Genomic DNA, 66908 nt, shown 5'->3' on the forward strand with positions numbered 1-66908 from the left:
ATTAACTACAGACTCTTAGTGCTATTCTTCCCCTGACCGACATCGCTGTGCCCCCAGGCAGGGCAGTTCCAACCCACATACGTGTGCAGGCTGACATGCCAGAGAGTAAGAGAAGAGTGCTCTGAAGAGTGCCAAAAACCAAAATCCAAAGGGAGCTGAAGTGCCACAAGAGCGCGGTGGAGTACGCAAAAGGACTCGGAAGACACTGTTATACAGAGTAGAGGAGTTAGGAGGAAGCACGGTAAGAAAAGAAGCCTTGCAGACACAGCGAGGGCCCTGGAGTCTCAGGAGGGCATCTGGGCAAACTACAGATGACTGAGAGAACAACCAAACGGAGACACCCTCGATGGCAGAGAGAAAGAAAAAGGAGCGCTGCACAGCAAAGAAAGGAGGAGGCTCTGACAGAACGAGAGAGAGAGAAAAGGATATCGAGTGCCTCAAGGGGCTGCGGAGATCGAGGGAGGTCTCAGCAGGCACTGCGACTGTGAGGAGAGGGATCGTGGGGGCGGGGCTGATGGATAAACAAAGGCTGAGGGACAACCAGGAGGAACTCGGGTGATCACCTGAGCAGAGTACAGATGGTCTTGGGTGGCTGGGAACTAAACATGGGAATCCTGGCTAGCACAGAGGAACAAATGAGTTCGTGTGCGGCTCAAAGACGGCCCCACCTAAAGTGCTACAGGATGGAACCGGACCACAAGGAAGGTCTTGGGAGGCATCGTGACTGGGAGGAGAACTGTTCCGAGGGAGCCAGAGAGACAGAAAAAGGACTGGGGACATGACGATTAAATCCCGAGGGGATCTGAACCAAGTAAACACGTCATCAGAGGGCCAGGGAACGAACAGAGGCACGGCTAGAGGGAAGGGAGGACAGACTGACTGGGCTGGGTCACAGATAGCAGGAACACTCAGGAAGCCCTCTGAGGGAATGAGATGGCTGCGAGGTCTGCTACAAAGCTAGAAGTCTGCTAGGGGCATCCTTGAAGGCATCAATAGGCATCATGACACCCTTAGAGAGGTCCTGATCGGGCCAAAGGCACCAAAGAAGGCTCAGGGACATGAGAAGGAAGTCTGGAGGGGATTTGAACAGTACAGATGTCGTCGGGAGGCAGGGACAAAATGGAGACACCCTAGATGGCACAGAGAATGATTAAGAGTGCTCTGAGGTACAAACACACCTGAGGATGGGTTTCTGAGGGCATGAGAGAGAATCCAAGCCCGCTACAGAGCTAAAACAGGGCTGTGGTACACAAAGAAGGTCTGAGGAGGCATCCTAGGTGGCATAAAGAAGAAAAAGAATGCTCTTTTTTGGGAACAGAGATCTTAGCAGAGGTGCTATTGCGACAAAACAAGTCCAGAGGAGACTTACAGGGCTAAAAGTGTGCTGCAGGGATCATCTAAGACCTCGGGAGGCATCATGACAGCAGCAGAGGAGGACAGCCAAAAGAATGCTCAAGGACATGATGAAGTTCAGAGGGGATTTGAAGAAACTGCAGGTGTCCTCAGGGGACCAGGTAGGTATCCTAGCTAGCACAGAGGACAACGTGAGCGTTCTGCAGATGAAAGGTGGCATCAGGAAAGGGTCTCAGGGAGGAAGGAGGGTGCAGAGTGCGCCACGGTGCCAAAAGAGGGCTGCGGGGCACGAGGTTGGCCTCAGTAGGCGTGGTGACAGCAGGAGCAGGGTGCTGAGACTGAAAGAGAGACAGAAGGCGGCTCTGGGACACGGTGCAAAAGTCAAGGCGTTCCAGCAATGTACAGATGTCCCCAGGGGATGAGCGACTGAATGGAGACATCCAAGACAGCAGTGAAGACTGTGAGAGAGCTCAGGGGCACAGAGAAAGCCTGAGGAAGGGTTCTGTCTGAGTAAGAGAGACACCGAACCCCCAGCTGGGCTTCTTTTTAAACACAATTTTAAAAAAACATTTACTATCTCAACATTAAATACAACCTGAAATGAAAAAAACTTCACACACACAAGGTTAGACACATTCAGAAACTGACGCTCATTCAACAGCCACTCGATCCACCCCTCACTCCAAACATCCGTTCCACTGCCCACCTGCCACAGTGGCAGATCACCCCCATTCTAAACCCACCCCTGGAACTGCCTCACCGTGCGCCTCGGCAGCGTCGCTGCTCCACACGCCCCCACGGTGTCAGCCTTCCTAACCGGGAGCCAAGGAAGATGTTTCGCAACGGGCCCCGCTCCCGCTCCTCCTTCGCTTGCGTTTGTACGCTCCAGCAAACCTCGCTCAAGGATTTTCTCTGGGGATCCAGATGGCCCTGTGTCACCTGCAGAACACAAAGCCCTGCAAAGCAAGGCGTAGTCAAAACCGACAGCGAGTGCTGCAGTGCAATACACAACCAGAACAACCTACGGGGGAGGAGCCGGGCTTTAAGGCCGAGGCCCACAAGGACACGGGGGGGGGGTGAAGTGCTGTAGGGGCGGGACCTCTATGGAAACAGAACTCTGAAGAGCAGAGCTGTCATTCTGGCCCAGATCTCCTCCACAAAGGCAACCCTCCACAAACATCTGTGATGCAAAAGACGCTGTAAGCTCCACTCACGAGACGGGGAGTGCTCAACGGGCTCTTTTCCAAAGCAGCAAGGCATCCGAGACCCTATGGACGCCTACCACGGTGCATGCGCCGTGCAGAGAGCCCGCGGGGTACCACAGAGACGTGGGGAAGGCACTGCATACAAGACAGAACACAGACACCACAAACGACACAAGTACACTGACACAGGCCAGAACACGCACGTCCTGTGGGACAGACCCTGCTCTCTTCCCACAGACTTAAGGAAGCCTAAATAGCCCTCTCCACAGCCCTGATGGTAGAGCCTCTGCTGGCCCCACCCTACCCACGGCTTTTGCCCCTTGACTTACCTTTCAGAGAGCACGCTCCAGAATCCATCCTCATCAGGAGCACGTCATCTCACTGGGATGCTCCCGCATTCACCAGGTTCCTCTCCATCACCTGCAAGACAGAGCGCCGCCAGTCACCGACATGCCAGCCAGCACTGACCTCTACTGCAACAGCACCCTCCTGGGAAGTGCTGTGCTGCCCCCAAAAAGCAGGTGTTGCAGCCAGCATCTCCCGTGGAAGCCAGAAAACCAGAGAGGTAAAGCATCCGTTGTACTCAGAAGCAATCACTTGCTCTGTGGCTCCTGCCCGACTGCTCCTCTCTCTCCCACCAACTCACCTCAAATCCTGCACTCTTTGAGGAGCCTCCGTCATCGAGCCAAGGGGTGCTGCAGCCAGTCGGCAGTCGGGCTGCTGTTCCTGGTCCTCACAGCCGCAGAGAAGCGTAGTTCTGGCTAATGCCGGCTCCAGACAGCGGACACCCTGTCTCATTCCAGCTCCTGCTGGCTACAGGTCTGGCTCGGTGACGCTTCAGCTCTGCACTGAAACTCCGCTTGATTTCAGCTCTTTCTCCTCACAGGCTCCAGCTACCGGCAACAGCCTGAGCTTTTGACAAGGCTGTAAATCAATCACTGTCAGAGCTTGAGTATTAGGAGTAAACATCCACCTTGTACGTTCTCTAAGCATTCATTACTTTAGATTATTAATCAGGTCATAATTATTCTAAGCAGCGTACAAATAATTGCTGAACTCAAAGAGGGCTCGTAGGGTCTGAAAAGCGCGTTTCCCCCCCGAGACCACCTCAGACATGGAGTTTGGCCTGGTGCACGGTGGCCTCCCAAGCTTCGGGGTCCCATGCCACCCCAAACCCCACCCCCTCCTTTCCCCCGTAGCCCCCAGGGCCCTCCCACACCCCTCCACCTCTCACCTGCCTGCAAAACCAGCCAAACTGCATTCTGCTTTTGGCCCCCAAACCAGACACCTTAGTGCCTCTTTCTGAGCCCAAAAACCTGCCTGCTGAGCCGCTTCTCAAGTCCCAAAAATTCACGACTTGACCTTTGTTTCTGAGCCAAAAGCCACACAACTCCGTCTGTTTCTGAGCCCCTCAATCAGCCACATGCGTCTGTTCTCAAGTCCCAGGAAGGCAAAACGTTGCCTCCATTTCTGGCCCACAGCACAGCTCACCCCGTCTGCTCTCTGACCCCCTCCGCAGTCCCCACGGGCGATGCCGAGGGGTGGGGGGGTGGGGTGAATTCAGCCACCCCACAGCCCTGCACTCCCAGAGCCCCACTGGCAGGTTTGGGTAGCGCTTGGGGATTGCAGCACTTCCGGGGGCCGCCACCGCGCATGCGCACTGCCGGGGCACGGGCACACCGGTCCTGGGGGAGCCGCGGGCAGCCCGCGGGAAACCGCACGAACCCGCCACAAAACCGCCCCTCGCGCTGCACCGCGGGGCCGCGCCGGTAGCGAGGACTGTGCCGTGCCGCGCGCGCCCCCGGGAGCGACGCAGCTGCCGGGCAGCCGAGTGCACAAAAACTACAGCTCCCGGCATGCCCCGGGGAGCAAACATGGCCGACCGGAAGACCCGCTCACGTGACTACAGCATCTCCCACACCGCCACAGCCGGCCGCCCCGCCTTTCTGACCCTACGGGGACACCATTCTTCCCCCCACCCCACCCCACCCCGTCGCCCATGCACCCAGAAGCCCGGCCGAGCGCAGCGCCGCGCGGCTCCGGGAAGCGCCGCTGCCGCCCGGCCCCGACCCGGAGCGGCTTCTGCCGCCGGTCCCGCCGCAACGCGCGGCCCGCCCCCGTTGCGGCTTTCCCCGGCAGCCGCCAGGCGAACGACCGCGCGGCCCCGCTCCCCTTCTCTCTGCTGCTCCCTCGGCTCGCACCGGCTCCTCCTCCAGCACCGCCCCGGACAGGGAGGGGCCACTGCCCGCAGCCTCACTGCCCGCCCCGGGGGCTCCTCCAGCCCGGCCCACACTCCCCCCCCCCCCACGGTAACTATAGCGACCAGCACCGGGATTAAGGCCAGGCAGCGTGTCCTCAGTGCAGCCTCTGGAAGAGGGCAAGAGGCAGAAGCACTGACCGTTATTGCCGTAGATCGGCACCGGCGCTGCCGGTCCGCGCTTTGCGCCCCGAGTACCCGCCGACAGCGCGCACGGGGGGGGGGGGGGCGGAACTTCCCGAGCATGACCATCGGCACGGCCGTGTGCGGGGAAGGTGCAATTCCGAATAGGGTCCGGGCGGGAACAGTGACCCGCGGCAAGGTGCAACCCCCAATAGGGTCCGGGCGGAAACAGTGACCCGCGGCGAGGTGCAACCCCGAATAGGGTCCGGGCGGAAACAGTGACCCGCGGCGAGGTGCAACCCCGAATAGGGTCCGGGCGGAAACAGTGACCCGCGGCAAGGTGCAACCCCGAATAGGGTCCGGGCGGAAACAGTGACCCGCGGCGAGGTGCAACCCCGAATAGGGTCCGGGCGGAAACAGTGACCCGCGGCGAGGTGCAACCCCGAATAGGGTCCGGGCGGAAACAGTGACCCGCGGCGAGGTGCAACCCCGAATAGGGTCCGGGCGGAAACAGTGACCCGCGGCAAGGTGCAACCCCGAATAGGGTCCGGGCGGAAACAGTGACCCGCGGCAAGGTGCAACCCCGAATAGGGTCCGGGCGGAAACAGTGACCCGCGGCAAGGTGCAACCCCGAATAGGGTCCGGGCGGAAACAGTGACCCGCGGCAAGGTGCAACCCCGAATAGGGTCCGGGCGGAAACAGTGACCCGCGGCAAGGTGCAACCCCGAATAGGGTCCGGGCAGAAACAGGGACTTGGGGGAGATAGTGGGGGAGGGGTGGGTGTAACTGATGTGGTGGGGTCGTGCGTGGGCGGTGAGTTTTCAGCTGTGAAGGGAGGTGAAGTTTTGTAGAGGGGGCTTGTTTGGGGGTGGTTCAGTGTGTAGTGGTGCAAGAGTTGTGTATGGAAAAGAATCAAAACTAGTAAGTTCCGAGCCATGGCCAAAGTGCCTAGGACTAATCAGTTTTATTTTTAAAACCAAAATTTTATTTATTTCATTACTCCCAAGCAACAACCATATTCCAGTGCTGCTAATTCCCTCTTAACTAAATAGACTGAGGGAGGCAGAGAGGGACTGAGGGAGGCAGACAGACAGAGAGGGAGTGAGGGTCAAAGCGAGACAGAGAGATACAAATACAGACAAACACACAGACAAAAGCTAAGGCAGAGAGTCAAAGTCAGACAGACTCTAAGACAAGAGTCAGACCTAGACAGAGAGAGAGTCAAACTCAGGCATAGAGGGGCAAAGTCAGACAAGGAGAAAGACAGAGGAGCAGAGTCAGACAGAGGTAGAGAGAGAGACCAAGTCACACATCCAAAAAAACGACACAGGAGCCAACCCCAGCAACTACACCTTTTTTAAAGCTACATTACAAAACAGCTTTTACTTCTTGATTAGAGTTTGAACCAAGAGCACATACACGTTCATTGAGCCTACATTGATCAAAGCCCTTTATTTACTTTGGAAACCTTACAAGCACTGCAAGCACCTTCGCTACATGCACATTACAAACCACCTTTTACATACTTATTAAACCTTGGAACCAACAGCAAATACACCTTTATTGAACCTACCTTACACAAAAACTTATGGACTTCAAAACCCCTACAACCATGATGAGTGCTTTACCTACCACTATTACCTCTCACAGCATTTATGGTCATTTCACACATAACCATTAGCATCATGTCTTTACTAACTAGATTCATAACTGTTTAGAGACTATGACATATGTGACTCCAGGAACACCATTCCCAAGGACCACACAAAACCACCCTGCCTGCAAAAATGCCATCCCTAGACTGCTCCACGTCAAAACACGGGCAACAACTGTCACCTCGCTGAGTGGCTAGGACCCAGGTGAAAAATAAAATCCCCCAGTTAGGGTATTTTACTTTTTTCCTTAACTACTCAAAAAAACACCACCTGCAACAAAAAAACCCACATTACATTACGCAGTCATGCACAGGCAAACACATTCTAAACACACCATGCATTCACCTACCCCACTAACCCCCCCCCTGCTCTCAGCAAAGCCATCCCCCTCCCTGACCGCCACAACACGCCCTCACCCCGTGGCTCCATGGCTCCTCAGGAATGCCGTTCCCAGGGGCCTCCAAAACCGCCCTGCCTGCAAAAACCCCATCCCTACACCGCTCTGCATCCAAACATTGGCGACGATCGTCACCTTGCAGAGTGGCCGGGACCGGGGAAAAAAAAACCCAGCCAGGGGAAAAAAAAAAATCCCCCAGCTGGGGTTTTTTTATTCTGTTTTTTTGTTTTCTACCTACTCAAAAAACACCATCTGCAACAAAAAACAACCCAGTTACATTACACAGTCATGCACAGGCAGACACATTCTAAACACACCACTCATTCAGCTACCCCACTAACCACCCCCTGCTCTCAGCAAACCCACCCGGCCATCTGACCCCCACAACACTTCCTTGCCCCATTGCTGCGGCACTCCTCAGAACTTGCTTCCTGAAGGCCTCCAAAATCACCCTGCCTGCGAACACCATGGCCTAAGCCTAACCTCCACCCAAACGCTGGCCATGAACATCACCCGACAGAGCAGCCAGAACTAAGTGACAATAAACCAGGTCAGGGAGATAAAGAAGTCCCCCTGCTCAACAGTTTCTTCACTGTTTTTAAAAGACGCATTAACTCTCACTACATTCAATATACCCTGAAATGAAAAACATCCTCACATACAAGGATAGACACCTTCTGAAACTAACACTCATTTAACATCTACTCTATCTAACCATCACCTGTCAGTAGGGCAGATCACCCCAATACCATAACCATGCTTGGAACCGCACCATCATACACCTCAAGCCATCACAACCGCTTCACGTGATTCCACACCACAGGCCCTCATAGTTGGAAGAAGAGGAATATGTTTCCCTCTGTGTACCCCTCCCAGTCCTTCTTTGCTTCGTTTTGTACACTGCAGCAAACTTCATGGAAGGATTTGCTTCTGGAATCCCGGTGGCCCTATTGTACCTGCAAAAGACAAAAGAGGGAACTCTAGAGCCTGCTTACTGATAACTACTGGCCATCTCCAAAACCAACCTACACCACCTCCACCCCAACAGGCCACATTCACCAGTACATTATCATCCCCTTCTGGGACCTTTCCACCCCATCGAGAATGGCTACAAACACACAAATCAGCACCACCTCAAACACACACATCTACATGCTCACAAACATGGCCTAAGGATGCAACAGTACCACACAGGGTAGACTTAACGCCAGTCCAAAAGACACAGCCTGACAGTACACGCAACGATGCCGAGGTGACGTGACACAGACACCCCCGTGTGGCCTGCCGTGTGAGAATGCCAGAACACTAAATGATATATGGGCGATAACCCCCCAGTGAGCAGTTGAGACAAAATGCTGTGAAAGACTAAAGACTACAAAGACACAGGGAGGATTCCCTTGGAAGACCTCACAAGAAAGAGTCACAGACATGAGACCTGGTGGTTTAGTCTGAGACTAAGTTACATGAAAGACCAACCAAATACATCTACAATGCTGAACTGGATCAGTAACATTGAGCTTCTATATCACACTGACTACCAAGACAGAATGGGCACTGTGCCAATAACTCAAGGCTGCAAAATGCAATGGATGGTGACTGCACGCAGAGTAGGATGTGAGTATGCCAGAGGGTCCTCAACAGTGAAGGTCAAGACAAACATTGACACATCACATAACTAAGGCACACTAGGCATACTACACAACTCTACCAACTCATCTCAGAGCTGCTTTGCCAGTATCACTCACCATTTCTAGTTTCTTGCCACAAGGTGCCTGCAAGAAAAATATGAAAGCTATTGCTGATGTACAGGCTTCCCTCGTGCTACCTCACAATTCAGTTGAGATCTTCTCAATTCCCACTCACATGAACACTGGCTTGACAAGGTCACACAATACAGATATAGAGCTACGCAATGCTCTTGCCACTTTAATGCCATACAGCGTAACACTCACATCAGACAAAACCAAACAGAACGCCCAGAGACGCACGCACTGCCATACACAGGCCCCAAGCCCACTATCTGCCCCCAATTTAACAAAACCTCAAGAGCCCTCCCACTGACCCTGATGTCCTACCCCCTCTTCTCACCCTACCCCACCCACTGAAAGGTAAGTCAAGGGACCAAAGCAGAGAGCACAGTCCATAATTCATCCTCATCAGCAGCACGTTATCTAACTGGGGTTTCCCAGCATTCACCAAGTTCATCACCTGCAAGACAGAGCACCACGTGTCACCGACACGCCGACCTGTATCAACCTCTACCGCAATGACACCCTCCTCAGAAGAGCCGCACCGCTCCCAATAACTGTATGCTGCACCCCCCCCCATCTCTCATGGAAGCCACAAAACTGGAGAAATGCTGCCACCATCCTACTCAGAAGCAATTGCCCACTCGGCATCTCCGAGCCTGCTGCTCCTCTCTTCCACCAACTCACCTCAAGTCCTCTGCTGTTTGAGCAGAGACTTCACAATGCATGCAAAAGCAAAGAAAATGGTCATTCCAATTGCCACGTGATCCTCAGCAATTCAGGTCTGATCAGACCGATTAACAACTCTCTCACCTTTTCTGAAACTGCCCTTGACTCTGCAACATCAACCCTCTGGGAACGAGAGTGGCACCTGCAAAATAAACAGACAAAAAAGCATGGAGTGAGATGCGGCCCGAATCCTCAGCTGGCTCACGGTGCTTCCTCTCCCCTGCTCATTTACCTCAGCCACTCAGAGATGGATTCTTCCATCTGCTGTGCCAAGGCCTGATCACCATCGAAAGAACTAAAACAGGATATGATTTTAGCTACAACAATATTATGACACCTCAAAGAACTGCTGCATCAGCACACAGGTCATCACTCACCTTGCCAAAGTCTAAGGGTGCAGGTATCCCACTTCGCACATTGATTCACACCTAGAAAATAAAACCAGAATAAGCCCATCAGAGCCACCGGTCACACAGATGCTCTGATATCTTCCATCACCCTTCAGGAAGCAGCTTCTCGCTTTGCGCCTAAACGACCCAAACGACATAAGGCAAGCCACCTCGTTGTTAACCAAGACTTTTATGAGACCAAAGCTTTGTCCTCCATTTCTGTCTCCCTTCTAACTACTACCAAAATACCCAAAACCCTAAATATTGAGCCCCACATACAAGCTAAGAGTCATTCAATGTTCAACCCACTCAACTACTGCACAAACTGCCACTCCCAGCAAGTCCACCCTCCGGCACCTGCCAAACACAAGGAGATTAACTCTGTGGCAGCTGTCTACAGCTACTTGCCCGGAGATGGACTGTATGATCTTTGCCAAAAGCATCTGGGCAGATCCAGGTTATTACTACACAACTACAAACCTACACTCCCCTCATCTTTACTACAGCTAAACTCCTGGGCAGGACAGCTGCACCCCTGGCACAGACCTACACCACACACAGACACCACAAGTGAAGCGACTGTGAGACACAAGAAGACCACAAGCGAGAAGAACGATGACCCTAGGGAAGATGCTGCCAGCAGAGAAGCCCTACAGCACCACGATGGCACAGACGCATTGAAGCGGCCCCAAAATGAGAGTCGACCGCTGCAGCCTGTGAGACAAAGCTACCATTGAAACCAGAACAACGGATACAGGAGAAGCCGGGCTTCAAGGCCTAAGACATGGGGATGAAATCCCAGAAGACTACCACGTGCCAAAAAAACTCTCAAAAACACAGCTGCAGATGCCATCTAGCTCACCCACGCTAGAGACCACTGCTCAAGAACATCCTCGATGCAACACGCACCTGATGAATCCACGCTTCGAGTTACAATTGCAAGACAAGAAAGGCTCGACGGGCACTAAGCCGATGAGTTGATGCACGTGAGACTCTTGGGAGGGCTATTGAGATGCCAGCTGATCATAAAGAGCTACACAGACATCAAGACCTGAGGACTGAATGGTATAAGACACATAATACACAACACAGACACAGGCTGGAACTGCCCTGCCCAGCACACAGTATTCTGGTGCTGAGAATTAACTCGCTCCCTTTGTGGGCACAAAGGGCACTGCTCCTGCACAGTCCTCTCCCCTACGCTAACATGAGAAGGCCTCCCTGCAATTCCCAACCCTGTCCCTTCCACCCAGACCCTTCCCAACCCTGGACCCTCAACTTAGCTTTCAGAGGACCAGGGGCCAGAGTCGTCTTCCACAATAACCACATGGGCTAACTGGGATGTTCCTGAGCCACCAGGTTCCTCTGCGTCATCTGCAGGACACCCACAAGTGCGACCAGTGTCATGCCAGCCGATGGCAACCTCTTTCATAACACCCTCCTCAGAAGCGCCGCTCGCCTCCTCGTTCCAGAGTCAGACACTGCGGCCATCGTTGCTTGTGGTACCTAAGATACCAAGAGACACAAAATCACCGTTGCACTTCTGACAAGTCACCCGCCCCTGCTCCTCCTTGTTACCGCCCCGCCTCACCTCAAATGCTCATCCGACTCCAAAGGCTGCCTGCACAGCACCTGCAAAACCAAAGAGAAACATTTTGCTTAGATGTCGTGGGACGCTTTGCTCTTAAACGCAGACCCGGCCGATGCCGCCTCACCTTCTCAGACCGCTCGTCGAGCATGCGGCTTCACCCTTCCAAGGCTACGAATGTCACCTGCAAAAACCAAAGTAACACTTGGTGGGATACTGCCCAAAACTACAGCCCACCCACACCAATAACCCTCTCCCACTCCTTCACCTTGTGTGCTCACCCACCCCACCTCTGCCAGTCACGGGTTCTCCTGTGGAGACTTGGATACCGCCTGTAAGACACAAACAGGGGATGCTTCTTACTTCACCAACAATATGATGCCTGAAAAATAACTGACATTTGAGCACACTGGTCATACCACACCTCATTCAACTCGCCTCTGGTGCCGCTGTCTTTCTTCACACCTTCAAAACAAGACATGCTTATAGCCTACTCACATAGACACCGGTCACGTTGTCCCTCTGACGCCACACGTCGACCTACCTTCTCACAGTGCTCCGCTCACCTCCTCTGTCACCCTTTGTCCCACGGGTCACCCCTCTGCACCTGAAAAAATAGCATCGAACAAGTCACCTGGATGCCGAGTGACGGCTTAACAATTCCAGAGGTCTCCTTTAGGTATGCCATCTAGATTGTCATTGCAGCCTGCCATTAAACACAACCTGGTCATCCCCAGCATCTCTGCATAACACTACAAAGAAAAGTTTTACGCCTGCTGCATATATGGCTACTTCCTCTGAAACAGACTGCACACCTTGGCCTACAAAATCAAGCCTTATCACCCTATTAACTATAGATTCTTATTGCTATTCTTTTGTTGGCTATCACTGCTGTGCCCCCAGGCAGAGCAGCTCCAACCCAGACATAAACAGGCACAGACCAACACTGCACACATATAAGACAAATGCTGTGACCGACACATTAAAACAAGCTCTCTAAGAATGACCCCTCGGCCAGAGACAGTGCCAGATGAGAAGACCTAGGGGGCCAAGAGGAAGAATCCATGGCAGGCTGAGAAGAGCCAAACACTGTGGCCCAAGACAAAAACAGACAGGAGCAACTGGGATGAGTCATATGCAAGACAGCTTACTTCAAGACCTAAGCATAGAAAGATGCAGGGAAGAACATCCAGAAAAGGTCTTTGCAATGATGGACCGCTCGAGATCAAAGATGTTAATGCAGCCTAGAACAATGCTACAAAAGCAGACCGACCTGAAACTTCCGAGACCTATCCATGCTTTAGGCTTGTAACGCAATAAAAGAAGCACCCGACCGGCATTCTGCCGATGACTCCGGGCATTCTAGACCCTAGGGATGGTGCCTCAAGCGCACGCTGCGCTACTTCGGCACAAAGAGCAACAAGGATGTCGTGACCTGAGGAAGCTCTAGGACACATAAAACAGAAAACACAAACTACACAACAACATAGCCATAGGCTAGAACTGCCCTGCCTGGCACATGGCAGTCTTGGGCAGAAAGTTAACCTGCTCCCTTTCCCTGCCCAAAAGGCACTGTTCCTGGACGGTCCTCTCCCCTACGTTAACTTGAAAACCCCTCCCTCCCATTCCCAACCTTGGCTCGCCCCAGAGCCCTCTCCCAAACACCAGTCTCTCCACTTATCTGGGGGCTGGGGGTCTGAAGCCATCTTCAACAGCAACCGCATCCGCTATCCCAGATATTCCTATAGACACCAGGTTCCTCTTCATCAGCTGCACAAAAACAGCACCAGGAGCCAACATCGTGTCAGCTGACGCGAACATCTCCCACAAAAAGCTCCTCCTCAAAAACATCGGACTTTCTGCTCACCTGCTCCATGCCAGTTTGGGTGTTGGACACTACGGCCATCATCACTTGTGACACCTATGACACCAAAAGACCAAACAGTCTAGTTGTGTTTCTGTGAAAACGCCTGGCCCTCCTCTCTGCTATCCTGACTCACCTCAAACACTCATCCTATTCCAAAGGCTGCCTAGACAGCACCTGCAAAACAATATGTTGCTCTGTGGACAATTAGGAAAACACTATGAGCCATCCCATATCCTGAAAAACACTGTGCCTTACATCCATGCTACTTCCTTAAGCAATGCTAAAACCCTATATACAGATACATACAAGATGCTCACTCTAACCCTTGCTCCATCACCTCAGCATTAGTCCTATTTAGACAGATAATATCAACGACTTCCAATGTATCCAGTAATACTAGGGAAAAAAACAAGATCCCCTCTTCATTAAAGACAGAAAAAGCCAGAAAAATGCAGTGCCTCTAGAAGGAAAAGAAAAACTGTAAGTGTACAGTATTAAACCATTTTACCCACCCCACCCAGTCAATACAAAACTACTTACCTGAAAATAGACTTCTACAGACCAGTGTATTTCATATTATATACACTGATGAACCTTAACTGATCCTGAAACTCTTATCTCACAGACATCTCTTTCTGTGATGATCAAAACACACCTACCTAAAGAGCTTCAACACCTCAAGATCTGCCACTAACTTAAAGAACACCAGAGCACTGACCTCAGAGATGCCCAAAAGCAGAATGACCTCACTGAGGAGAGGCTGTGGCTCATATATGCCAGGCCCCACCCACCACCCTGACCACAATCACCTGGCAAAAGGGGAGGGGTGAACCACCAAAAGACATAAAAGCAGCTAGGGGAGCAGCAGCAAGTTTTCTCACCTGCCTTAAGTTTACAACCTGCAAAATACTGATTGAAGAAAGCAACCTTTATTGGAAACAACATCTGCTCTTTCACTACATCTATTGCATCAGTCACGTGACTACAGCACCCGCCACGCCGTCACAGGCGGCCGTCCCACCTTTCTGACCCTGCAGGGACACCGTCCTCCACCACACACCCCCCCACACACCCCCGTCACCCACCCACACCCCTCCGCCTCTCACCTGCCTGCAAAACCAGCCAAACTGCATTCTGCTTTTGGCCCCCAAACCAGACGCCTTAGTGCCTCTTTCTGAGCCCAAAAACCTGCCTGCTGAGTCTCTTCTCAAGTCCCAAAAATGCACGACTTGACCTCTGTTTCTGAGCCCAAAGCCACACAACTCCGTCTGTTTCTGAGCCCCTCAATCAGCCACACGCATCTGTTCTCAAGCCCCAGGAACACAAAACGTTGCCTCCATTTCTGGCCCACAGCACAGCTCACCCAGTCTGCTCTCTGACCCCCTCTGCAGTCCCCACGGGCGATGCCCAGGGGTGTGTGTGGGGGAATGCTGCCACCCGACAGCCCTGCACCCCCAGAGACCCACGTGCAGGTTTGGGGAGCGCTTGAGAATTGCAGAGGGCCCAGCCCCACCTCTCTGCGGGGCAGCACCAGCACAGGCAGGGCATCACTTCCTTAGTGCCGCTTCAGGTTTTCTTTCTCCAGCACTGTCAGCACCACACCCCAAACCCCCCAGGCTGAAGGACTTCCGTGGGGAGCCGTGCCTGGCCACGTCCCCTCTCCACGGCCATTTTCCCAGGGCCACGTTTCCATTTTTCCCACAGACCGAGTTTCCCCTCGGTGCGCGGTCACCCCCGTTCCCTGCACAGTACAGCCCCCAACACACGATCCCCCTACTCACGCAGCCTCGCTCACTCACTCACTACGCAGCCGCACCGCGCTGGAAGAGGGAAAGAGGCGGCAGCAGCACCGGCCATTGTTGCCGCAGATAGCACGCAACCGGAGCCCCACCGGCCACCTCCCACCGCGCATGCGCACTGCCGGGGCACGGGCACACCGGTCCCGGGAGAGCCCCGGGCAGCCCGCGGGAAACCGCACGAACGCGCCACAAAACCGCCCCTCGTCCTGCGCCGCGGGGCCGCGCCGGTAGCGAGGTCTGTGCCGTGCCGCGCGCGCCCGGCAGCGACGCAGCTGCCGGGCAGCCGAGTGCGCGAAAACTACAGCTCCCGCCGTGCCCCGGGGAGACAACATGGCCGACCGGAAGCCCCGCTCACGTGACTACAGCGCCCGCCCGTCGCCCACGTACCCGGAAGCCCGGCCCCGCGCGGCTCCGGGAAGCGCCGCCGCCCGGCCCCGACCCGGAGCGGCTTCTGCCGCCGGTCCTGCCGCACCGCGCGGCTTTCCCCATCAGCCACCAGGCGACCGACCGCGCGTCCCCGCTCACCTTCTCTCTGCTGCTCCCTCGGCTCGCACCGGCTCCTCCTGTAGCACCTCCCCGGACAGGGAGGGGCCGCTGCCCGCAGCCTCACTGCCCGCCCCTGGCTCTCCTCCAGCCCGGCCCACGCTCCCCCCCCCCCCCCCCAGCGGTAACTATAGCTACCAGCACCGGGATTAACCGCCTGACATGCCCCTCAGGCCCCCGAACTTGCGCTCTAGGAGCTGCCAGTCCTCCAGTCCCGGGACTGCCACCGCGCATGCGAGGGGGGGGGGGGGGGGGGCGGGGGTGTGTGTGGCCAGCCGCAGCAAACAGGCGGAGGCGTGGCCAGCAGCCGCGAATGCGCGGTGGGCGGGGGCGAGGGTCTCCCCGCCAAGAGTCAGCCAGTCGCTCCGGACAGGGCGTTACAGCCGTCCCATCTGGGTCGCCAAAAAACTGTTATCCCAAAACAGGATTCCTGCCCGGCGTGCAATAAACCCATCTGAACACGCTCAGGAGAGATAGCGTATTTATTCAGGCCTGGCTGCTTGGGGGACTTTTCCACAAATCACGTACACCAACAGCAGGTTTTCATGCTTCTCTTACACACAAAAATCAGATCTTAGTGCTTTTCCAAACACACCTATTAGATATTGATTGCTAGTGATTAACATGCATTTAGAATATGGCTTACGTAATGCTTCTATGACTACACATGCTCAGGGAAAGGGTCTTAACCTGGGCAGAGTTTTCATTCTTATAAGGAAGGTAGTTCACTGTCAGGACACTCAAAAATTAGTTTCATTGTCAAGTTAATTAATTGATTAGTCCGTTTGCCAGGTTGTCAAATAACTCATCCTCAAAAGTGCAGACAGAAAAAGAAAAGGGAACACCAGGATGAGAGACAGAAAGTGAGAGAGTAAGGGGGAGCAGGACAGAATAATAGAAAGAAAAGGTATAGAGAAGAAAAAAAAATAAATCACAGAATGGGGAAGAGAGGGACAGGAAGGGACTGGGACATATAAGGGGGGCGACAGGGTTCCAAGGGCCTGGGACTCACTGCAGCTCTCGCTCTCAGCAGTGCCCGGAGAATTGGACAGGTCAGACGCTTCTTTCTCCTTCCTTCCTCCAGCCCCTCTTCTTCTCTCGAAACTCCAGTCGCCTGGCTCTCCTCCCCCTAAAAGAATAGGCGCACGATAGCGGACAACTGCGTGTGCTGCAGCCCGTTATTGGCGCATGCGCACTGGCGCCGCCGCTTTCTTGCTCGCTGCTGCCGCCATCTGGCCAGAAGCCACTACTGCAGCCCGCGATTCGCACAAGCCCTAATCGTGGGCTGCAGTACCGGCTTTTGGCCACTTATCGGCAACAACGAGCACGAAAGCGGAGACGCCAGTGCGCATGGGCCAATAACGGGCTGCAGTACCCGATACTGGCCACAGGGCGGCAGCAACGAGCACGAAAGCAGCGGCGCCAATGCGCATGGGCCAATAACGGGCTGCAGTACCCGCTTTTAACCACAGGGCAGCAGCAGCGAGCAAGAAAGCGGTGGCGCTACTCCCCGTGCGCCAATAACGGGCTGCAGTACCTGCTTTTGGCACACGGCGGCAGCAGCGAGCACGAAAGCGGCGGCGCTACTCCCCATGCACCAATAACGGGCTGCAGTACCTGCTTTGGGCCACAGGGCGGCAGAAACGAGCACGAAAGCGGCGGCGAGACTGCACATTCGCCAATAACGGGCTGCAGTACCCACTTTTAACCACAGGGCGGCAGCAGCGAGCAAGAAAGCAGCAGCGCTACTCCCCGTGTGCCAATAGCGGGCTGCTGTACCTGCTTTTGGCCGCCCTGTGGTCAAAAGCAGGTACTGCAGCCCGTTATTGAGCATGCGCACTGGCGCCGCCGCTTTCTTGCTCGTTGCTGCCGCCCTGTGGTCAAAAGCGTGTTCTGCAGCCCTTTTTTCACGCATGCGCCCTGGCGCCGCCGCTTTCTTGCTCGCTGCTGCCGCCCTGTGGCCAGAATCGGGTACTGCAGCCCGTTATTGGCGCATGCGCAGTGGCGACGCCGCTTTCGTGCTCGTTGCTGCCGCCCTGTGGTCAAAAGCGTGTACTGCAGCCCGTGATTGGCGCATGCGCATTGGCGACGCCGCTTTCCTGTTCGTTGCTGCCGCCCTGTGGCCAGTATCGGGTACTGCAGTCTGTGATTGGCGCATGCGCACTGGCGCCGCCGCTTTCTTGCTCGCTGCTGTCGCCCTGTGGTCAAAAGCGTGTACTACAACCCTTTTTCGCGCATGCGCACTGGCGCCGCCGCTTTAGTGCTCGTTGCTTCCACCCTGTGGCCAGAAACGGGTACTGCAGCCCGTTATTGACGCATGCGCAGTAGCGCCGCCACGTTCTTGCTCGTTGCTGCCGCCCTGTGGTCAAAAGCGTGTACTACAACCCGTTTTTCGCGCATGCGCACTGGCGCCGCCGCTTTCGTGCTGGCTGCTTCCACCCTGTGGCCAGAAACGGGTACTGCAGCCCGTTATTGACGCATGCGCAGTAGCGCCGCCACGTTCTTGCTCGTTGCTGCCGCCCTGTGGTCAAAAGCGTGTACTACAACCCGTTTTTCGCGCATGCGCACTGGCGCCGCCGCTTTCGTGCTCGCTGCTTCCACCCTGTGGCCAGAAACGGGTACTGCAGCCCGTTATTGACGCATGCGCAGTAGCGCCGCCACGTTCTTGCTCGTTGCTGCCGCCCTGTGGCCAAAACCGTGTACTACAATCCGTTTTTCGCGCATGCGCACTGGCGCCGCCGCTTCCTTGCTCGCTGCTGCCGCCCTGTGGCCAGAATCGGGTACTGCAGCCCATCTTTAGCGCATGTGCAGTAGCGCCGCCGCTTTCTTGCTCGCTGCTGCCGCCGTCTGGCCAGAAGCCGCTACTGCAGCCCGCGATTAGCCCAAGCGCCAATCGCGGGCTGCAGTACCGGCTTCTGGCCACTTATCGGCAACAACGAGCACGGAAGCGGCGGCGAGACTGCACATGCGCCAATAACGGGCTGCAGTACCCGCTTTTAACCACAGGGCGGCAGTAACGAGCAAGAAAGCGACGGCACTAATGCGCATGAACCCATAGCGGGCTGCAGTACCCACTTTTAACCACAGGGCGGCAGCAGCGACCAAGAAAGCAGCGGCGCTACTCCCCATGTGCCAATAACGGGCTGCTGTACCTGCTTTTGGCCACAAGGCGGCAGCAGCGAGCACGAAAGCGGCGACGCCAGTGCGCATGGGCCAATAACGGGCTGCAGTACCCGCTTTTAACCACAGGGCGGCAGCAGCGAGCAAGAAAGCGGTGGCGCTACTCCCCATGCGCCAATAACGGGCTGCAGTACCTGCTTTTGGCCACAAGGCGGCAGCAGCGAGCACGAAAGCGGCGGCCAGACTCCACATGCGCCAGTAGCGGGCTGCTGTACCTCCTTTTGGCCGCCCTGTGGTCAAAAGCAGGTACTGCAGCCCGCTATGGGTTCATGCGCATTAGTGCCTTCGCTTTCTTGCTCGTTACTGCCGCCCTGTGGCCAGAATCGGGTACTGCAGCCCGGTATTGGCGCATGCGCACTGGCGCCGCCTATTTCTTCCTCGCTGCTGCCGCCGTCTGGCCAGAAGCCGCTACTGCAGCCCGCGATTAGCACAAGCGCCAATCGCGGGCTGCAGTACCGGCTTCTGGCCACTTATCGGCAACAACGAGCACGGAAGCGGCGGCGAGACTGCACATGCGCCAATAACGGGCTGCAGTACCCGTCTTTGGCCACAGGGCGGCAGCAACGAGCACGAAAGCGACGGCACTAGTGCGCATGGGCCAATAACGGGCTGCAGTACCCGATACTGGCCACAGGGCGGCAGCAACGAGCACGAAAGCGGCGACGCCAGTGCGCATGGGCCAATAACGGGCTGCAGTACCCGATGCTGGCCACAGGGCGGCAGCAACGAGCACGAAAGCGGCGGCGCCAATGCGCATGGGCCAATAACGGGCTGCAGCACCCGCTTTTAACCACAGGGCGGCAGCAGCGAGCAAGAAAGCGGTGGCGCTACTCCCCATGCGCCAATAACGGGCTGCAGTACCTGCTTTGGGCCACAGGGCGGCAGAAACGAGCACGAAAGCGGCGGCGAGACTGCACATTCGCCAATAACGGGCTGCAGTACCCACTTTTAACCACAGGGCGGCAGCAGCGAGCAAGAAAGCAGCAGCGCTACTCCCCGTGTGCCAATAGCGGGCTGCTGTACCTGCTTTTGGCCGCCCTGTGGTCAAAAGCAGGTACTGCAGCCCGTTATTGAGCATGCGCACTGGCGCCGCCGCTTTCTTGCTCGTTGCTGCCGCCCTGTGGTCAAAAGCGTGTTCTGCAGCCCTTTTTTCACGCATGCGCCCTGGCGCCGCCGCTTTCTTGCTCGCTGCTGCCGCCCTGTGGCCAGAATCGGGTACTGCAGCCCGTTATTGGCGCATGCGCAGTGGCGACGCCGCTTTCGTGCTCGTTGCTGCCGCCCTGTGGTCAAAAGCGTGTACTGCAGCCCGTGATTGGCGCATGCGCATTGGCGACGCCGCTTTCCTGTTCGTTGCTGCCGCCCTGTGGCCAGTATCGGGTACTGCAGTCTGTGATTGGCGCATGCGCACTGGCGCCGCCGCTTTCTTGCTCGCTGCTGTCGCCCTGTGGTCAAAAGCGTGTACTACAACCCTTTTTCGCGCATGCGCACTGGCGCCGCCGCTTTAGTGCTCGTTGCTTCCACCCTGTGGCCAGAAACGGGTACTGCAGCCCGTTATTGACGCATGCGCAGTAGCGCCGCCACGTTCTTGCTCGTTGCTGCCGCCCTGTGGTCAAAAGCGTGTACTACAATCCGTTTTTCGCGCATGCGCACTGGCTCCGCCGCTTCCTTGCTCGCTGCTGCCGCCCTGTGGCCAGAATCGGGTACTGCAGCCCATCTTTAGCGCATGTGCAGTAGCGCCGCCGCTTTCTTGCTCGCTGCTGCCGCCGTCTGGCCAGAAGCCGCTACTGCAGCCCGCGATTAGCCCAAGCGCCAATCGCGGGCTGCAGTACCGGCTTCTGGCCACTTATCGGCAACAACGAGCACGGAAGCGGCGGCGAGACTGCACATGCGCCAATAACGGGCTGCAGTACCCGCTTTTAACCACAGGGCGGCAGTAACGAGCAAGAAAGCGACGGCACTAATGCGCATGAACCCATAGCGGGCTGCAGTACCCACTTTTAACCACAGGGCGGCAGCAGCGACCAAGAAAGCAGCGGCGCTACTCCCCATGTGCCAATAACGGGCTGCTGTACCTGCTTTTGGCCACAAGGCGGCAGCAGCGAGCACGAAAGCGGCGACGCCAGTGCGCATGGGCCAATAACGGGCTGCAGTACCCGATACTGGCCACAGGGCGGCAGCAACGAGCACGAAAGCGGCGACGCCAGTGCGCATGGGCCAATAACGGGCTGCAGTACCCGATGCTGGCCACAGGGCGGCAGCAACGAGCACGAAAGCGGCGGCGCCAATGCGCATGGGCCAATAACGGGCTGCAGCACCCGCTTTTAACCACAGGGCGGCAGCAGCGAGCAAGAAAGCGGTGGCGCTACTCCCCATGCGCCAATAACGGGCTGCAGTACCTGCTTTGGGCCACAGGGCGGCAGAAACGAGCACGAAAGCGGCGGCGAGACTGCACATTCGCCAATAACGGGCTGCAGTACCCACTTTTAACCACAGGGCGGCAGCAGCGAGCAAGAAAGCAGCAGCGCTACTCCCCGTGTGCCAATAGCGGGCTGCTGTACCTGCTTTTGGCCGCCCTGTGGTCAAAAGCAGGTACTGCAGCCCGTTATTGAGCATGCGCACTGGCGCCGCCGCTTTCTTGCTCGTTGCTGCCGCCCTGTGGTCAAAAGCGTGTTCTGCAGCCCTTTTTTCACGCATGCGCCCTGGCGCCGCCGCTTTCGTGCTCGTTGCTGCCGCCCTGTGGTCAAAAGCGTGTACTGCAGCCCGTGATTGGCGCATGCGCATTGGCGACGCCGCTTTCCTGTTCGTTGCTGCCGCCCTGTGGCCAGTATCGGGTACTGCAGTCTGTGATTGGCGCATGCGCACTGGCGCCGCCGCTTTCTTGCTCGCTGCTGTCGCCCTGTGGTCAAAAGCGTGTACTACAACCCTTTTTCGCGCATGCGCACTGGCGCCGCCGCTTTCGTGCTCGTTGCTTCCACCCTGTGGCCAGAAACGGGTACTGCAGCCCGTTATTGACGCATGCGCAGTAGCGCCGCCACGTTCTTGCTCGCTGCTGCCGCCCTGTGGTTAAAACCGTGTACTACAATCCGTTTTTCGCGCATGCGCACTGGCGCCGCCGCTTCCTTGCTCGCTGCTGCCGCCCTGTGGCCAGAATCGGGTACTGCAGCCCATCTTTAGCGCATGTGCAGTAGCGCCGCCGCTTTCTTGCTCGCTGCTGCCGCCGTCTGGCCAGAAGCCGCTACTGCAGCCCGCGATTAGCCCAAGCGCCAATCGCGGGCTGCAGTACCGGCTTCTGGCCACTTATCGGCAACAACGAGCACGGAAGCGGCGGCGAGACTGCACATGCGCCAATAACGGGCTGCAGTACCCGCTTTTAACCACAGGGCGGCAGTAACGAGCAAGAAAGCGACGGCACTAATGCGCATGAACCCATAGCGGGCTGCAGTACCCACTTTTAACCACAGGGCGGCAGCAGCGACCAAGAAAGCAGCGGCGCTACTCCCCATGTGCCAATAACGGGCTGCTGTACCTGCTTTTGGCCACAAGGCGGCAGCAGCGAGCACGAAAGCGGCGACGCCAGTGCGCATGGGCCAATAACGGGCTGCAGTACCCGCTTTTAACCACAGGGCGGCAGCAGCGAGCAAGAAAGCGGTGGCGCTACTCCCCATGCGCCAATAACGGGCTGCAGTACCTGCTTTTGGCCACAAGGCGGCAGCAGCGAGCACGAAAGCGGCGGCCAGACTCCCCATGCGCCAGTAGCGGGCTGCTGTACCTCCTTTTGGCCGCCCTGTGGTCAAAAGCAGGTACTGCAGCCCGCTATGGGTTCATGCGCATTAGTGCCTTCGCTTTCTTGCTCGTTACTGCCGCCCTGTGGCCAGAATCGGGTACTGCAGCCCGGTATTGGCGCATGCGCACTGGCGCCGCCTATTTCTTCCTCGCTGCTGCCGCCGTCTGGCCAGAAGCCGCTACTGCAGCCCGCGATTAGCACAAGCGCCAATCGCGGGCTGCAGTACCGGCTTCTGGCCACTTATCGGCAACAACGAGCACGGAAGCGGCGGCGAGACTGCACATGCGCCAATAACGGGCTGCAGTACCCGTCTTTGGCCACAGGGCGGCAGCAACGAGCACGAAAGCGACGGCACTAGTGCGCATGGGCCAATAACGGGCTGCAGTACCCACTTTTAACCACAGGGCGGCAGCAGCGACCAAGAAAGCAGCGGCGCTACTCCCCATGTGTCAATAACGGGCTGCTGTACCTGCTTTTGGCCACAAGGCGGCAGCAGCGAGCACGAAAGCGGCGACGCCAGTGCGCATGGGCCAATAACGGGCTGCAGTACCCGATACTGGCCACAGGGCGGCAGCAACGAGCACGAAAGCGGCGACGCCAGTGCGCATGGGCCAATAACGGGCTGCAGTACCCGATGCTGGCCACAGGGCGGCAGCAACGAGCACGAAAGCGGCGGCGCCAATGCGCATGGGCCAATAACGGGCTGCAGCACCCGCTTTTAACCACAGGGCGGCAGCAGCGAGCAAGAAAGCGGTGGCGCTACTCCCCATGCGCCAATAACGGGCTGCAGTACCTGCTTTGGGCCACAGGGCGGCAGAAACGAGCACGAAAGCGGCGGCGAGACTGCACATTCGCCAATAACGGGCTGCAGTACCCACTTTTAACCACAGGGCGGCAGCAGCGAGCAAGAAAGCAGCAGCGCTACTCCCCGTGTGCCAATAGCGGGCTGCTGTACCTGCTTTTGGCCGCCCTGTGGTCAAAAGCAGGTACTGCAGCCCGTTATTGAGCATGCGCACTGGCGCCGCCGCTTTCTTGCTCGTTGCTGCCGCCCTGTGGTCAAAAGCGTGTTCTGCAGCCCTTTTTTCACGCATGCGCCCTGGCGCCGCCGCTTTCTTGCTCGCTGCTGCCGCCCTGTGGCCAGAATCGGGTACTGCAGCCCGTTATTGGCGCATGCGCAGTGGCGACGCCGCTTTCGTGCTCGTTGCTGCCGCCCTGTGGTCAAAAGCGTGTACTGCAGCCCGTGATTGGCGCATGCGCATTGGCGACGCCGCTTTCCTGTTCGTTGCTGCCGCCCTGTGGCCAGTATCGGGTACTGCAGTCTGTGATTGGCGCATGCGCACTGGCGCCGCCGCTTTCTTGCTCGCTGCTGTCGCCCTGTGGTCAAAAGCGTGTACTACAACCCTTTTTCGCGCATGCGCACTGGCGCCGCCGCTTTAGTGCTCGTTGCTTCCACCCTGTGGCCAGAAACGGGTACTGCAGCCCGTTATTGACGCATGCGCAGTAGCGCCGCCACGTTCTTGCTCGTTGCTGCCGCCCTGTGGTCAAAAGCGTGTACTACAATCCGTTTTTCGCGCATGCGCACTGGCTCCGCCGCTTCCTTGCTCGCTGCTGCCGCCCTGTGGCCAGAATCGGGTACTGCAGCCCATCTTTAGCGCATGTGCAGTAGCGCCGCCGCTTTCTTGCTCGCTGCTGCCGCCGTCTGGCCAGAAGCCGCTACTGCAGCCCGCGATTAGCCCAAGCGCCAATCGCGGGCTGCAGTACCGGCTTCTGGCCACTTATCGGCAACAACGAGCACGGAAGCGGCGGCGAGACTGCACATGCGCCAATAACGGGCTGCAGTACCCGCTTTTAACCACAGGGCGGCAGTAACGAGCAAGAAAGCGACGGCACTAATGCGCATGAACCCATAGCGGGCTGCAGTACCCACTTTTAACCACAGGGCGGCAGCAGCGACCAAGAAAGCAGCGGCGCTACTCCCCATGTGCCAATAACGGGCTGCTGTACCTGCTTTTGGCCACAAGGCGGCAGCAGCGAGCACGAAAGCGGCGACGCCAGTGCGCATGGGCCAATAACGGGCTGCAGTACCCGATACTGGCCACAGGGCGGCAGCAACGAGCACGAAAGCGGCGACGCCAGTGCGCATGGGCCAATAACGGGCTGCAGTACCCGATGCTGGCCACAGGGCGGCAGCAACGAGCACGAAAGCGGCGGCGCCAATGCGCATGGGCCAATAACGGGCTGCAGCACCCGCTTTTAACCACAGGGCGGCAGCAGCGAGCAAGAAAGCGGTGGCGCTACTCCCCATGCGCCAATAACGGGCTGCAGTACCTGCTTTGGGCCACAGGGCGGCAGAAACGAGCACGAAAGCGGCGGCGAGACTGCACATTCGCCAATAACGGGCTGCAGTACCCACTTTTAACCACAGGGCGGCAGCAGCGAGCAAGAAAGCAGCAGCGCTACTCCCCGTGTGCCAATAGCGGGCTGCTGTACCTGCTTTTGGCCGCCCTGTGGTCAAAAGCAGGTACTGCAGCCCGTTATTGAGCATGCGCACTGGCGCCGCCGCTTTCTTGCTCGTTGCTGCCGCCCTGTGGTCAAAAGCGTGTTCTGCAGCCCTTTTTTCACGCATGCGCCCTGGCGCCGCCGCTTTCGTGCTCGTTGCTGCCGCCCTGTGGTCAAAAGCGTGTACTGCAGCCCGTGATTGGCGCATGCGCATTGGCGACGCCGCTTTCCTGTTCGTTGCTGCCGCCCTGTGGCCAGTATCGGGTACTGCAGTCTGTGATTGGCGCATGCGCACTGGCGCCGCCGCTTTCTTGCTCGCTGCTGTCGCCCTGTGGTCAAAAGCGTGTACTACAACCCTTTTTCGCGCATGCGCACTGGCGCCGCCGCTTTCGTGCTCGTTGCTTCCACCCTGTGGCCAGAAACGGGTACTGCAGCCCGTTATTGACGCATGCGCAGTAGCGCCGCCACGTTCTTGCTCGCTGCTGCCGCCCTGTGGTTAAAACCGTGTACTACAATCCGTTTTTCGCGCATGCGCACTGGCGCCGCCGCTTCCTTGCTCGCTGCTGCCGCCCTGTGGCCAGAATCGGGTACTGCAGCCCATCTTTAGCGCATGTGCAGTAGCGCCGCCGCTTTCTTGCTCGCTGCTGCCGCCGTCTGGCCAGAAGCCGCTACTGCAGCCCGCGATTAGCCCAAGCGCCAATCGCGGGCTGCAGTACCGGCTTCTGGCCACTTATCGGCAACAACGAGCACGGAAGCGGCGGCGAGACTGCACATGCGCCAATAACGGGCTGCAGTACCCGCTTTTAACCACAGGGCGGCAGTAACGAGCAAGAAAGCGACGGCACTAATGCGCATGAACCCATAGCGGGCTGCAGTACCCACTTTTAACCACAGGGCGGCAGCAGCGACCAAGAAAGCAGCGGCGCTACTCCCCATGTGCCAATAACGGGCTGCTGTACCTGCTTTTGGCCACAAGGCGGCAGCAGCGAGCACGAAAGCGGCGACGCCAGTGCGCATGGGCCAATAACGGGCTGCAGTACCCGCTTTTAACCACAGGGCGGCAGCAGCGAGCAAGAAAGCGGTGGCGCTACTCCCCATGCGCCAATAACGGGCTGCAGTACCTGCTTTTGGCCACAAGGCGGCAGCAGCGAGCACGAAAGCGGCGGCCAGACTCCCCATGCGCCAGTAGCGGGCTGCTGTACCTCCTTTTGGCCGCCCTGTGGTCAAAAGCAGGTACTGCAGCCCGCTATGGGTTCATGCGCATTAGTGCCTTCGCTTTCTTGCTCGTTACTGCCGCCCTGTGGCCAGAATCGGGTACTGCAGCCCGGTATTGGCGCATGCGCACTGGCGCCGCCTATTTCTTCCTCGCTGCTGCCGCCGTCTGGCCAGAAGCCGCTACTGCAGCCCGCGATTAGCACAAGCGCCAATCGCGGGCTGCAGTACCGGCTTCTGGCCACTTATCGGCAACAACGAGCACGGAAGCGGCGGCGAGACTGCACATGCGCCAATAACGGGCTGCAGTACCCGTCTTTGGCCACAGGGCGGCAGCAACGAGCACGAAAGCGACGGCACTAGTGCGCATGGGCCAATAACGGGCTGCAGTACCCACTTTTAACCACAGGGCGGCAGCAGCGACCAAGAAAGCAGCGGCGCTACTCCCCATGTGTCAATAACGGGCTGCTGTACCTGCTTTTGGCCACAAGGCGGCAGCAGCGAGCACGAAAGCGGCGACGCCAGTGCGCATGGGCCAATAACGGGCTGCAGTACCCGATACTGGCCACAGGGCGGCAGCAACGAGCACGAAAGCGGCGACGCCAGTGCGCATGGGCCAATAACGGGCTGCAGTACCCGATGCTGGCCACAGGGCGGCAGCAACGAGCACGAAAGCGGCGGCGCCAATGCGCATGGGCCAATAACGGGCTGCAGCACCCGCTTTTAACCACAGGGCGGCAGCAGCGAGCAAGAAAGCGGTGGCGCTACTCCCCATGCGCCAATAACGGGCTGCAGTACCTGCTTTGGGCCACAGGGCGGCAGAAACGAGCACGAAAGCGGCGGCGAGACTGCACATTCGCCAATAACGGGCTGCAGTACCCACTTTTAACCACAGGGCGGCAGCAGCGAGCAAGAAAGCAGCAGCGCTACTCCCCGTGTGCCAATAGCGGGCTGCTGTACCTGCTTTTGGCCGCCCTGTGGTCAAAAGCAGGTACTGCAGCCCGTTATTGAGCATGCGCACTGGCGCCGCCGCTTTCTTGCTCGTTGCTGCCGCCCTGTGGTCAAAAGCGTGTTCTGCAGCCCTTTTTTCACGCATGCGCCCTGGCGCCGCCGCTTTCTTGCTCGCTGCTGCCGCCCTGTGGCCAGAATCGGGTACTGCAGCCCGTTATTGGCGCATGCGCAGTGGCGACGCCGCTTTCGTGCTCGTTGCTGCCGCCCTGTGGTCAAAAGCGTGTACTGCAGCCCGTGATTGGCGCATGCGCATTGGCGACGCCGCTTTCCTGTTCGTTGCTGCCGCCCTGTGGCCAGTATCGGGTACTGCAGTCTGTGATTGGCGCATGCGCACTGGCGCCGCCGCTTTCTTGCTCGCTGCTGTCGCCCTGTGGTCAAAAGCGTGTACTACAACCCTTTTTCGCGCATGCGCACTGGCGCCGCCGCTTTAGTGCTCGTTGCTTCCACCCTGTGGCCAGAAACGGGTACTGCAGCCCGTTATTGACGCATGCGCAGTAGCGCCGCCACGTTCTTGCTCGTTGCTGCCGCCCTGTGGTCAAAAGCGTGTACTACAATCCGTTTTTCGCGCATGCGCACTGGCGCCGCCGCTTCCTTGCTCGCTGCTGCCGCCCTGTGGCCAGAATCGGGTACTGCAGCCCATCTTTAGCGCATGTGCAGTAGCGCCGCCGCTTTCTTGCTCGCTGCTGCCGCCGTCTGGCCAGAAGCCGCTACTGCAGCCCGCGATTAGCCCAAGCGCCAATCGCGGGCTGCAGTACCGGCTTCTGGCCACTTATCGGCAACAACGAGCACGGAAGCGGCGGCGAGACTGCACATGCGCCAATAACGGGCTGCAGTACCCGCTTTTAACCACAGGGCGGCAGTAACGAGCAAGAAAGCGACGGCACTAATGCGCATGAACCCATAGCGGGCTGCAGTACCCACTTTTAACCACAGGGCGGCAGCAGCGACCAAGAAAGCAGCGGCGCTACTCCCCATGTGCCAATAACGGGCTGCTGTACCTGCTTTTGGCCACAAGGCGGCAGCAGCGAGCACGAAAGCGGCGACGCCAGTGCGCATGGGCCAATAACGGGCTGCAGTACCCGCTTTTAACCACAGGGCGGCAGCAGCGAGCAAGAAAGCGGTGGCGCTACTCCCCATGCGCCAATAACGGGCTGCAGTACCTGCTTTTGGCCACAAGGCGGCAGCAGCGAGCACGAAAGCGGCGGCCAGACTCCACATGCGCCAGTAGCGGGCTGCTGTACCTCCTTTTGGCCGCCCTGTGGTCAAAAGCAGGTACTGCAGCCCGCTATGGGTTCATGCGCATTAGTGCCTTCGCTTTCTTGCTCGTTACAGCCGCCCTGTGGCCAGAATCGGGTACTGCAGCCCGGTATTGGCGCATGCGCACTGGTGCCGCCTATTTCTTCCTCGCTGCTGCCGCCGTCTGGCCAGAAGCCGCTACTGCAGCCCGCGATTAGCACAAGCGCCAATCGCGGGCTGCAGTACCGGCTTCTGGCCACTTATCGGCAACAACGAGCACGGAAGCGGCGGCGAGACTGCACATGCGCCAATAACGGGCTGCAGTACCCGTCTTTGGCCACAGGGCGGCAGCAACGAGCACGAAAGCGACGGCACTAGTGCGCATGGGCCAATAACGGGCTGCAGTACCCGCTTCTAACCACAAAGCGGAAGCAACGAGCAAGAAAGCGACGGCACTAATGCGCATGAACCCATAGCGGGCTGCAGTACCCACTTTTAACCACAGGGCGGCAGCAGCGACCAAGAAAGCAGCGGCGCTACTCCCCATGTGTCAATAACGGGCTGCTGTACCTGCTTTTGGCCACAAGGCGGCAGCAGCGAGCACGAAAGCGGCGACGCCAGTGCGCATGGGCCAATAACGGGCTGCAGTACCCGATATTGGCCACAGGGCGGCAGCAACGAGCACGAAAGCGGCGACGCCAGTGCGCATGGGCCAATAACGGGCTGCAGTACCCGATGCTGGCCACAGGGCGGCAGCAACGAGCACGAAAGCGGCGGCGCCAATGCGCATGGGCCAATAACGGGCTGCAGCACCCGCTTTTAACCACAGGGCGGCAGCAGCGAGCAAGAAAGCGGTGGCGCTACTCCCCATGTGCCAATAACGGGCTGCTGTACCTCCTTTTGACCACAGGGCGGCAGCAGCGAGCACGAAAGCGGCGGCGCTACTGCGCATGCGCCAATAACGGGCTGCAGTACCTGCTTTTGGCCACAGCGCGGCAGAAACGAGCACGAAAGCGGCGGCGAGACTGCACATGCGCCAATAACGGGCTGCAGTACCCGTCTTAGGCCACACGGCGGCAGCAACGAGCACGAAAGCGGCGGCGCCAATGCGCATGGGCCAATAACGGGCTGCAGTACCCGCTTTTGGCCACAGGGCGGCAGCAGCGAGCACGAAAGCGGCGGTGCTAATGCGCATGCACCAATAAAGGGCTGCAGTACCCCTTTTGGCTACACGGTGGCAGCAACGTGCACGACATTGCCGCCGCCAGTGCGCATGCGACAATAACGGTCTGCAATAAGCCATTTTAACCACTCACCTGGGACAACCCCAACAGATGATCCACTCTGGAGAACTGACCCTCACCGCATAATTCACACCAGAGAACCCCCAGCAATGTCCCTCAAACAGCCACCGTCTACACCCCAGATTTTCCCCAAATTGAGTCTGTCTTTTTTATTTCTGTAATAGAAACTGGAGGTTTTTGCTTTTCCAAAATACTCCACTTCGGTTTTTTTCAGCACTTTTCCACAACATCAAAATTGGTGATTTTTGGTTTTGTGCATGAAAAGGGTGGGTTTTCTGCTCTCCAGCTGCACCACTCCAGGCACGTTTTGGCTTTCCCAGGAGCCCCAAATCGAAGTTTTTTTCCCCAAAAATCCTGTATTTTTTCCATCCCATTGCAGACCCTGAATCAGGGTGCTTGGAGTATTTTTGTGCCGTGGCAGCGACACAGGGCTGGCCCCGTGGTCAGGGGGTTAACGGCCACCAGGCAAACCTGGCCCGGGGGGACCTGTCGAGCATCAGAAGATGCTGACAACAACACACCTGAAAAACAAAAACCCCAAATCCTATTCCAGCATCTTGAAAAACTAACACAGAAGAAAGTTCCGTCAGAACAAGTGACAGGATAGCAGTGGAGCTCGGGGAGGACTCTGCGTGAACAGGTCAGCTCCACATACAACACACCCCGGCAAGGCCGGAGCGATTTCAACTCCTCAAATCACCAGCAAGGCCGATCGATACGATCCCGAGCACATCGTGCCCATAAAAACAAACGCTCTTGCTGGTGTCGGAATGTCTCATCCCGTCCTTACAGCAGGGCTGCAGGGAGGGAACGTTGCGAGGCTGCAGGACAAGGTCATACCGTCATCATGACCTACGGCTGAGGGATCCGCCACATCCCTTGCGCTGCTGCTGCTGCTGCTGCACATCCTGCTTGCTCGGTCAATAAAATCAGAAGTGAAGTGTAAAACTTTAAAGGGTAAAACAAAGAATAAAGAATAAAGCTCAGTCCTTCACTCTTTAGTATAAAGGTGGGCATACACTTATAGAAACGTTTTTATTAGATGTGTAAGAATTTGATTTTCCTTTTGCATTCCCTGAACTCGCCCAGCTGTGAGCTGATACCATTAGACTATCTCCAAAATACACAAAGAAAACTTGACGAGAGGGGCGTTTGGTGTGTTCCATAATTAGCAGGGACATCGGGCCAGCTGCACCATCCAAGAGTACTACTGCCAAATACATCATCTCTGAAGATCCACTCTGATGGAGAGTTCATAAAATGAAACTTCCTTGAGAAAGGTTTCCATTTTGTAAAGTCTCTTTCTAACTGAAGTCAAGATTAGACACCGTAGGGCAGCGGTCCCTCATCCCTCAACTCAGCTTTCAGAGGGCCGGGGGTCTGAATCCATCCTCAACAAAAACCACATCAGCTAACCGGGACATTCCTGCAGCTGCCAGGTTCCTCTTCATCATCTGCAAAAAAACCAACAGTGCCAGCAGTCAGCATCACGTCAGCTGACACACCTCTGCCACATCACCCTCCACCTCAACAGCCATGGGGCTTCCCGCTCAGCTGCTCTGTGCAGGGTCCAGTGTCGGACGCTGCGGCCAGCGTGGCCCGTGGCACCTACGATACCAAAAGACACAGAGCTACCACTGTGCTTGCGAGAAATCACCAGCACCGTGCTCCTCCTCTCTAACACCCAGCTCACCTCAAACGCTCATCCGATTCCAAAGTCAGCGTGCCCGGCACCTGCAAAACCAAAGAGAAATGCTTCATCGAGCTGCCACGTGACTCTCTGCACAGAAACCCTGACCCAGCCGACAACTGCCTCGCTGTCCTGGACTGCTCAGCGGCACGCGGCTTCGCCCCTCCCAGCCTACATGTGGCACCTGCATAAACCAAAGCGAGAGGCACAAGCTGAACCTGCAGCCTGCCCACACCGACTGCCATCTCCTGCCCCGTTACCTTGGCCGCTCACCCACCCTGCCTCTGACATTTACCGGTCGCCACGTCGAGGCCTGGGTACCACCTGTAAGACACAGACAACAGGAGATGCTTCTAGCTTCACCAACAGTACGACACATGAAAAATAACTGAAAAATAACTCAGCCGACTCATCTCACCTTGCCCGAGTCACCTCCGGTGCCGATATCCTGCTTTGCACCTTCAAAACAAAAAAAACCCCAAACCGGTAAGCCAGTCATGTAGCAACCAGTCACGTCTTCTCCTCCGACACCACACGCTGACCCACCTTCTTACAGTGCCCTGCTTGCTGCCTCTGTCACTCTTTGGTGCATATATTGTCCCTCTGGATCTGAATAAAATTTTTAAGCAGGTCACCTGGATGCTGAGTGACAACTTAACAATTCCAGAGTTCTTGACTCCACGTAGGAACACCATCTAGGGTCTCATTACAGCCTGCCATTAAAAAAAACATAGAAACAAAACAGCATTAAGCCCTACACACACGAGCCTTAACACCTTTGAGATTCCATCTGTTCAACTACCACTCCTGCAGCCTCTCCCAGATAGCTCCGGTCATCCCCGTGACATCCTTGCCTGCTGCTGAGGGCTGCTTGCTCTGAGGGGGCTGTACCTAAACAGTCCAGGCAAATCAACATTAACTACAGACTCTTAGTGCTATTCTTCCCCTGACCGACATCGCTGTGCCCCCAGGCAGGGCAGTTCCAACCCACATACGTGTGCAGGCTGACACGCCAGAGAGTAAGAGAAGAGTGCTCTGAACAGCGCCAAAAACCAAAATCCAAAGGGAGCTGAAGTGACAGAAGAGTGGGGTGGCGTATGCAAAAGGACTCGGAAGACACTGTTATACAGAGTAGAGGAGTTAGGAGGAAGCACGGTAAGAAAAGAAGCCTTGCAGATACAGCGAGGGCCCTGGAGTCTCAGGAGGGCATCTGGGCAAACTACAGATGACTGAGAGAACAACCAAGCAGAGACACCCTCGATGGCAGAGAGAAAGAAAAAGGAGCGCTGCACAGCAAAGAAAGGAGGAGGCTCTGACAGAACGAGATAGAGAGAAAGGGAGATCGAGTGCCTCAAGGTGCTGTGGAGATCGAGGGAGGTCTCAGCAGGCACTGCGACTGTGAGGAGAGGGATCGTGGGGGCGGGGTTGATGGATAAACTAAGGCTGAGGGACAACCAGGAGGAACTCGGGTGATCACCTGAGCAGAGTACAGATGGTCTTGGGTGGCTGGGAACTAAACATGGGAATCCTGGCTAGCACAGAGGAACAAATGAGTTTGTGTGCGGCTCAAAGACGGCCCCACCTAAAGTGCTACAGGACGGAACCGGACCACAAGGAAGGTCTTGGGAGGCATCGTGACTGGGAGGAGAACTGTACTGAGGGAGCCAGAGAGACAGAAAAAGGACTGGGGACATGACGATTAAATCCCGAGGGGATCTGAACCAAGGAAACACGTCATCAGAGGGCCAGGGAACGAACAGAGGCACGGCTAGAGGGAAGGGAGGACAGACTGACTGGGCTGGGTCACAGATAGCAGGAACACTCGGGAAGCCCTCTGAGGGAATGAGATGGCTGCGAGGTCTGCTACAAAGCTAGAAGTCTGCTAGGGGCATCCTTGAAGGCATCGATAGGCATCATGACACCCTTAGAGAGATCCTGATCGGGCCAAAGGCACCAAAGAAGGCTCAGGGACATGAGAAGGAAGTCTGGAGGGGATTTGAACAGTACAGATGTCGTCGGGAGGCAGGGACAAAATGGAGACACCCTAGATGGCACAGAGAATGATTAAGAGTGCTCTGAGGTACAAACACACCTGAGGATGGGTTTCTGAGGGCATGAGAGAGAATCCAAGCCCGCTACAGAGCTAAAACAGGGCTGTGGTACACAAAGAAGGTCTGAGGAGGCATCCTAGGTGGCATAAAGAAGAAAAAGAATGCTCTTTTTTGGGAACAGAGATCTTAGCAGAGGTGCTATTGCGACAAAACAAGTCCAGAGGAGATTTACAGGGCTAAAAGTGTGCTGCAGGGATCATCTAAGACCTCGGGAGGCATCATGACAGCAGCAGAGGAGGACAGCCAAAAGAATGCTCAAGGACATGACGAAGTTCAGAGGGGATTTGAAGAAACTGCAGGTGTCCTCAGGGGACCAGGTAGGTATCCTAGCTAGCACAGAGGACAACGTGAGCGTTCTGCAGATGAAAGGTGGCATCAGGAAAGGGTCTCAGGGAGGAAGGAGGGTGCAGAGTGCGCCACGGTGCCAAAAGAGGGCTGCGGGGCACGAGGTTGGCCTCAGTAGGCGTGGTGACAGCAGGAGCAGGGTGCTGAGACTGAAAGAGAGACAGAAGGCGGCTCTGGGACACGGTGCAAAAGTCAAGGCGTTCCAGCAATGTACAGATGTCCCCAGGGGATGAGCGACTGAATGGAGACATCCAAGACAGCAGTGAAGACTGTGAGAGAGCTCAGGGGCACAGAGAAAGCCTGAGGAAGGGTTCTGTCTGAGTAAGAGAGACACCGAACCCCCAGCTGGGCTTCTTTTTAAACACAATTTTAAAAAAACATTTACTATCTCAACATTAAATACAACCTGAAATGAAAAAAACTTCACACACACAAGGTTAGACACATTCAGAAACTGACGCTCATTCAACAGCCACTCGATCCACCCCTCACTCCAAACATCCGTTCCACTGCCCACCTGCCACAGTGGCAGATCACCCCCATTCTAAACCCACCCCTGGAACTGCCTCACCGTGCGCCTCGGCAGCGTCGCTGCTCCACACGCCCCCACGGTGTCAGCCTTCCTAACCGGGAGCCAAGGAAGATGTTTCGCAACGGGCCCCGCTCCCGCTCCTCCTTCGCTTGCGTTTGTACGCTCCAGCAAACCTCGCTCAAGGATTTTCTCTGGGGATCCAGATGGCCCTGTGTCACCTGCAGAACACAAAGCCCTGCAAAGCAAGGCGTAGTCAAAACCGACAGCGAGTGCTGCAGTGCAATACACAACCAGAACAACCTACGGGGGAGGAGCCGGGCTTTAAGGCCGAGGCCCACAAGGACACGGGGGGGGGGGTGAAGTGCTGTAGGGGCGGGACCTCTATGGAAACAGAACTCTGAAGAGCAGAGCTGTCATTCTGGCCCAGATCTCCTCCACAAAGGCAACCCTCCACAAACATCTGTGATGCAAAAGACGCTGTAAGCTCCACTCACGAGACGGGGAGTGCTCAACGGGCTCTTTTCCAAAGCAGCAAGGCATCCGAGACCCTATGGACGCCTACCACGGTGCATGCGCCGTGCAGAGAGCCCACGGGGCACCACAGAGACGGGGGGAAGGCACCGCACACAAGACAGAACACAGACACCACAAATGACACGAGGACACAGACACAGGCCAGAACATGCACGTCCTGTGGGACAGACCCTGCTCTCTTCCCACAGACTTAAGGAAGCCTAAATAGCCCTCTCCACAGCCCTGATGGTAGAGCCTCTGCTGGCCCCACCCTACCCACGGCTTTTGCCCCTTGACTTACCTTTCAGAGAGCACGCTCCAGAATCCATCCTCATCAGGAGCACATCATCTCACTGGGATGCTCCTGCATTCACCAGGTTCCTCTCCATCACCTGCAAGACAGTGCGCGTCCAGTCACCGCAAACGTGGAGTTTGGCCTGGTGCACGCCGGCCTCCCAAGCTTCGGGGTCCCATGCCACCCCGACACCCACCCCCTCCTTTCCCCTGCAGCCCCCAGGGCCCTCCCACAACCCTCCACCTCTCACCTGCCTGCAAAACCAGCCAAACTGCATTCTGCTTTTGGCCCCCAAACCAGCTGCCTTAATGCCTCTTTATGAGCCCAAAAACCTGCCTGCTGAGCCTCTTCTCAAGTCCCAAAAATGCACGACTTGACCTCTGTTTCTGAGCCCAAAACCACACAACTCCGTCTGTTTCTGAGTCCCTCAATCAGCCACACGCGTCTGTTCTCAAGCCACAGGAAGGCAAAACGTTGCCTCCATTTCAGGCCCACAGCACAGCTCACCCCGTCTGCTCTCTGACCCCCTCCGCAGTCCCCACGGGCGATGCCGACGGGTGGGGGGGGTGGGGTGAATGCAGCCACCCCATAGCCCTGCACTCCCAGAACCCCACGTGCAGGTTTGGGGAAGCGCTTGGGGATTGCAGCACTTCCGGGAGCCGCCACCGCGCATGCGCACTGCCGGGGCACGGGCACACCGGTCCCGGGGGAGCCGCGGGCAGCCCGCGGGAAACCGCACGAACCCGCCACAAAATCGCCCCTCGCGCAGCGCCACGGGGCCGCGCCGGTAGCGAGACTGTGCCGTGCCGCGCGCGCCCGGCAGCGACGCAGCTGCCGGGCAGCCGAGTGCCGACAAACTACAGCTCCCGGCGTGCCCCGGGGAGACAACATGGCCGACCGGAAGCCCAGCTCACGTGACTACAGCGCCTCCCACACTGGCAAAGGCGGCCGTCCCGGCTTTCTGACCCTACGGGGACACCGTGCTTTCCCACCCCCCCGTCGCCCATACACCCAGAAGCACGGAGCGCAGCCCCGCGCGTCTCCGGGAAGCGCCGCTGCCCCGCCTGGCCCCGACCCGGGGGGGCTTCTGCCGCGGGTCCCGCCACACCGCGCGACAACCCCCGTTGCGGCTTTCCCCGGCAGCCGCCAGGCGACCGACCACGCGGCCCCGCTCCCCTTCTCTCTGCTGCTCCCTCGGCTCGCACCGGCTCCTCCTCCAGCAGCGTCCCGGACAGGGAGGGGCCGCTGCCCGCAGCCTCACTGCCCGCCCCTGGGTCTCCTCCAGCCCGGCCCACGCTCCTCCCCCCCCCCGCGGTAACTCTAGCGACCAGCACCGGGCTTAAGGCCAGGCAGCGTGTCCTCAGTGCAGCCTCTGGAAGAGGGCAAGAGGCAGAAGCACTGACCGTTATTGCCGTAGATCGGCACCGGCACTGCCGTTCCGCTCTTTACGCCCCGAGCACCCGCCGACAGCGCGGACGGCGCGGGGGAGGCGGAATTATCCGAGCATGACCATCCGTACGGCCGTGCGCGGGGCAGGTGCAACCCCCAATAGGGTCCGTGCAGGAACAGTGACCCGCGGTAAGGTGCAACCCCGAATACGGTCCGGGCGGAAACAGTGACCAGGGAGAGCGTCCAACCTGGAATAGCGTCCGGGCGGAAACAGTGACCCGCGGCAAGGTGCAGTCCCGGAATAGGGTCCGGGGGGTGACAGTGACTTGGGGGAGATACTGGGGGGGGGGGGGCTGTAAGAGGTGTGTTTGGGTTGTGATTTTTCAGCTGTGAAGAGAGGTGAAGGTCACCTTCACACCACCCCCCCCTCCGTCGCACACGCACCTGGAAGCCCGGCCAAGCACGGCCCGGGGAAGCGACGCCGCCGACCGGCCCCGACCCGGAGCGGCTTCTGCTGTCGGTCCCGCCGCACCGCGCGGCACCCACCCCGTTGCGGCTTTACCCGGCAGCCGCCAGGCGACCGACCACGCGGCCCCGCTCACCTTCTCTCTGCTGCTCCCGCGCATCGCACCGGCTCCTCCTCCAGCACCTCCCAGGACAGGGAGGGGCCGCTGCCCACAGCCTCACTGCCCGCCGCTGGGGCTCATCCAGCCCGGCCCACGCTTCCACCCTCCCCCCTGCGGTAACTATAGCGACCAGCACCTGGAAGTCCCGCGAACTCGCGCTGTAGGAGCTGCCAGTCCGCCACTCCCGGGGCCACCGCGGCGCATGCGCAGACAGTAAAACTGATTAACTTGACTTTTTTCTTTCCCCAAAAGAGAATGAAATGCAGACATAGTATGAAGAACGTGAGCACTGCCAACTAACGAGGACAGTCCCTGCTCAGGCTGAACTGCCTCGACTGTTGTCAGTAACACGACAAGAAGCCATACGAGCATGTGATTTTGAACTGGGCAAAGACCCCAGAACTAGCGTGTGGCGACCACGAGTGCATGAACCTGAGAAAATACTTAAACAGAAATACAACAAACATGGGGAACCCGAGGGGTTACCTCAGGGATAGAGGACACTGTCGAATGCCTGCAAGGGGCAGAGGAAGAAACCAGAGAATACTGAAGAGCGGGTCGGAGCAGTGTAACCTTTACCACGGGAGCGCTAGTAACAGCACGTGCACCTTTCTGCCTTGGCTCCCCAGCTGTCAAAAGGGTTTAACGACCCTTGTCTGGATCTCGTGCATGTATGTCTTTAAGGACTTAGCACAGGGATGATCTCTGTAGGTGAGTCCATGTCAAATGGAACGTGGCACTGGTTTCCTCAGCGCTACCGCAATACGAATCGTAATTGGTATTTCTGAAGGGTAACTGAGTCTTCACCTGGGATTTTTAGCTACATACGAGATCTGAAGAAACTCTTGCAGAAAGACTGATCCCGGTGGAAGTGCAAGCTACTTCTCCACTGCATTTGACATCATGAGGTGCTCGGGCGGCGGCCCGTCACTCACACCTGCAAGGTTTTCCAGAAAGAAGGAAAAAAGCCAGCCAGGCTCTGCAGCCTTTTAGGGAAAGAAAGCGTTAGCCTGACACATGATTGTCGTTGGTTCCCGGGCATTCTCTGAGAGTTGCCCCCCGAGGGGGGATGTTGCCCCCCGAGGGGGGATACTGCCCCCGGCCACCTCCACTCCCACTCGCCAGCACTCACCTGCCAACACAACTTCTGAGCTGCGGATGAGCACAACGGGGCTCCGTTGCCTCAAGTTTGGGCACAGGCAGGGCAAACCCTTCCTGAACCGCTCAAGTTTTATTAGAGAAAGTTCAGGAGAAAGGGAGGGAGTGGAGGAAAACACTCCATGGTTGCGGAGTGGCAGCTGCTGCTGCTGCTTCACTTCCTTCACGGAGCTCACGGGTGTGCTGCACTTCTTGGCAGCTCGCTCAGGCACGTTCCGGGGTCTGTCTCAACTTTAACGGCATTAAAATAGAAGGTTCAGAAGTGAAGCGGTCGTGCCGATCGTTTACACCTTTACCGGTAGCAGCACCTTGCATTTCTCAAAAGGAACCTTTCCTGCTTCTGCCCCCAACTGGGCAGCAATTTGACCCCAGTCCACTCCGACGAACACCTTCGCTGTGGAAGCGGCACTCAAACTCACAAGTTCGCGACGGTGACGCTTTCTTTTGACTTTCCTAAGGCGCAGGTTTGCAGCGCTTCTCGGAAGGAGATGGGAACACTGCAGTTACTGACGGCCTCCTCAGCCTCGAGATGCAGAAGGATGGAGGCCGAGACAGTCAGGGAGGGCCGGGGCCTTGTCAGCTCTCAGAAACCCTCCCCACTTTGCTCTGCACACCAGTCCCGTGCGGAACACGTGCAGCCATGGCTCTGGCTGGCCCGACAGCTAGCCCATCCATCCCCTTGCCAGGAACTAGCGCCCCGCCGGCTACAGCTCAGCCCAAAGCCAAACCAACATAAAATCGCTCCTACGGCAACACCGTCCCACCACCAACCTCGTCTCTGGAAACCGCCACCTGATCTCCCCCTGTTTTGCTGATTAGGGGTATCAATTAAACTCAGACACCAGAGTGAAAAGCGCAGGCATCTTTTACTAGAAATAACTAAATAATGTAACAGAATAATACAGAAAACATACAGTAAGAAAACACAGAATAGTGCACTCAAACAAACAGGGAAATACAGGGTAATGCATCAAATCATTACTACCCGAGAGAGAGGGAATAGCGATTAAGAAAGACCCATCACCACTTGCACCCGTTCCCATCATCCAGACCCGCAGGCGCTGGGCAGCCCCGGTTACAGCGAGGATTTGGAGAGCCTTTCCCGGCAAGTGGGAAGTCCTACGCGGTGCGTCCACCCGTAGGTGAGGCTTCCAAAGTCGCTGTGAGCGGGTCCAGCCTTATATACCCAAAAATCAGCAAGCCAGAATAGCTGGCACCTTTGATTTGAGCGGAAATATCTGGTTTCAATCTCACATTAGATTCCCCCAGAGCCTGGCCAGGGCTCAGGGGAGAAGCTAAGGGAGTTCCTCGGCTTATCTAATTGCATTAGGCACAAGGTCTCGCATCAAGCCACAGTGACAGACAACGGTCTCCATGACCCTGTTGTTTTATCCACACACAAAGAAAGATAAATATACATTCAAGATAGCTACGTCTTCCATACGTATCTCGCTAATGATTACATACTGAGTTAGCAGCTTCGGCTCAGGGCCTGCTGCTCAGGCTTCAACACTTCCACTTTTTACATCAGAACCGTGCAGGTGCTGAAAGAGAAGCATTCAGAACAGGGGAAACCACCTCCAAATCCCTGCTCCCGACTGCTCTTCCCCCGGCATGCCACACAGCCTCAAAGGACACTTCGGGTGGCTGCAGAGCCCTCCCTCTCCCCACAGCTGGTGCGGCCACACCAAACTAAAAAAGGGAGTTTCCTGACAACTTCAGGGAGTCAACTTCAGGTGGATTTGGAGCAGTTTCTAAAACTCTGGGGAACTGCCAAGAACCAAGTACCTGCTTGAGAGGCACAGAAAACATCCCCAAAGGGGCAGGGATGCTTGAGGACTGCTTTCTCTCGCTTCTTCGGCAGCCCGCTGCCGCTCATCCCCCGCTCGCTCTTACCTTTGCAGGTCCTTCTGCACGCGATGGTCGTCTCTTCCTTGTTCACCACCAGCTGCTGCAAGGGCAGAAGGACGCCGTCGGGTCTGAGAGGGACACCGGCCCCCGGACAGAGCTCGCCACAGCACCACCCGAATCCCAGACGCCCTCCCACCCGCAACCCCATATAACCTAACACCACCACTCCCCCCCCCAAAAAAAAAAACCTCACAGATCAGCTTTTCTCACCCAATCGACGCTCCAGGGCTGCCACGCGTGCAGTGCCGGCCGGCGCTGGAGCTGGGCTCGGAGTTGGGAACTCTGGACAAAGGGGAGCTGGGCACACAAAAGCGGCGGCCAAGGAAGCTGCGCCCCTGCTTACACAGGGGGCTCGAGCCGCTGCCAGCACTGCAGAGTGCCCGGGCCTGCAGGTCACTCACTGGCCAGCCCCGGACTTACAGGGCAGCCTCTGCTGGCTGCCTACAGCAGCCCGCCCAGCCCTGATTACAGGGCGGCCGAGCGGCTCCTGGGGACAGAGGGCTCCACGGCTCGTGGCACTCGCCCCGAGTACGGGGCGGGCACGCTGGCAGGTCGCCAGCCAGGACAGGCGGCCACCCAGGCAGAGACCCGGGCCCTGAACACAGGTGGGTCGCACACTGGCCGCGCTACAGCCACGGGGCTTCACTCTCTCCTTCGAAAGGAGGGGCAAGGAGGGGCAAGCCGGGACTCGCCCTCCGCTCGCGGGCTCAGAGGGGACCGACCCCCTGTTGCTGCACAGAGCCCTTCTTTCCCTCCCGGGAAGTTTAAGCTAAGTACGCTGCAGTGATTTCAACAGGGGCCTAAACAAGAAGCTCATTCGCTCGCTCACTCACACCCACAGACACAGACACAGGCAGGCACACACACACAGACAGGGACAAACAAAACTTCCCGGAAGAGAGAGCGAGCTCTGTGCAGCCAGAGTCTGGGGAGCCATCCCTTCCCACGAGGAGGAGAGCAGAGCCCCAGACCTGCCTCCCAGGACGCACGCAGGCCGCAGGGACTCAACGTGCCGCGGGGCTTCACGGGGTGGCCAAGGGACAAATGCCGTGACACGCCCCGACTCCAGGGGGTCACGCTGGCCAGGCCGCCAGCAGCCAGAAAGCCGCCGGGGCCGGGAAAACGGCCCTCCCCTGCTCACAGGGCGGGCGTGGGGTCCGGAGAGCCCCACTTCCCCCTCGGCGCGGAGACAGCGCCGCTCACTCTCCTGACAGGGCCGCCCTTCTCTCCGGGCAGCCAAACCGTGGGGCAAGGTGGCAAAAGACCAGAGACCCGAGCCCTGCTTACAGGGAGGTCACCCAGCGCAGCGCCGGCCAGGACACCAGAAGCGCCGGTAACGGTCTCGTGCGACCGCAGCCCCGGTAACAGGGAGGTCCCCTTTGTCCAGAGCTCCCTTCTCTCGCCCCGCTCCTCTCTTCAGCCCAACGCTCCTCACGATGCCTCGTCTTTCTTCTCCAAGAGGAACTGCTTGGAAGGAGAGTGCAGTCAGGCGCCAGCTCCCCCACCCGGAGGACGGAGCAGAGGCCCCAGCCCTGCTTCCAGGGCGCTGGCCCAGCTCAAAGCACTGCCAGGCCTGCCCGGGCCGGACCTGGGCCCGGCTCGCAGGCACCGTTGCCTCCCAGCCTCCTGCCTTCCCCCGCGCCTCTCTTCCTCCCAAGCTGCTCCTGGGGCTGACAGCACACAGAAAGAGGGCTAGGGCTAGGGCTAGGGCAGGGCACGCCCAGCCCTGCACGTCTCAGCCCCACGCCTCTGAAAGGCCGGGGCCAGGGACACCGGCCTGCTCACAGGGGAGGGTCCCTCGTCCCTCCCAGCACCTCCCCTTAAGCACAGGGGATGCTCACGGCCTTCCTTACAGGGGGTTCTCCCTTGGCTCGGCCCGCTCAACGAGCCCCGTGCACTTCAAGGCTCCCATCTACGCCCGAGTTATGGGCTGGCCGTCCTGACTGCAGCTCACCACCACGGTGGGCTTTAGGAGCCCCGCTTCCCGCCTCGGCTGCGGAGACGGTGCTGCTCAACCCCCTCAGACGCTTGCCACCTGCCCGGGCAGCCGAACCATGGGGCAACGTGGCAAAAGGCCGGCAAAAACCCAAAGACCCGAGCCCCGCTTACAGGGAGATCACCCGGCACAAAGCCGGCCAGGGCACAATGCCGGCCAGGGCACCAAAGGTCCTGGTGACACCCTTGCGCGACCAGAGACCAGGGACAGGGTGGTCCTGTTGCCCAGAGCGCCCTTCTTTTGCCTCCACTTGTTGCCCAGACTTCCTCCGCTCCTCCCCCCGCTCTCTCTTGCCTTTGAAGGTCTTTCCGCACGCGATGTTTGGCTCTTCCTTCTTCTCCGCCAGCTCCTGTAATGGCAGAAGGACGCCGTCAGGTCTGAGAGGGACACCGGCCCCCAGACAGAGCTCGCCACAGCACCACCCGAATCCCAGAGGCCCTCCCACCCGCAACCCCGTATAACCTAACACCACCACCACCCCCCGCCTCCCCCAAAAAAAACCTCACAGGTCAGCTTTTCTCACCCAATCGACGCTCCGGGGCTGCCACGCGTGCAGTGCCGGCCGGCGCTGGAGCTGGGCTCGGAGTTGGGAACTCTGGACAAAGGGGAGCTGGGCACACAAAAGCGGCGGCCAAGGAAGCTGCGCCCCTGCTTACACAGGGGGCTCGAGCCGCTGCCGGCACTGCAGGTCACTCACTGGCCAGCCCCGGACTTACAGGGCAGCCTCTGCTGGCTGCCTACAGCAGCCCGCCCAGCCCTGATTACAGGGCGGCCGAGCGGCTCCTGGGGACAGAGGGCTCCACGGCTCCTGGCACTCGCCCCGAGTACGGGGCGGGCACGCTGGCAGGTCGCCAGCCAGGACAGGTGGCCACCCAGGCAGAGACCCGGGCCCTGAACACAGGCGGGTCGCACGCTGGCCGCGCTACAGCCACGGGGCTTCGGGGCTTCGCTCTCTCCTTCGAAAGGAGGGGCAAGGAGGGGCAAGCCGGGACTCGCCCTCCGCTCGCGGGCTCAGAGGGGACCGACCCCCTGTTGCTGCACAGAGCCCTTCTTTCCCTCCCGGGAAGTTTAAGCTAAGTACGCTGCAGTGATTTCAACAGGGGCCTAAACGAGAAGCTCATTCGCTCGCTCGCTCACTCACACCCACAGACACAGACACAGACACAGGCAGGCACACACACACAGACAGGGACAAACAAAACTTCCCAGAAGAGAGAGCGAGCTCTGTGCAGCCAGTGTCTGGGGAGCCATCCCTTCCCACGAGCAGGAGAGCAGAGCCCCAGACCTGCCTCCCAGGACGCACGCAGGCCGCAGGGACTCAACGTGCCGCGGGGCTTCACGGGGTGGCCAAGGGACAAATGCCGTGACACGCCCCGACTCCAGGGGGTCACGCTGGCCAGGCCGCCAGCAGCCAGAAAGCCGCCGGGGCCGGGAAAACGGCCCTCCCCTGCTCACAGGGCGGGCGTGGGGTCCGGAGAGCCCCACTTCCCCCTCGGCGCGGAGACAGCGCCGCTCACTCTCCTGACAGGGCCGCCCTTCTCTCCGGGCAGCCAAACCGTGCGGCAAGGTGGCAAAAGACCAGAGACCCGAGCCCTGCTTACAGGGAGGTCACCCAGCGCAGCGCCGGCCAGGACACCAGAAGCGCCGGCAACGGTCTCGTGCGACCGCAGCCCCGGTAACAGGGAGGTCCCCTTTGTCCAGAGCTCCCTTCTCTCGCCCCGCTCCTCTCTTCAGCCCAACGCTCCTCACGATGCCTCGTCTTTCTTCTCCAAGAGGAACTGCTTGGAAGGAGAGTGCAGTCAGGCGCCAGCTCCCCCACCCGGAGGACGGAGCAGAGGCCCCAGCCCTGCTTCCAGGGCGCTGGCCCAGCTCAAAGCACTGCCAGGCCTGCCCGGGCCGGACCTGGGCCCGGCTCGCAGGCACCGTTGCCTCCCAGCCTCCTTGCCTTCCCCCGCGCCTCTCTTCCTCCCAAGCTGCTCCTGGGGCTGACAGCACACAGAAAGAGGGCTAGGGCAGGGCACGCCCAGCCCTGCACGTCTCAGCCCCACGCCTCTGAAAGGCCGGGGCCAGGGACACCGGCCTGCTCACAGGGGAGGGTCCCTCGTCCCTCCCAGCACCTCCCCTTAAGCACAGGGGATGCTCACGGCCTTCCTTACAGGGGGTTCTCCCTTGGCTCGGCCCGCTCAACGAGCCCCGTGCACTTCAAGGCTCCCATCTACGCCCGAGTTATGGGCTGGCCGTCCTGACTGCAGCTCACCACCACGGTGGGCTTTAGGAGCCCCGCTTCCCGCCTCGGCTGCGGAGACGGTGCTGCTCAACCCCCTCAGACGCTTGCCACCTGCCCGGGCAGCCGAACCATGGGGCAACGTGGCAAAAGGCCGGCAAAAACCCAAAGACCCGAGCCCCGCTTACAGGGAGATCACCCGGCACAAAGCCGGCCAGGGCACAATGCCAGCCAGGGCACCAAAGGTCCTGGTGACACCCTTGCGCGACCAGAGACCAGGGACAGGGTGGTCCTGTTGCCCAGAGCGCCCTTCTTTTGCCTCCACTTGTTGCCCAGACTTCCTCCGCTCCTCCCCCCGCTCTCTCTTGCCTTTGAAGGTCTTTCCGCACGCGATGTTTGGCTCTTCCTTCTTCTCCGCCAGCTCCTGTAATGGCAGAAGGACGCCGTCAGGTCTGAGAGGGACACCGGCCCCCGGACAGAGCTCGCCACAGCACCACCCGAATCCCAGAGGCCCTCCCACCCGCAACCCCGTATAACCTAACACCACCACCACCCCCCGCCTCCCCCAAAAAAAACCTCACAGGTCAGCTTTTCTCACCCAATCGACGCTCCGGGGCTGCCACGCGTGCAGTGCCGGCCGGCGCTGGAGCTGGGCTCGGAGTTGGGAACTCTGGACAAAGGGGAGCTGGGCACACAAAAGCGGCGGCCAAGGAAGCTGCGCCCCTGCTTACACAGGGGGCTCGAGCCGCTGCCGGCACTGCAGAGTGCCCGGGCCTGCAGGTCACTCACTGGCCAGCCCCGGACTTACAGGGCAGCCTCTGCTGGCTGCCTACAGCAGCCCGCCCAGCCCTGATTACAGGGCGGCCGAGCGGCTCCTGGGGACAGAGGGCTCCACGCCTCGTGGCACCCGCCCCGAGTACGGGGCGGGCACGCTGGCAGGTCGCCAGCCAGGACAGGCGGCCACCCAGGCAGAGACCCGGGCCCTGAACACAGGCGGGTCGCACGCTGGCCGCGCTACAGCCACGGGGCTTCGGGGCTTCGCTCTCTCCTTCGAAAGGAGGGGCAAGGAGGGGCAAGCCGGGACTCGCCCTCCGCTCGCGGGCTCAGAGGGGACCGACCCCCTGTTGCTGCACAGAGCCCTTCTTTCCCTCCCGGGAAGTTTAAGCTAAGTACGCTGCAGTGATTTCAACAGGGGCCTAAACGAGAAGCTCATTCGCTCGCTCGCTCACTCACACCCACAGACACAGACACAGACACAGGCAGGCACACACACACAGACACACACACAGACAGGGACAAACAAAACTTCCCAGAAGAGAGAGCGAGCTCTGTGCAGCCAGTGTCTGGGGAGCCATCCCTTCCCACGAGCAGGAGAGCAGAGCCCCAGACCTGCCTCCCAGGACGCACGCAGGCCGCAGGGACTCAACGTGCCGCGGGGCTTCACGGGGTGGCCAAGGGACAAATGCCGTGACACGCCCCGACTCCAGGGGGTCACGCTGGCCAGGCCGCCAGCAGCCAGAAAGCCGCCGGGGCCGGGAAAACGGCCCTCCCCTGCTCACAGGGCGGGCGTGGGGTCCGGAGAGCCCCACTTCCCCCTCGGCGCGGAGACAGCGCCGCTCACTCTCCTGACAGGGCCGCCCTTCTCTCCGGGCAGCCAAACCGTGGGGCAAGGTGGCAAAAGACCAGAGACCCGAGCCCTGCTTACAGGGAGGTCACCCAGCGCAGCGCCGGCCAGGACACCAGAAGCGCCGGCAACGGTCTCGTGTGACCGCAGCCCCGGTAACAGGGAGGTCCCCTTTGTCCAGAGCTCCCTTCTCTCGCCCCGCTCCTCTCTTCAGCCCAACGCTCCTCACGATGCCTCGTCTTTCTTCTCCAAGAGGAACTGCTTGGAAGGAGAGTGCAGTCAGGCGCCAGCTCCCCCACCCGGAGGACGGAGCAGAGGCCCCAGCCCTGCTTCCAGGGCGCTGGCCCAGCTCAAAGCACTGCCAGGCCTGCCCGGGCCGGACCTGGGCCCGGCTCGCAGGCACCGTTGCCTCCCAGCCTCCTTGCCTTCCCCCGCGCCTCTCTTCCTCCCAAGCTGCTCCTGGGGCTGACAGCACACAGAAAGAGGGCTAGGGCTAGGGCTAGGGCTAGGGCAGGGCACGCCCAGCCCTGCACGTCTCAGCCCCATGCCTCTGAAAGGCCGGGGCCAGGGACACCGGCCTGCTCACAGGGGAGGGTCCCTCGTCCCTCCCAGCACCTCCCCTTAAGCACAGGGGATGCTCACGGCCTTCCTTACAGGGGGTTCTCCCTTGGCTCGGCCCGCTCAACGAGCCCCGTGCACTTCAAGGCTCCCATCTACGCCCGAGTTATGGGCTGGCCGTCCTGACTGCAGCTCACCACCACGGTGGGCTTTAGGAGCCCCGCTTCCCGCCTCGGCTGCGGAGACGGTGCTGCTCAACCCCCTCAGACGCTTGCCACCTGCCCGGGCAGCCGAACCATGGGGCAACGTGGCAAAAGGCCGGCAAAAACCCAAAGACCCGAGCCCCGCTTACAGGGAGATCACCCGGCACAAAGCCGGCCAGGGCACAATGCCGGCCAGGGCACCAAAGGTCCTGGTGACACCCTTGCGCGACCAGAGCCCAGGGACAGGGTGGTCCTGTTGCCCAGAGCGCCCTTCTTTTGCCTCCACTTGTTGCCCAGACTTCCTCCGCTCCTCCCCCGCTCTCTCTTGCCTTTGAAGGTCTTTCCGCACGCGATGTTTGGCTCTTCCTTCTTCTCCGCCAGCTCCTGTAATGGCAGAAGGACGCCGTCAGGTCTGAGAGGGACACCGGCCCCCAGACAGAGCTCGCCACAGCACCACCCGAATCCCAGAGGCCCTCCCACCCGCAACCCCGTATAACCTAACACCACCACCACCCCCCGCCTCCCCCAAAAAAAACCTCACAGGTCAGCTTTTCTCACCCAATCGACGCTCCGGGGCTGCCACGCGTGCAGTGCCGGCCGGCGCTGGAGCTGGGCTCGGAGTTGGGAACTCTGGACAAAGGGGAGCTGGGCACACAAAAGCGGCGGCCAAGGAAGCTGCGCCCCTGCTTACACAGGGGGCTCGAGCCGCTGCCGGCACTGCAGGTCACTCACTGGCCAGCCCCGGACTTACAGGGCAGCCTCTGCTGGCTGCCTACAGCAGCCCGCCCAGCCCTGATTACAGGGCGGCCGAGCGGCTCCTGGGGACAGAGGGCTCCACGCCTCGTGGCACCCGCCCCGAGTACGGGGCGGGCACGCTGGCAGGTCGCCAGCCAGGACAGGCGGCCACCCAGGCAGAGACCCGGGCCCTGAACACAGGCGGGTCGCACGCTGGCCGCGCTACAGCCACGGGGCTTCGGGGCTTCGCTCTCTCCTTCGAAAGGAGGGGCAAGGAGGGGCAAGCCGGGACTCGCCCTCCGCTCGCGGGCTCAGAGGGGACCGACCCCCTGTTGCTGCACAGAGCCCTTCTTTCCCTCCCGGGAAGTTTAAGCTAAGTACGCTGCAGTGATTTCAACAGGGGCCTAAACGAGAAGCTCATTCGCTCGCTCGCTCACTCACACCCACAGACACAGACACAGACACAGGCAGGCACACACACACAGACACACACACAGACAGGGACAAACAAAACTTCCCAGAAGAGAGAGCGAGCTCTGTGCAGCCAGTGTCTGGGGAGCCATCCCTTCCCACGAGCAGGAGAGCAGAGCCCCAGACCTGCCTCCCAGGACGCACGCAGGCCGCAGGGACTCAACGTGCCGCGGGGCTTCACGGGGTGGCCAAGGGACAAATGCCGTGACACGCCCCGACTCCAGGGGGTCACGCTGGCCAGGCCGCCAGCAGCCAGAAAGCCGCCGGGGCCGGGAAAACGGCCCTCCCCTGCTCACAGGGCGGGCGTGGGGTCCGGAGAGCCCCACTTCCCCCTCGGCGCGGAGACAGCGCCGCTCACTCTCCTGACAGGGCCGCCCTTCTCTCCGGGCAGCCAAACCGTGGGGCAAGGTGGCAAAAGACCAGAGACCCGAGCCCTGCTTACAGGGAGGTCACCCAGCGCAGCGCCGGCCAGGACACCAGAAGCGCCGGCAACGGTCTCGTGCGACCGCAGCCCCGGTAACAGGGAGGTCCCCTTTGTCCAGAGCTCCCTTCTCTCGCCCCGCTCCTCTCTTCAGCCCAACGCTCCTCACGATGCCTCGTCTTTCTTCTCCAAGAGGAACTGCTTGGAAGGAGAGTGCAGTCAGGCGCCAGCTCCCCCACCCGGAGGACGGAGCAGAGGCCCCAGCCCTGCTTCCAGGGCGCTGGCCCAGCTCAAAGCACTGCCAGGCCTGCCCGGGCCGGACCTGGGCCCGGCTCGCAGGCACCGTTGCCTCCCAGCCTCCTTGCCTTCCCCCGCGCCTCTCTTCCTCCCAAGCTGCTCCTGGGGCTGACAGCACACAGAAAGAGGGCTAGGGCTAGGGCTAGGGCTAGGGCAGGGCACGCCCAGCCCTGCACGTCTCAGCCCCATGCCTCTGAAAGGCCGGGGCCAGGGACACCGGCCTGCTCACAGGGGAGGGTCCCTCGTCCCTCCCAGCACCTCCCCTTAAGCACAGGGGATGCTCACGGCCTTCCTTACAGGGGGTTCTCCCTTGGCTCGGCCCGCTCAACGAGCCCCGTGCACTTCAAGGCTCCCATCTACGCCCGAGTTATGGGCTGGCCGTCCTGACTGCAGCTCACCACCACGGTGGGCTTTAGGAGCCCCGCTTCCCGCCTCGGCTGCGGAGACGGTGCTGCTCAACCCCCTCAGACGCTTGCCACCTGCCCGGGCAGCCGAACCATGGGGCAACGTGGCAAAAGGCCGGCAAAAACCCAAAGACCCGAGCCCCGCTTACAGGGAGATCACCCGGCACAAAGCCGGCCAGGGCACAATGCCGGCCAGGGCACCAAAGGTCCTGGTGACACCCTTGCGCGACCAGAGCCCAGGGACAGGGTGGTCCTGTTGCCCAGAGCGCCCTTCTTTTGCCTCCACTTGTTGCCCAGACTTCCTCCGCTCCTCCCCCGCTCTCTCTTGCCTTTGAAGGTCTTTCCGCACGCGATGTTTGGCTCTTCCTTCTTCTCCGCCAGCTCCTGTAATGGCAGAAGGACGCCGTCAGGTCTGAGAGGGACACCGGCCCCCAGACAGAGCTCGCCACAGCACCACCCGAATCCCAGAGGCCCTCCCACCCGCAACCCCGTATAACCTAACACCACCACCACCCCCCCCCGCCTCCCCCAAAAAAAACCTCACAGGTCAGCTTTTCTCACCCAATCGACGCTCCGGGGCTGCCACGCGTGCAGTGCCGGCCGGCGCTGGAGCTGGGCTCGGAGTTGGGAACTCTGGACAAAGGGGAGCTGGGCACACAAAAGCGGCGGCCAAGGAAGCTGCGCCCCTGCTTACACAGGGGGCTCGAGCCGCTGCCGGCACTGCAGGTCACTCACTGGCCAGCCCCGGACTTACAGGGCAGCCTCTGCTGGCTGCCTACAGCAGCCCGCCCAGCCCTGATTACAGGGCGGCCGAGCGGCTCCTGGGGACAGAGGGCTCCACGCCTCGTGGCACCCGCCCCGAGTACGGGGCGGGCACGCTGGCAGGTCGCCAGCCAGGACAGGCGGCCACCCAGGCAGAGACCCGGGCCCTGAACACAGGCGGGTCGCACGCTGGCCGCGCTACAGCCACGGGGCTTCGGGGCTTCGCTCTCTCCTTCGAAAGGAGGGGCAAGGAGGGGCAAGCCGGGACTCGCCCTCCGCTCGCGGGCTCAGAGGGGACCGACCCCCTGTTGCTGCACAGAGCCCTTCTTTCCCTCCCGGGAAGTTTAAGCTAAGTACGCTGCAGTGATTTCAACAGGGGCCTAAACGAGAAGCTCATTCGCTCGCTCGCTCACTCACACCCACAGACACAGACACAGACACAGGCAGGCACACACACACAGACACACACACAGACAGGGACAAACAAAACTTCCCAGAAGAGAGAGCGAGCTCTGTGCAGCCAGTGTCTGGGGAGCCATCCCTTCCCACGAGCAGGAGAGCAGAGCCCCAGACCTGCCTCCCAGGACGCACGCAGGCCGCAGGGACTCAACGTGCCGCGGGGCTTCACGGGGTGGCCAAGGGACAAATGCCGTGACACGCCCCGACTCCAGGGGGTCACGCTGGCCAGGCCGCCAGCAGCCAGAAAGCCGCCGGGGCCGGGAAAACGGCCCTCCCCTGCTCACAGGGCGGGCGTGGGGTCCGGAGAGCCCCACTTCCCCCTCGGCGCGGAGACAGCGCCGCTCACTCTCCTGACAGGGCCGCCCTTCTCTCCGGGCAGCCAAACCGTGGGGCAAGGTGGCAAAAGACCAGAGACCCGAGCCCTGCTTACAGGGAGGTCACCCAGCGCAGCGCCGGCCAGGACACCAGAAGCGCCGGCAACGGTCTCGTGCCACCGCAGCCCCGGTAACAGGGAGGTCCCCTTTGTCCAGAGCTCCCTTCTCTCGCCCCGCTCCTCTCTTCAGCCCAACGCTCCTCACGATGCCTCGTCTTTCTTCTCCAAGAGGAACTGCTTGGAAGGAGAGTGCAGTCAGGCGCCAGCTCCCCCACCCGGAGGACGGAGCAGAGGCCCCAGCCCTGCTTCCAGGGCGCTGGCCCAGCTCAAAGCACTGCCAGGCCTGCCCGGGCCGGACCTGGGCCCGGCTCGCAGGCACCGTTGCCTCCCAGCCTCCTTGCCTTCCCCCGCGCCTCTCTTCCTCCCAAGCTGCTCCTGGGGCTGACAGCACACAGAAAGAGGGCTAGGGCTAGGGCTAGGGCTAGGGCAGGGCACGCCCAGCCCTGCACGTCTCAGCCCCATGCCTCTGAAAGGCCGGGGCCAGGGACACCGGCCTGCTCACAGGGGAGGGTCCCTCGTCCCTCCCAGCACCTCCCCTTAAGCACAGGGGATGCTCACGGCCTTCCTTACAGGGGGTTCTCCCTTGGCTCGGCCCGCTCAACGAGCCCCGTGCACTTCAAGGCTCCCATCTACGCCCGAGTTATGGGCTGGCCGTCCTGACTGCAGCTCACCACCACGGTGGGCTTTAGGAGCCCCGCTTCCCGCCTCGGCTGCGGAGACGGTGCTGCTCAACCCCCTCAGACGCTTGCCACCTGCCCGGGCAGCCGAACCATGGGGCAACGTGGCAAAAGGCCGGCAAAAACCCAAAGACCCGAGCCCCGCTTACAGGGAGATCACCCGGCACAAAGCCGGCCAGGGCACAATGCCGGCCAGGGCACCAAAGGTCCTGGTGACACCCTTGCGCGACCAGAGCCCAGGGACAGGGTGGTCCTGTTGCCCAGAGCGCCCTTCTTTTGCCTCCACTTGTTGCCCAGACTTCCTCCGCTCCTCCCCCGCTCTCTCTTGCCTTTGAAGGTCTTTCCGCACGCGATGTTTGGCTCTTCCTTCTTCTCCGCCAGCTCCTGTAATGGCAGAAGGACGCCGTCAGGTCTGAGAGGGACACCGGCCCCCAGACAGAGCTCGCCACAGCACCACCCGAATCCCAGAGGCCCTCCCACCCGCAACCCCGTATAACCTAACACCACCACCACCCCCCGCCTCCCCCAAAAAAAACCTCACAGGTCAGCTTTTCTCACCCAATCGACGCTCCGGGGCTGCCACGCGTGCAGTGCCGGCCGGCGCTGGAGCTGGGCTCGGAGTTGGGAACTCTGGACAAAGGGGAGCTGGGCACACAAAAGCGGCGGCCAAGGAAGCTGCGCCCCTGCTTACACAGGGGGCTCGAGCCGCTGCCGGCACTGCAGGTCACTCACTGGCCAGCCCCGGACTTACAGGGCAGCCTCTGCTGGCTGCCTACAGCAGCCCGCCCAGCCCTGATTACAGGGCGGCCGAGCGGCTCCTGGGGACAGAGGGCTCCACGCCTCGTGGCACCCGCCCCGAGTACGGGGCGGGCACGCTGGCAGGTCGCCAGCCAGGACAGGCGGCCACCCAGGCAGAGACCCGGGCCCTGAACACAGGCGGGTCGCACGCTGGCCGCGCTACAGCCACGGGGCTTCGGGGCTTCGCTCTCTCCTTCGAAAGGAGGGGCAAGGAGGGGCAAGCCGGGACTCGCCCTCCGCTCGCGGGCTCAGAGGGGACCGACCCCCTGTTGCTGCACAGAGCCCTTCTTTCCCTCCCGGGAAGTTTAAGCTAAGTACGCTGCAGTGATTTCAACAGGGGCCTAAACGAGAAGCTCATTCGCTCGCTCGCTCACTCACACCCACAGACACAGACACAGACACAGGCAGGCACACACACACAGACACACACACAGACAGGGACAAACAAAACTTCCCAGAAGAGAGAGCGAGCTCTGTGCAGCCAGTGTCTGGGGAGCCATCCCTTCCCACGAGCAGGAGAGCAGAGCCCCAGACCTGCCTCCCAGGACGCACGCAGGCCGCAGGGACTCAACGTGCCGCGGGGCTTCACGGGGTGGCCAAGGGACAAATGCCGTGACACGCCCCGACTCCAGGGGGTCACGCTGGCCAGGCCGCCAGCAGCCAGAAAGCCGCCGGGGCCGGGAAAACGGCCCTCCCCTGCTCACAGGGCGGGCGTGGGGTCCGGAGAGCCCCACTTCCCCCTCGGCGCGGAGACAGCGCCGCTCACTCTCCTGACAGGGCCGCCCTTCTCTCCGGGCAGCCAAACCGTGGGGCAAGGTGGCAAAAGACCAGAGACCCGAGCCCTGCTTACAGGGAGGTCACCCAGCGCAGCGCCGGCCAGGACACCAGAAGCGCCGGCAACGGTCTCATGCGACCGCAGCCCCGGTAACAGGGAGGTCCCCTTTGTCCAGAGCTCCCTTCTCTCGCCCCGCTCCTCTCTGCAGCCCGCCGCTCCTCACAATACTTCTTCTTTCTTCTTCAGGAGCTGCTGCTTGGAAGGAGAGTACGGTCAAACGCCAGCTTCCCCACAGGGAGGACAGACGGAAGCCGGCCCCCCCCCCGCCCATACCCCAACACCCCCCCCCCCTCCGAGAAAACCTCACAGATCAGCTTGTCTCACCCAGTTGATGCTTCAATGCTCCCTGCAGGGACGACTGCGACGGCCACTCATCTGCTCCGGGCTCCTGGCTGCATCCAGCGGGGCCTTGGACCCTCCTCAGCCCCTACGGCGACGGTGCTCGCCCCGCTCCCGCCTTTAGACGGCGATGTCGCTGCTCCCCTGTCCCAGACTGCGACCCCCCCGCGTCGGACGGCGACGGCGCTCTTCCCCCCCCACCCCTCCCCCCCCCGGCGGCGCCGGCGCTCCCCCCCCCCCGGGCGCCGGCTTCCCCCCACCCCAGGCGGCGACGGTGCTCCCCCACACAGACGTGCTCCCCCACACAGACGGCTCCACACCACCCCGCCCGCCCCGCGGCGACGACGCTCTCCACCCCCCCACGGCGACGGCGCTCCCCCCCGCCCCAGACTGCGACCCCACCGCCTCGGACGGCGACGGCGCTTTTCCCCCACCCCTCCCCCCTCCGGCGGCGACGGCACTCTCCCACCCAGGCGGCGACGGTGCTCCCCCACACAGACGGCTCCACACCACCCCCCGCCCGCCCCGCTCTCCCCCCCCCCACGGCGACGGCACTCCCCCCCCGCCCCAGACAGGTCCCACTACCCTTCCCCTCAGGTGGCCGCTCCGCCCCTCACAGCGGCGCTTTGCCCGGAGCGCCCTTCTCTTTCCTGCACTTGTTGCTCAGACTTCCTCCGCTCCTCCTGCCGCTCTCTCTTGTCTTGCGGGTCCTTCTGCACGCGATGTTTGTCTCTTCTTTCTGCTCCACCACCAGCTGTTGCAAGGGCAAGAAGACGCCGTCGGGTCTGAGAGGGTCGCCGGCCCCCGGACAGAGCTCGCCACAGCACCACCCGAATCTCAGCCCCTCCCCCCCCCCGCCCCGCCCCACCCCGCCAAAAACTCACAGATCGGCTTTACTCACCCAGTTGCTGCTCCAGTGCTTCCCGCAGAGACGACTGCGACGGCCACTCCTCTGCTCGGACTCCTGGTCGCGTCTGGCGGGGCTGCACCCGCCCCCTTCCCCTCAGGCGGCCGCTCCGCCCCTCACAGCGGCGCGCGACTTTCCCGCCCTTCCCCTTCCCACAGGCGGGTCCCGCCCCCTTCCCCTCAGGCGGCAGCTGCGCCCCCGCATGGACTTTCCCGCCCTCACAGTCTATTACCTGGGCTACAGTACTTGATCTTGTCCAGAGAGTGGCGGTGTGGTTGCCTCTTGCCTCTCTGCCTATAAGCAGCGAATGCCGTAATCCAATTATAACTGAAGCGAATTTTGTGTTTTATTAGCTGCTATTAAAAAAAAAAATATTTTAGGGAAGTATACACACAGGGATACTTTTGTAACTGAGTGATCTGTTTAACCATCCTCCAAACCTTAATATACAATACTATTAGAAGTAGTAAACATAATAAAGTTAGAATTAGGAAAATCAGACCGAGTCCTGTTGGTGGTGGTGACCATCCAGATAAGCTTTCCCACCATCGATGTTCTTCAAGGAAAGAAAAGAGAACTGTCTCGGGGCGGAGGGGGGGGAAGGCTGAACAGGTTACCCCTTAGGATGCAGCATAAATCCATCTCGTACTGAGTTTCTTTTACTCCATTGTTGTCACTAGCATCCCATGCTAGAGGTAGGGGGGGTGCATCTACAATTGGTGAAGGTTTAAATGGCTGCTGTAATGCTCGTGGGTCAAGTATTAATAGGCATTTGTAATTTAGATATGTTTTTAATTCGAGTATCAGAGTTTTAATCGCTTCTTCATGTTCTGAATGCCAACTCCACCGTTTTCCTTTTTGTAAAAGCCAATGCAGTGGACAGGCAATGGAGAATCCAGGTACCTGTTTTCTCCAATATCCTAAAGTACCCATTACAAAGCTGTTGTAATTTTTTTTCTAGATTGGGGCATTTCTGATTGTTTCTACCCCCCTCTGGGAGTCTGGTAAAGGTATGCTGGCTACCCTCCCATGTAAATGCAAATTTTTGTTTTGCCTTCTTCCCCTAAGGGAAAAACCATGTCTTTGACATGTAGCACTACCAGCCAAGGACGTGCAGGGACTTGCAGCCTAGTCGTTAAGGCTGCATTGCTGGGGTCTGCCGCTGACAATGGGGCTGTACTTAAGCACTTAAATGCCCATAATGGCCTGTTCAACGCCACCTCCCCCTCTGGTTTACTGACTGGCCAAACAGGAAAATTGGGGGGGGGGGGGGGGCCGCGAGTTCTGGAAGTAATCTGTCGTTTTTCTAAATCTGCAATAGAAAGCTGCTTAGCAACTTATTTACTTACTTCTAGCAAGTTATAGTACTACTTATAGTATTTTTTAATATTGCTAAGAATCCTGCTTGCCCAGACTGTTCTGTGGAATTTTACCAAGGACTGCTGTGTTCATCAAAACAAAGCGGTTTACTGTGAAAATCTACCAAGAACTGCAGTGTTCAGCAAAATATCATGTTTTTGTCCTCGAGGAACAGGTGTGCTCTAACTAGTTGGGCCTCGGTAATGAGTAAAGATAGACATATACGGATGGTAGAAGTTTCATTGCTTCCCTTAAATAAGATAGCATGAGTAAACCAGCTGAAAAACATTTTTGTTTTTCAAGAAATTGGCTAAGAGAATCTGCGCATGCTCCGGGGAAAAAACAAGGTGAGAAAGACTACGAGCCTTCCTCCCAAAGACCCCGAAGACACGCCCCCCCCCAGGAGGCAATGCACAGGTGCAAAGATAACATAAACTGCTGACACCAGCCTCTAGAACTAACCCAGCCTTACTCATGCATATGTATGTTTGTGTTATGTAATCCAGTGAATAAGTGTATCCACACTCTGTAACGTTTTGGTAAAAAGTGCTGTTGGTGTGCAAGGTTTGTGGAGAAATCCCCTTGCACCCCGGCCGGAGTAAAACATACCTGCGTTATAACTCCATTTTGAGCTGTAGAGTCTTTTTCCATGAATCAGAGGCCACTGCAGATCCATTGCAAGCAGCAGGGAAAACGACAGTTCAGCGAGGCCTGTGCTGGTCATTATCAGCATCCCATGGTGCTGACGGCTGCAGTCTCTGTTGTGGCATAACTTCGTCAGCCAGAGCTTTCTGGGGGGAGGCAGAGTAAAAGAGTAAAGTCCATGACCCCCACGGCTCCCACAATGCCGACACAGCAGCTGAGGTACTGGCACCCACGGGCACACCGCCCCCCAGCCCGGGGCAGTCCCTTGCCAGCTCTAACCCCCCCGCCCCGCTTTCCTGCCTCCCTCCACCCTGCAAGGGCATTTCAGATGCCCTCTCGGACTGTCCCTTCAAACCACCCAACCACGCAACCCACTGAGCACGACCACTGAGCCCTAAAAGCCCTGACCACTGCAAAATTACCTTCTCCTCTTCTTCAGGAGCGCTGCAGCCGGAGTAAAGCAGCAGGCGCTCGGGATGGCCTTGAAGCCTGGGGCAACTTTCTCAGGCCTGTGGTAGCTCACCGCCCTGGATGTGACAGCTGTGACTCCAGAACTGCAGAACGGTTTGAGGTGCGAAGGGAACTCTTGCAGCTCATCTGGTCCAACCACGCCCTGGAACTAAAAAGTAGCCACAGCGAACAAAAGAGGGGACGATTTAAAAAGACAGAGAAGGCATTAAGGAAAGAGAAAAACTCACTAAAAAGACACTGAAGGGAAAAAGAACATTTTAAAAGCAACAGGTGTTGGTGAAATAAAGGAAAAAATGATCACACAAGGATACTGAACTAGAACAGAGGCACAGAAAAGAAAATTTAAAAAGCGGCAGCGCTAAGGAAACACGAAATAGCGACAGCAAACTAAAAGACGTAGAATGAAAATTTAAAAAGCGACGACACTAAGCGCAGAGATGGAAGATGAAAAAAAGGAGGGAGAGGCAGGACAAAAGCACAGAGAGAAATGAGAAAAGGGAGCAGTAGGACAAGAGAGAGAAAGTGAGAAAGGAAGGGGGAGCAGGACAGAAGAATAAAGAAGAGGAGAGGTCTAGGAAAGGGGCGGGGACGGCAGAAATAACAGCAGCATGGAAAAAAGAGGTCCAGGTGACGGGCAGGAAAGGACCGGGACGCACAAGACGTGTGACAGGGCCCTGAAGGCCCAGGACTCACCGCAGCTCTCGTTCTCGGCACTGCTGGGAGAATTTGACGGGTCAGATGCTTCTTTCTCCTTCCTTCCTCCTGCCCCTCTTCTTCTTCTGAAACTCCAGTCGCCTGGCTGTCCTCACCCTAAAAGAATACGCGGGTGTCTCTCACCTCTTACAAGACCAGGCTTCCGACACACGCAGCCTCGCTTGCTCGCGCACTACGCGGCCGTACCGCGCTTGGGGTGACACACGCAGACCCTGGGTGCACGCTGGCGGTCTGACTGTGAAGAGGGCTCCTTCCTCACGCAGAGAGGCAGGCTCTCTCTTCCTGCACTGGGAGGCGGGTGCTGCACAGATGGTCTTGATTTTCTCTTTCTTCCGCTTTCTCTGGTCTCTCCAGCTTCAGCCGCGGCAGCTCCTGTCCGCTGTCCACAGCCGGGAAGGGCTCCGCCTATCCCTTTTTGCCCCCGTGCCGTGAGAAGCGCAAGGCCGGGCAGAGACACCCCACACAAGCCCGAGGTGGGTGCAGTCAACGGCACCCCAGGGCAGGAACAGACAAGCACAGCCTCAGCACGGCCTCTGGAAGAGGGAAAGAAACAGCACTGACCATTATTGCTGTAGATCGCACGTGGCCGGAGCCCCACCTTCCACCTCCCACCGCGCAGCAAGGCATCACAGACCCCATGGACACCTACCAAGGTGCATGCGCCGTGCAGAGAGCCCACGGGGCACCACAGAGACGGGGGGAAGGCACCGCACACAAGACAGAACACAGACACCACAAATGACACGAGGACACAGACACAGGCCAGAACATGCACGTCCTGTGGGACAGACCCTGCTCTCTTCCCACAGACTTAAGGAAGCCTAAATAGCCCTCTCCACAGCCCTGATGGTAGAGCCTCTGCTGGCCCCACCCTACCCACGGCTTTTGCCCCTTGACTTACCTTTCAGAGAGCACGCTCCAGAATCCATCCTCATCAGGAGCACATCATCTCACTGGGATGCTCCTGCATTCACCAGGTTCCTCTCCATCACCTGCAAGACAGTGCGCGTCCAGTCACCGCAAACGTGGAGTTTGGCCTGGTGCACGCCGGCCTCCCAAGCTTCGGGGTCCCATGCCACCCCGACACCCACCCCCTCCTTTCCCCTGCAGCCCCCAGGGCCCTCCCACAACCCTCCACCTCTCACCTGCCTGCAAAACCAGCCAAACTGCATTCTGCTTTTGGCCCCCAAACCAGCTGCCTTAATGCCTCTTTATGAGCCCAAAAACCTGCCTGCTGAGCCTCTTCTCAAGTCCCAAAAATGCACGACTTGACCTCTGTTTCTGAGCCCAAAACCACACAACTCCGTCTGTTTCTGAGTCCCTCAATCAGCCACACGTGTCTGTTCTCAAGCCAAAGGAAGGCAAAACGTTGCCTCCATTTCAGGCCCACAGCACAGCTCACCCCGTCTGCTCTCTGACCCCCTCCGCAGTCCCCACGGGCGATGCCGACGGGTGGGGGGGGTGGGGTGAGGAAATGCAGCCACCCCACAGCCCTGCACTCCCAGAGACCCACGGGCAGCTTTGGGAAGCGCTTGGGGATTGCGGCACTTCCGGGAGACGCCACCGCGCATGCGCACTGCCGGGGCACGGGCACACCGGTCCTGGGGGAGCCGCGGGCAGCCCGCGGGAAACCGCACGAACCCGCCACAAAACCGCCCCTCGCGCTGCGCCACGGGGCCGCGCCGGTAGCGAGGACTGTGCCGTGCCGCGCGCGCGCGGGAGCGACGCAGCTGTCGGGCAGCCGAGTGCGCAAAAACTACAGCTCCCGGCGTGCCCCGGGGAGCCAACAGGGCTGACCGGAAACCCCGCTCACGTGACTACAGCGCCAGCCACGCCGCCCACGCACCCGGAAGCCCGGCCTCGCGCGGCCCCGGGAAGCGCCGCCGCCGCCCGGCTCCGACCCGGAGCGGCTTCTGCCGCCGGTCCCGCCGCACCGCGCGGCCCCCCCGTCGCGGCTTTACCCGGCAGCCGCCAGGCGACCGACCGCGCGGCCCCGCTCACCTTCTCTCTGCTGCTCCCTCGGCTCGCACCGGCTCCTCCTCCAGTACCTCCCCGGACAGGGAGGGGCCGCTGCCCGCAGCCTCACTGCCCGCCCCGGGGGCTCCTCCAGCCCGACCCACGCTCCCCCCCCCCGCCGCGGTAACTCTAGCGAGCAGGACCGGGATTAAGGCCAGGCAGCGTGTCCTCAGTGCAGCCTCTAGAAGAGGGCAAGAGGCAGCAGCACTGACCGTTATTGCCGCTGATCGCCCCCGGCACTTGTTCACGGGCGGCACCGGCGCTGCCGTTCCGCGCTTTGCGCTCCGAGCACCCGCCGACAGCGCGCACGGAGTGGGGGCGGCACTTCCCGAGCATGACCCCGGGCACGGCCGTGCGCGGGCGCGGTACGCGGGCTGCAGTACCCGTCTTTAACCACAGGGTGGCAGCACAGAACACGACAAACAGCCGCGCCGCTCCGCCAGCCCGGCCCCGCGCTGCAGTACCGACATTTACCCGCCGGGCGGCGCCATCGCCCCATCCCGCCCCTCGGAGCAGTTCCCGGCAGCAGAAATGACGCCCGCAGCAGCCCCCTTCTACCATCCCAACGCGGCAACTGCTCCCCGGGCGGACAGGGCTCGCGTTCCCCGGCCCCGGCAGCGCCGGCAGCAGACACTGCAGAGAGAGTTTTCACCCCGGCGGCAGCACAGCGGGTGCTGAAGGCAGCAGGGCACAGACGGAAAGCTGCTTTGTGCCAGGGGGGCGGCCGCGCTCAGCAGCAGACAGCACGGCCGAGCAGAGCCGGTGCCAGCGGCGGAGCTGCACAGCAGCGATGACACCCTGGGGACCCGCGGGCTCTGCGGGGCTGTTTGCACCTTTCCTCACCTCTGGGCTACCGGTGCTCTGCTCTCCTCCCCCGGCATCCACACGAGGCTCCCTGGGCAGGGCCTGTCCCTTCGAGAAGAGACGCCGCACAAAGTTCCTCCCCAGCCTGCCCTCCAGCGGGCAGCGAGCCGGGCGGCAGGGAAAGCAGAGAGGCCCGTTGGGCTGGGAGATGTCCTCAGCAGGGGACCGCAGAGCCCGGGAGGGTCCGTCTTTGCTCCGGGCAGCCGCGGAGCCCCGTGCTCCTTGCCGCTCCCACCAGCGAGCACTTTGCTGCCTGCAACACGCAACACTTGGTCGGCTGGAGGGGCTGTTCTGCCACTGGGTCAGGCGAGCAGCTCAGTGCCTTCGGCTGCCTAATTCACCTCCTTAAAACACGCACTTCAACCCTCGCTTTCTTTAATTGAGACCCCTCTAGCTATCTCCTGGCCTGCCAGCCGTTTTCAGCTAGCAACACAGCTGACATACAGTGCTGGTGGAAATCGAGCGGTCATCTTGCTTTGATGGCAAAAGGCTTTTGTAACTCGGATGTCTGACCTGTCAGCAGGACTGCAAGGCAAGAACTATGCCTTTACTCGAACAAGCAAGACACCGGCCAAATAGCTGTGCACAGCCATATGCGGCTGCCTGGGACTGACACCTTTTTCTGCTAAAACCAGAGCACAGCTCCCTCGGGAAGAGCCATCGGCAGCGCAGAACGTCCCTCCGCTTGCCCTGCGCCTGGTGCCCGGAGAACAGCCTCTTCCTCTGACTGGAGCGGGCAGCGGCCTGTTGGCGTACCAGCCCCTCGCCCCCGAGAAAGCGGCTGCCTGTAGCAGCGGCAGAACCGCTGCTGCCCAAAGGGGAGAGGAAGGACTTGGGCTAAAGCTCTCCAGGCTGCCTGTGTCCCACGCGCAGTCGATGGCCTCGGCAGCCCAGACACAGGGCAAAGCCGACAGAAGGAACCTAAGAAGGAACCCCAGGGTGTGTAGCAGCTTCTGCAACAACAGTACTTTCCCAGCCCAGCTGGGCAGAGGAAGGGGCAGGAGAAGGGCCGGCGGGTCCCTTCAGAGGCAGAACGGCTGCAGATTGTGCCGGGGCCGTTTAGCTCTTTCTCTTTGGCAGAGTTATGTCCCAGAGGTCGGCAGACGGGTCTGCGGGCACAGCGTGAGCACTGCTGCTTACAGAGCAACAGGCACTAGAAAGCAGCAGTGAAGAACGAGGACGGCCCATCGGGATGGTGGCAGTAACAAGGAGAGACTAAAGCATCAGCCGGGCAGGGCTGGCAACTCACCTCATGTCATGGTTTGAGCCCAGCTGGACACCGAGCACCACACAACCGCTCACTCACACCCCCCACCAGCGGGACGGGGAAAGAACGGGAAGGGGAACGTGAGAAAACTCATGGGTTGAGATACAAATAGTTTAATAAAAGAAAAAACCACCACACACCCACCTTTTGTGGGGGGAAAAAACCTCACGTGGGGCGGGGGGGGGGGGAACCGGGGGCAGACACGGCAGCGGGGTCTGCGTGTGGGTAGAAATGCGCGTGGGGGGACGCGGGTTGGGATGACCCGCACCAGGGAGTCCACCTGGGATAACCCGCAGCAGATCACTCACCTGGGACAACCCCAACAGATGATCCACTCTGGAGAACTGACCCTCACCGGATAATCCACACCAGAGAACCCCCAGCAATGCCCCTCAAACAGCCACCGTCTCACCCCAGATTTTCCCCAAATTGGGTCTGGGGTTTTTATTTGCTTTTCTGCAATACAAAAATTGGGTTTTTTGCTTTTCCAAAATACTCCATTTTGGTTTTTTTCAGCACTTCTCCACAACATCAAAATTGGTGATTTTTGGTTTTGTGCATGAAAATGGTGGGTTTTCTGCTCTCCAGCTGCACCAAGCCAGGCAGGTTTGGCTTTCCCAGGAGCCCCAAATTGAAGTTTTTTTCCCCAAAAAACCCTGTATTTTTTTCCTCCCATTGCAGACCCAGAATCAGGGTGCTTGGGGTATTTTTGTGCCGTGGCAGCGACACAGGGCTGGCCCCACGGTCAGGGGGTTAGCGGCTGCCAGGCAAACCTGGCCCGGGGGGACCTGTCGAGCATCAGAAGATGCTGACAACAACACACCTGAAAAACAAAAACCCCCAATCCTATTCCAGCATCTTGAAAAACTAACACAGAAGAAAGTTCTGTCAGAAGAAGGGACGGAATAGCAGTGGAGCTCAGGGAGGACTCTGCGTGAACAGGTCAGCTCCACATACAACACACCCTGGCAAGGCCGGAGCGATTTCAACTCCTCAAATCACCAGCAAGGCCGATCGATACGATCCCGAGCACATCGTGCCCATAAAAACAAACGCTCTTGCTGGTGTCGGAATGTCTCATCCCGTCCTTACAGCAGGGCTGCAGGGAGGGAACCCTGCGAGGCTGCAGGACGAGGTCGTACCGTCATCACAACCTACGGCTGACGGATCCGCCGCGGCCCTTGCGCTGCTGCTGCTGCTGCTGCACATCCTGCTTGCTCGGTCAATAAAATCAGAAGTGAAGTGTAAAACTTTAAAGGGTAAAACAAAGAATAAAGAATAAAGCTCAGTCCTTCACTCTTTAGTGTAAAGGTGGGCATATGCTTATAGAAACGTTTTTATTAGATGTGTAAGTATTTGATTTTCCTTTTGCATTCCCTGAACTCGCCCAGCTGTGAGCTGATACCATTAGACTATCTCCAAAATACACAAAGAAAACTTGACGAGAGGGGCGTTTGGTGTGTTCCATAATTAGCAGGGATATCGGGCCAGCTGCACCATCCAAGAGTACTACTGCCAAATACATCATCTCTGAAGATCCACTCTGATGGAGAGTTCATAAAATGAAACTTCCTTGAGAAAGGTTTCCATTTTGTAAAGTCTCTTTCTAACTGAAGTCAAGATTAGACACTGTAGGGCACCGGTCCCTCATCCCTCAACTTTCAGAGAGCCAGAGGTCTGAATCCATCCTCAACAAAAACCACATCAGCTAACCGGGACATTCCTGCAGCTGCCAGGTTCCTCTTCATCATCTGCAAAAAAAACAACAGTGCCAGCAGTCAGCATCACGTCAGCTGACACACCTCTGCCACAACACCCTCCACCTCAACAGCCACGGGGCTTTCCGCTCAGCTGCTCTGTGCAGAGTCCAGTGTCGGACGCTGCGGCCAGCGTGGCCCGTGGCACCTACGATACCAAAAGACAGAGAGCTACCACTGTGCTTGCGAGAAATCACCAGCCCCGTGCTCCTGCTCTCTACTACCCAGCTCACCTCAAACGCTCGTCCGATTCCAAAGGCAGCGTGCCCGGCTCCTGCAAAACCAAAGAGAAATGCTTCATCGAGCTGCCACGTGAATCTTTGCACTGAAACCCTGACCCAGCCGACAACTGCCTCGCTGTCCTGGACTGCTCAGCGGCACGCGGCTTCGCCCCTCCCAGCCTACATGTGGCATCTGCATAAACCAAAGCGAGTGGCACAAGCTGAACCTGCAGCCTGCCCACACCAACTGCCATCTCCTGCCCTGTTGCCTTGGCCACTCACCCACCCTGCCTCTGACATTTACCGGTCACCACGTTGAGGCCTGGGTACCACCTGTAAGACACAGACAACAGGAGATGCTTCTAGCTTCACCAACAGTACGACACATGAAAAATAACTGAAAAATAACTCAGCCGACTCATCTCACCTTGCCCGAGTCACCTCCGGTGCCGATATCCTGCTTTGCACCTTCAAAACAAAAAAAACCCCAAACCGATAAGCCAGTCATGTAGCAACCAGTCACGTCTTCTCCTCCGACACCACACGCTGACCCACCTTCTTACGGTGCCCTGATCGCTGCCTCTGTCACTCTTTGGTGCATATATTGTCCCTCTGGATCTGAATAAAATTTTTAAGCAAGTCACCTGGATGCTGAGTGACAGCTTAACAATTCCAGAGTTCTTGACTCCATGTAGGAACACCGTTTAGGGTCTCATTACAGCCTGCCATTAAAAAAAACATAGAAACAAAACAGCATTAAGCCCTACACACACGAGCCTTAACACCTTTGAGATTCCATCTGTTCAACTACCACTCCCGCAGCCTCTCCCAGATAGCTCCGGTCATCCCCGTGACATCCTTGCCTGCTGCTGAGGGCTGCTTGCTGCGAGGGGGCTGTACGGGCTGTACCTAAACAGTCCAGGCAAATCAACATTAACTACAGACTCTTAGTGCTATTCTTCCCCTGACCGACATCGCTGTGCCCCCAGGCAGGGCAGTTCCAACCCACATACGTGTGCAGGCTGACATGCCAGAGAGTAAGAGAAGAGTGCTCTGAAGAGTGCCAAAAACCAAAATCCAAAGGGAGCTGAAGTGCCACAAGAGTGCGGTGGAGTACGCAAAAGGACTTGGAAGACATCGTTGTAGAGAGTAGAGGAGTTAGGAGGGTAAGGAAAGAAGCCTTGCAGACACAGCGAGGGCCCTGGAGTCTCAGGAGGGCAGAGGAGGACAGCCAAAAGTATGCTCAAGGACATGATGAAGAATTCCGAAGGGGATTTGAAGAAACTACAGGTGTCCTCAGCAGACCAGGTAGGTATCCTAGCTAGCACAGAGGACAACGCAAGCGTTCTGCAGATGAAAGGTGGCATCAGGAAAGGGTCTCAGGGAGGAAGAAGGGTGCAGAGTGCGCCACGGTGCCAAAAGGGGGCTGTGGGGCACGAGGTTGGCCTCAGTAGGTGTGATGACAGCAGGAGCAGGGTGCTGAGACTGGAAGAGAGACAGAGGGCGGCTCTGGGACACAGTGCAAAAGTCAAGGCGTTCCAGCAACGTACAGATGTCCCCAGGGGATGAGCGACTGAATGGAGACATCCAAGACAGCAGTGAAGACTGTGAGAGAGCTCTGGGGCACAGAGAAAGCCTGAGGAAGGGTTCTGTCTGAGTAAGAGAGACATCGAACCCCCACCTGGGCTTTTTATTAAACACAATTTTAAAAAAAACATTTACTATCTCAACATTAAATACAACCTGAAATGAAAAAAACTTCACACACACAAGGTTAGACACATTCAGAAACTGACGCTCATTCAACAGCCACTCGATCCACCCCTCACTCCAAACATCCGTTCCACTGCCCACCTGCCACAGTGGCAGATCACCCCCATTCTAAACCCACCCCTGGAACTGCCTCACCGTGCGCCTCGGCAGCGTCGCTGCTCCACACGCCCCCACGGTGTCAGCCTTCCTAACCGGGAGCCAAGGAAGATGTTTCGCAACGGGCCCCGCTCCCGCTCCTCCTTCGCTTGCGTTTGTACGCTCCAGCAAACCTCGCTCAAGGATTTTCTCTGGGGATCCAGATGGCCCTGTGTCACCTGCAGAACACAAAGCCCTGCAAAGCAAGGCGTAGTCAAAACCGACAGCGAGTGCTGCAGTGCAATACACAACCAGAACAACCGACGTGGGAGGAGCCGGGCTTTAAGGCCGAGGCCCACAAGGACACGGGGCGGGGGGTGAAGTGCTGTACGGAAGGGACCTCTATGGAAACAGAACTCTGAAGAGCAGAGCTGTCATTCTGGCCCAGATCTCCTCCACAAAGGCAACCCTCCACAAACATCTGTGATGCAAAAGATGCTGTAAGCACCACTCACAAGATGGGGAGTGCTCAACGGGCTCTTTTCCAAAGCAGCAAGGCATCCGAGACCCCATGGACACCTACCAAGGTGCATGCGCCGTGCAGAGAGCCCACGGGGCACCACAGAGACGGGGGGAAGGCACCGCACACAAGACAGAACACAGACACCACAAATGACACGAGGACACAGACACAGGCCAGAACATGCACGTCCTGTGGGACAGACCCTGCTCTCTTCCCACAGACTTAAGGAAGCCTAAATAGCCCTCTCCACAGCCCTGATGGTAGAGCCTCTGCTGGCCCCACCCTACCCACGGCTTTTGCCCCTTGACTTACCTTTCAGAGAGCACGCTCCAGAATCCATCCTCATCAGGAGCACATCATCTCACTGGGATGCTCCCGCATTCACCACGTTCCTCTCCATCACCCGCAAGACAGAGCGCCGCCAGTCACCGACACACCAGCCAGCACTGACCTCTACCGCAACAGCACCCTCCCGGGAAGTGCTGTGCTGCCCCCAAAAAGCAGGTGTTGCAGCCAGCATCTCCCGTGGAAGCCAGGAAACCACAGAGATAAAGCATACGTCGTACTCAGAAGCAATCACTCGCTCTGTGGCTCCTGCCCGGCTGCTCCTCTCTCTCTCACCAACTCGCCT

The 66908-nt window shown here is 58.9% G+C and overlaps 1 protein-coding gene and 4 long non-coding RNA genes across 5 annotated transcripts; all 5 read right to left on the bottom strand.

Moving 5' to 3' along the window:
- Nucleotides 1-16117: 16117 nt before the first annotated feature.
- On the bottom strand, nucleotides 16118-30082 carry LOC141926768 (uncharacterized). The gene is made up of 2 exons (XR_012624207.1): nucleotides 29862-30082; nucleotides 16118-16899 (listed from the first exon to the last, which is right to left on the bottom strand). It is a non-coding gene; the product is annotated as an uncharacterized LOC141926768 (long non-coding RNA).
- A 13926-nt stretch (nucleotides 30083-44008) lies between these two features.
- Nucleotides 44009-47771, bottom strand: LOC141926270 (uncharacterized). The gene is made up of 5 exons (XR_012624083.1): nucleotides 47613-47771; nucleotides 47384-47438; nucleotides 45268-46551; nucleotides 45039-45093; nucleotides 44009-44223 (listed from the first exon to the last, which is right to left on the bottom strand). It is a non-coding gene; the product is annotated as an uncharacterized LOC141926270 (long non-coding RNA).
- A 6-nt stretch (nucleotides 47772-47777) lies between these two features.
- Nucleotides 47778-50102, bottom strand: LOC141926271 (uncharacterized). Its single transcript, XR_012624084.1, has 3 exons — nucleotides 49944-50102; nucleotides 49712-49766; nucleotides 47778-48879 (listed from the first exon to the last, which is right to left on the bottom strand). It is a non-coding gene; the product is annotated as an uncharacterized LOC141926271 (long non-coding RNA).
- Nucleotides 50103-51090: 988 nt separating this feature from the next.
- LOC141926272 (uncharacterized) lies at nucleotides 51091-52430 on the bottom strand. Its single transcript, XR_012624085.1, has 3 exons — nucleotides 52272-52430; nucleotides 52043-52097; nucleotides 51091-51210 (listed from the first exon to the last, which is right to left on the bottom strand). It is a non-coding gene; the product is annotated as an uncharacterized LOC141926272 (long non-coding RNA).
- A 2483-nt stretch (nucleotides 52431-54913) lies between these two features.
- On the bottom strand, nucleotides 54914-60133 carry LOC141926763 (uncharacterized). The gene is made up of 7 exons (XM_074833153.1): nucleotides 60010-60133; nucleotides 59427-59573; nucleotides 59295-59357; nucleotides 57968-57993; nucleotides 57761-57877; nucleotides 57019-57215; nucleotides 54914-56742 (listed from the first exon to the last, which is right to left on the bottom strand). Exons 1-7 carry the CDS (start codon nucleotides 60131-60133, stop codon nucleotides 56445-56447), a joined length of 972 nt encoding a protein of 323 aa, XP_074689254.1. The 3' UTR covers nucleotides 54914-56444.
- Between the last annotated feature and the right edge of the window lie 6775 nt (nucleotides 60134-66908).

The sequence above is a fragment of the Strix aluco genome, chromosome 8, assembly GCF_031877795.1.
Source record: "Strix aluco isolate bStrAlu1 chromosome 8, bStrAlu1.hap1, whole genome shotgun sequence".
In the NCBI taxonomy this organism is placed as follows: Eukaryota; Metazoa; Chordata; class Aves; order Strigiformes; family Strigidae; genus Strix; species Strix aluco.

Excerpts from the sequence above, each read along its gene's own strand:
- LOC141926763 (XM_074833153.1), bottom strand. The coding sequence starts at position 60,133 with ATGCTCGGGAAGTGCCGCCCCCACTCCGTGCGCGCTGTCGGCGGGTGC. Across the intron at positions 59,574-60,009 it reads GGCGATCAGCGGCAATAACG|CCCTGTTGGCTCCCCGGGGC; the intron begins GTCAGTGCTGCT and ends GTTTCCGGTCAG. Across the intron at positions 57,216-57,760 it reads TGCCGAGAACGAGAGCTGCG|TTCCAGGGCGTGGTTGGACC; the intron begins GTGAGTCCTGGG and ends GCTACTTTTTAG.